The sequence below is a fragment of the Rhododendron vialii genome, chromosome 4a, assembly GCF_030253575.1.
Source record: "Rhododendron vialii isolate Sample 1 chromosome 4a, ASM3025357v1".
Lineage (NCBI taxonomy): Eukaryota > Viridiplantae > Streptophyta > Magnoliopsida > Ericales > Ericaceae > Rhododendron > Rhododendron vialii.
Window position 1 is genome coordinate 30,036,938 of NC_080560.1, and position 72,089 is coordinate 30,109,026.

The 72,089-nt window shown below is 41.6% G+C and overlaps 3 pseudogenes; all 3 read right to left on the bottom strand.

Moving 5' to 3' along the window:
- Nucleotides 1-2,426: 2,426 nt before the first annotated feature.
- On the bottom strand, nt 2,427-13,438 carry LOC131324716 (uncharacterized; annotated as a pseudogene).
- Nucleotides 13,439-19,137: 5,699 nt separating this feature from the next.
- Nucleotides 19,138-21,250, bottom strand: LOC131323887 (DNA polymerase-like; annotated as a pseudogene).
- An 11,993-nt stretch (nt 21,251-33,243) lies between these two features.
- On the bottom strand, nt 33,244-54,606 carry LOC131323888 (uncharacterized; annotated as a pseudogene).
- Nucleotides 54,607-72,089: the final 17,483 nt, after the last annotated feature.

Genomic DNA, 72,089 nt, shown 5'->3' on the forward strand with positions numbered 1-72,089 from the left:
CATGATAAAGATGGCTGAGATGGATGAGGTGCATGCTCCAGATAATAGATACCACAATGTGCTTTACCACTGCCAATCACCTTTCCCGTTTTCAGTTCCTAAAAGATACAATGAGTAGGAAAAAATGTCACAGAACAGTTTGCAGAATGGGTAAAACTACTAACTGAAAGAAGGTTAGTGGCAAAGTTTGAAATATGGAGGACTGAAGAGAGAGAGATAGATGGAGAATAGCGAACGGAACATTTCCCTGAAATAGCAGAGAACGATCCATCGGCAATTCGAACCTTATCCTTACCAGAACAAGTGGAATAAGAATCAAAAACAGATGAACAACCTGTCATATGATCTGAAGCACCAGAATCGATAATCCAAGGAATATCAGAGGAGGCAGTAAATGCACTAGCTGGAATACCTGAATGAGTAAAATAGGATGCAGTAGGAGCTGCTGTGGAAGTAGGAGCTATAGTAGAGGAAGAATCAACCTGAGCCATAAGACGCCTGAGAGCTTGCATCTCCTCCTGAGAGAAACCGCCAACAGAATCAGAAGGTGACTGAACTCCTGTACTGCACTCAGAATCAGACAAGGCAGCAAACTCTGAAACATGTGCTTAAGCCTGAGAACGCCCGGGACCACGACCTCGACCTCCACGTCCACTGCCTCGCCCATGAGAAGGACGACCATGTACCTTCCAACAGAAATCCTTGGTATGTCCAGTGTTGTGGCAATAATCACACTCGAGTGACATACGGTCTATGGTCCCACTGGTAGTACCAGACTGAGACTTTCCACTGCCAGACCCAAACTGTCCCTACGAAATAGAAACCAATGCAGAATGATCAGAAGTAGGAGCTTGTAACATAGCACCCCTTCTGCTCTCCTCCTGTTGAACAATGGCATAGGCCTCTCCCAAAGATGGAAACGGAACACGACCCAACACCTGCACTTTAATTGGATCATACTCCACATCAAGACCAGCAAGAAAGTCATACACACGCTCTTTCTCTATTCTTTTTAACCAAGCACCAGCATCAACGGAACAGACTGCTTGAAACCACTGATAATAATTAAATTCTTGTCAGGCCCCACTGAGATCAGCAAAGTAAATAGCAACAGATCGATTATGTTGATCCATAGTACGAAGTTGCTTTCGCAACTCAAAACACTGAGCATCATTGCCCTGCTGAGAATAAGTCTGTTTGGCAATAGTCCAAATCTGATATGGAGTGTTAAGAAGCAAGAAAGGACTACGAATATCAGCCTTCATAGAATTAAACAACCAAGTCATGGCTAAAGATCGACGAGACTTAAACGTCTTGAGTTCAACATCAGTAGTAGGCTCAGTAACAGGGCCTTCAATGAACTCAGACATCCCTTTAGCTTCAATGGCTAATGTAAAAGTACGAGACTAAAATAAATAATTTGTGCCATCCAGTTTGATGAGACAAATATCCATTGGAGAGTTATCCAGAGTCCCTACACGACTCAACTCATCCTTGCCACTAGCGAAAGCTTGTTTTTTCTCTTCTGACATCTTGAAAGTAGAACAATAATGCCAAATAAACAATAAACAATGTTCCCAGCAACTTTAGAACTCCAAAAATAATAAATAAAAGTTCTAAAAACCCTAGAACCTCAAAAAAAAAAAAAATTCAACTGAATACCTTCGGATCTGACTGAAACAGTGTTGAAAAAGAAAAAAAATAGATTTGATCGGCGAGAACAGATCGGATTGACGGCGACGGCAAGCCCCGACTGATTGAAGTACTGTTCACGAAGCACTGTTCACGCAAGTACTGTTCACGAATCACTGTTCACGCGAGTATTGTTCACGATCACTGTTCACGCAACCACTGTTCCCCCGAAAGTACTGTTCACGCAGCGACAAGAAGAACGTCGTAGGTCGCTAGGTTCTATAGCTCTGATACCATGTTCAGTTTTAGGGTAATCATAATAGGGAGAAAACCCATTAGAGTTAATTTCATTCAACGTAAAATATATATATATATATATATATATATATATATATATATATATATATATATATATATATATATATATATATATATATATATATATATATATATATATATACAAGCTGTATAATAATTGCACTACGGTCCTAGATACTTAAACTAATTACATGATAAGACACATAATTACACTAGATACAAATAGATCCATCATCTAACAATTTCCGCTAATGTATACGATAGTGACAAAAAAAAAAAAACAATATCTAATATCTTAATCTAAGGTTATGAGTACGGTACTCAGAGTACCTAGAATATTTACCACAACTGACTTTTGGGATACCATACACCAAAATATATTGGTGTACCATAAAAAAAGTGGTGAAACTTCACTGGAAAACAGAACTCGATCCGTAGAGCAGTGTGTACAAGAAATAGTGTCATTATTCCACTACCCAAGCGTAACCCTGGATTTCCCTGCATCGGATCGGGTAATTCAAACCCAAAGATAAGCCTAGATAGAATATAATAATCAACTTCCTTCTAGTATTTGTTTTTCTTGAATGGAAAAATTGTAACATCATTTTTACCTCAAACAATCTTTGGCAAAATGGTTTCTATGGTCAAGAGAGCAAGGCCGATGGAACCTGTAACAGAATGAGGACTGCAAGCAAGAAAGAGGAAAAAAGAGAGAAGATTTTCGTTATTTCTGGAAACAATGGTCCATTCCATCCCCGAATCCCGTTATTACCAAACAACTTAGTATTTGTTTTGCTGGTGTTTTTACCAAAGAAACAAGAAAAAATATGAGGTTGTTTTTCTGTTTCAAGAAACGGGCAATGCTTCTAAATGAAATCAAGTACCTCTCGAAGATGGGTTTATCCGAAGTCAGTAGAGATGTTAACTCCACCGGTAGCTCCAAGAGCAAAGAAGAAAAACATTCCTGCCAGAAGTTTTGGTGGTGCAAGTCCTTGGCTTTGGCTTTCTCCTCCTGGTTCCATAAAAGCCCTTTAGTAATATTTGGAAAGAACTTGAAAGAACGAAATTAATGTCATTTAATGTACTTCAAATGAGATCTATTACCACGTCATCGGAAAATCGTATCCAGAAACCAAGATAAGTTCCATAACCACCCATGGCAAACAGAACAACAGCCTACACCATTACGACATGAGATACTTTAATCAAGAGGAAAATGCAGCTTCGATTAGTAGTCATGACATGAAAGAAGACAGCAGCCCTTCATAAATACACAGAAACCAAGCACAGAAAAAATAGTGGAACACTCGCCTGTGTGTGTGCTAAACCTCAAGAAGCGTTATGTGCACTTTCCGTGAGTGATAACCACCCATGGCAAACAGAACAACAGCCTACACCATTACGACATGAGATACTTTAATCAAGAGGAAAATGCAGCTTCGATTAGTAGTCATGACGTGAAAGAAGACAGCAGCCCTTCATAAATACACAGAAACCAAGCACAGAAAAAATAGTGGAACACTCGCCTGTGTGTGTGCTAAACCTCAAGAAGCGTTATGTGCACTTTCCGTGAGTGATTTCTGTGCACCTACTATCTTTTGAGGGGAAAAGAATGGTAGGAAGCCAAAAAGAGAGCAGTTTACCATGTTTCCGGGGTGACCCCAATGCATAAGCCATCCGGGTAGATTAAACAATTTCACAAGCTCAACAAAAGGTCCGAACAGAGACTTGACAGTTTCAGCTGCAATTCGTATGTTTAATCTTGTTATGACTACATATAACAAGGAAAGAAGAAACAAAACAACGATAAGTCTATGGCAAATACAAGGCTAGAGATGGCTCATGCAGTTCGAGGTCAATACATGTTATGCAAGCCTAACGGGTGGATTGAAAGCATTGTCTCGTATCAACTTAACATTTGAAATATGCAAACAGAACCGAAGAATTTCACGTTTTAAAGAGTTTCTAATATGGAATGCTGGTTAAAACGGGTATCGAGCATAGTACTTGTACTAGGAGCCACATTCCAAACAAGTGGTCAATCGTAGGATTCGAATTAGAAGCCTAGTTCAACAAACTAAGGCAAATCCCAAGCTCGGACATGGCTCATAAAGTGGGAGGTCGATTCATTTCTCTTGATATAAGTGAATTGGTAAATTACGTCCTACCCCGTGCAATCCAGGTTTGTTTTCCAACAAAATACAAAACCTCGGGTACACGCAGTGCCTTGGAAATCAATATCCCACATCTGCCTTCTAACATATCTGATGAGTAACGGAAAAAGGCTTCCCGAGATTCTTAGTAATGGACAATGGGCTTACTAGTACTAGTATCTGTCCCATGAAGTTTTGTGAATTTGAAGTACAATCAGTACGTGAATATATTTAACCAATGTTAACATACTCTACGCTTGTTTGATTGGCTGGACCATAAATAAACCCATGGAATGTAGTATTTCCATGTTACTAAATCCATCAATTATGATTATCGATGTTACACACTCCGAGTACCAAATAGCACACACTTTGTGAAATTAGTCGTCCTACTGTTATATATCATTTCTCCATGATTATTATATCAAAATCCAAAAACCACGGTGTAGGCACGGTCAAAATCATGACCGTTGACTCGAGAAGAAGTTTGACCGACCACCCATGCTACGACACGTGGAGGGGTTATGAGAATGACGTGGCTAGCAACTGCCACACAAAGAAAGATTTGATGCCACACGGCACAAGATGGGGCCGCGCATTGACGTGGCACGAGATGGACTATGAGGTCGCAATATCTCAGATTATGTAGAGTTTATCCAGCAAGAACCAAAGTTCATCCCATGAGCTCAACAATTCCGCAAAGAGCAGTCAAACCAACGAGAGCCAGAGGGCACGAGGCCCAAGCAAGGGTCCAAAGGCGCGAGATAGGCCCCGCACAGCTGAACAAGCTCGCGGGGGTAGAGAGGCCCGCGAGAGCCATCGCGAGGAGGGCAGATAGGCCCACCAGGGTAAGGCTGCGACAGGCTCGCGGACATACAGGGCCACAGCATGCCCGCGGACAGACAGAGCCGCGACAGACCCGTAGACAGATAGGGCGCGACTAGCCCGCCCAAAGATAGGGCCGCGGCAAGCCTGCGGAAAAACAGGGCCGTGACAGGCCCGTGGATAGACAAGGCCGCGACAAACTCCCGCAAACATGCATGTCCGCGGTAGGATGGGTCCTGCGGAGGTTTTGGTCTCTGCCTACAAATACCAGTGCTGGTATTCATTTAGGGAAGGAGGAGAGAGCCATCTCTTCTAGAGACAGAGATAGACAGACAGAGAGAGACAGAGATAGAGAGAGAAGACAGACAGATTTCTAGAGAGAGTCATCTCCTCTAGAGAGAGAAGACAGATTTTCAGAAAGAGGGAGAGACCATCTCCCTCGGAAAAAATGGAACTACGTTTGACCTGATTCCCTGTACACTGGGATACGTAGGCAACCCAGATGACTTAGACTCGATCACATCTTATGCCTCCTCCTTGACCCCTCTAGATCACTCTTTTATTCAATTTCCTAATCATCAACCAATTGCACCTCTTCAACTCACGTAGATTCACTCGTAAGCTCCTCTTACAGAACACGAACCTACATTAGGCGACTCTATTGGGGAGGTGTATTTTGGTTTGTGGTTAAACGCAATCGAGAAACAACATAGAAACTTTTCAAGCGCGAGCCATGCCGCGTGAAGACGAAGTTTTAGAAGAAGTCAGAGCTGTCCAAGAGGGACGACGACAGTTGCAAGAGACTCAGAATTAGATGCTCACAGCACTTGCGAGTTTCACAGAGGTAATTGCCGGGGTCTTGCCTAAGAGGCCTAGTACATGCATCACAGAGGATGTTAACTCAGGGTACACCGCAGAGCCAACAAAAGTTGTATTACCCGCCCTCCCAAGCCCAAATATTTAGCCTACTACTGCTACCGCTTCAACCACGCGGAAGCAGCAGGGGGCAGTGACAAGAAGCGAGAAGATAGAGATGCTTTCGGCCCGCGCCTAGTCACCCTCAGCGTGGTGACCGCGGGGATTCCCTATCCAAATCACAGAAATAAAGAGAATGCGAGGGACGTGGCAGACCTTTACCCTTTCATTCTAGATAAGAAAGAAGCTTCAGAGGGCTGGGACTATACGACCAGAGGGGTACTCGCAAGAGTCCCGCAACCACAAAAGTGTCATGAAGATTTTTGCCAAGCCGTGAAGTGAAGATCCCAAAATGGGAAGATATTAGAGATGAGAAAGAGATCGCGCCTAAAGTGGTACGCTGATTAGTGACAACGCGCTAAGGTAGCAAAAGTTCGCGAGACCACTGGCCCTGGCGAAGCGCCTAGCGCGGAAGCGAACAGATTATACAGAAACTAGAGCCTGCACCAAAATAAACACATAATGATTCTAAAACTCCTCACAGCAAAACCTATCGGGGCCATACTAATGCAAGAAGTCGATGGGACAGGGCACCCAATCTACTACATTAGTAGAAAGATACAAGGGGCCGAAAAGAGACATACGCCCGTAGAGCACCATTGCTTTACCCTCTTCACAGGGCAAAAGCTGAGGCATCATTTCTTGCCTTTGTCCATGTGTTCCCAAGAGTGATCCCGAGAGATATTTGCTGCTGCGACCAGCCCTCGTAGGGAGGGCAGCAAGATGATTTTTAATGCTAGTAGATTCCCTGGCTGCCCGAGTGAGCAATGTGAACCCTCAGAGGAACTGCTACCAGAAAGGGTTTCGAAGCTCTCGCGGCCAGCTCTGACGACACAAGCTGGTCGCTTAGCTCCAACGGGGCTGCGGGAGGAAGTCATGGTGGCCTGAGATCACGTACTTTTTAATGGTAGAGGAGAGGCAAACGAAAGGAAGATTAAATGCCTAGAAATTGTCCTACAAACCAAGGGGGTAGACGCGTGAAGAGAACCAAAGTTCACGCAAGGGCTGAACAAGCTCGCGAGGATAGATGAGGCCCGTGGCCTGAACAAGCCAGCGATGACAGAAATCCCCGCAAACTGAACAAGCTCACGAGCACAGATGAGAGAGGTGAAAAGAACATTTTCACTCCCATTTAGATAAGGGAAATGAAAAGAACATTTTCGCAGACAACTTTCAACAACGGAGTTAAGCAACGCAACAGTGGTCTGCGACCTGCGCAGAGGGTTCTGCGGCAGGTGTTCCGCGACCCCGCGCGGAGGGTTTCGACAGGAGGGGCCACGACCCAAGTCGATTGGAGGGGTCCAGTTGTCATCCAAATAATAGAAGTGAAAACAACATTTTCGCTCCCATCTATAGACCGACGTTCGCGCCGTATAAAACAACAGTTCGGCAGCTCATGAAGCATGGTCCAGAGGTCAACATAGTCCACAGGCCAGATCAGAGAACAGATTCCCAAACCGCGAGAACCATCGCATCATTAATAGTGGCTTCATGGAAGTAAACCGTGAGAACCATCGTGTCACAGAGGCTTCACGGAAGTAACCCGCGAGAGCACAAGTATTTAGAATTAAATAAATACACAGTTACTGAAAAGTAAAACAAAGTGAGAGAGATAACAATATGGTATATCTCACATGAAATGCGTAAAAATGCACAAAAGACGCACTTTGTGCAAAGGCCCCATACCCATACACAAGGCATATGCTTTCAGAGAGTGAGGGACAAATTCAAATGCCTCAAGGCTTTTTCCAAACCTATCCTTTATGCCGAACTCGAGACGAGCCTCGACTTACCATTGAAAATACTGCCCATGGTAAATCCTATCTGTCTACATACTAAAGAACACCCCATTGAGCCTAGCGACTGCACCACACTAGTTGGGCCTAGGAACCGTGATGGGGACCAAGGGAGGAATGTGATGTGGAGGCTAGAACTAACAGTTTGTCAAAGCTTGTCCTCTTCGAGACGAGCTATAAGTTGACCGCATAGTTTGAAGGGAGGTGTTGACCGATATCTGACAAATCGCAAGACATATAACAACCACCTCTTGACATTCTTGACATTTGGGAGCCCTGAGCCCGTATCATACCTAACACCAGACTCAACTCTATGATAAAGGCCACCACATATCACTTAAATTACTTCTGCAAATCCCTAGCCTCAGAGCCTAAAATCTGATTTTAGGACTCAAAGAGAAGCATTGCCAAAATCCATTCTATCCACTAATGAGGAGAAAACGCATCAGTGGGCTTCCCTCCTCTCCAAGGTCCCTATGTTAGGATGGTTTGTCACAACCTTGAAGACCTACATCTGGTAAATATGCAACGAGCATACTTTACTCTCTGATTGACCACGACACAGTCTATACTACCATCCATATCCATCTATGTACCCTCCCCTCTACTCCTCGGCCTCCAGTGGTCTCAAGCCATTGCAATACAAGTCATTTCCCAATGGCGAACTCAGTTCAGCTCTTAATTTCGACACATAAAATTATTCAATAGCCATGTGGTGCTCAAGGTCCCTCTCGCACCACATTGGTGTGGGGCCCAAGACAAAGTGTATAGGCCCCACACCAATGTGTGGTGGCAGAGGGGCCTGTGCACCACAGTGCCAGTGGCACTAAATAATATCTCCTTCAACATCAAAATAAATAATCTAAATCATCAAATGGTGACCCTTAGAATTTTAATAGAAGATAAATCGGTTCCAGCAACATTAACGAGTAGATTTCAAAAGATACGAAACACCATACGAACAACGAGTTTATCTTTATAAATCGTATATTCAGTCAGTCACGAAACACCATACGAACAACGAGTCTATATAAATTGTATATTCAGTCAGTCAAACACCTACTATTCTTATACCAAGTCACCCTTTTGATATAAACCCATTCGAATTACAAATTGAGAAGGTCAAAGAAAGGACTCAACTCCCTCCAAATAATTTTTTTGTTTCAAAACACTAATTCGGTAAAAAGTGTGCTTCGTGAAATGTTAGGGATTATATGTACTCAATGCTGTCCATTTATTTGGTTGAGAACCGCAAACAAAAACTAAGCTTCTAATGCTACTACATACAATGGGTTCAGCAATCAATAGTGCTGCTAGCTATGGCTCTTCAGATTTGGAACAACTTTTTTGAAGTACTCTTTTTTTTTTTTATCACAAGCTTCAAAGTATTCAAACGTGCTTTTTAGCAAAAACTAGGAACTTACTCTCAGTATCAGGAGCTTTGACATCTTCCTCATCAAATGGTACTTCATCCTCAAAATCATCCCTTCCTTGAAGTCCATTTTGATAGTCAAATTTGTCTTCTTCCCCATCCAATAAGTTATACTTGCTCTTCTTGTTCAATTTCAGCTACCAAAAAACAGATGTGCAACGATATCAACTAAACAATAGTCACATGAAACAAACTCAGAACATCTATCATTTCAAGAAAACCAATACAAACATTATGATACATCACTTCTTTTGCTCCAATAATTACAATATCAGTCGATGTGAATACTTGAATTGACTTTTGTTTAGTTTCTTCGGAACTACTTCAAACACATTAAAGATCCAAGATTGAACTACTCAAATCTCTACAGAACCAACACTTTCTGCAAATTTTACCTGGCGCTCGTGTTGTGACCTCAATATGGCCTTGTCGAACTCACCAAGCTCATCATTTTGCTCTCCAGTATGCTTCTCGATAAACACCGATGACTTTCCACTCTGGTCAACAATGTCTTCTCCCTCTGTAATCCCACACACCACAAGTAAATCAAATCGCAAATACATATAACAAAGAACATCTGAACAAGCATATGCACATACATATGGATATACATGGTAACACTGATGAATCCATTTTCAACTTTCGGGTGCAATCTCCTAAAATTTGGTGTGTGAACACTTAGAATTTCAATATAGAGGGCTACTGCACCTGAAATTTTTTTATAAAACCCCAACATCTTACTAACAAACTGTAGTTAAGGAGCAAATAAAACCACCAAAATGCAGAACTTTGATACAGCTTCGACACGTTTCCACACATTTTCATACTCTTTCAACACATAACAACACAGTTTTTTCATTTGCCCTCGTCTTTTAATCTTCATAATTTTCGAATTCGGAGATTAATAAAATTATTTTGCTTATAAAAAATAAAAATAAATAAAAAACACATAACACACGCTTTGCACTTAACATTTCCTATGCATGTACACTTAAATACATAATCCTCTAGTAGATCTCACACTCGCGCTCTCAATCTTCGCTCTACAAAACTCACATTCTCAATCCTCGCTCTAATATTAAAAAGAAGTGTGGCTTCACATTCTATGCCACCAAAATTAGGAGAAGCCTTTACAAAAAATGTCATTCCGGTATGGTACTTTCTTCACAGAAATGCGTTTGCTTTTTCTATCATTGTCCATGGCTTTTGAATTGAGTTGAGAATTAGTAGCTGCTCAAAGGTCACCGCAGGTATAATGTTTGAAGTGGCCAAGTTAGAATGGAAATGCATTCTAAGGAATGTAGGTAAAAAAGATGCACTTCCAAATAAATGCATTTCGGGACAAGCCTAAAAGAAAGAATTTATCATTGATGGCCCATTGGTACGCATAAAAAAATTAAGCCAAGGTATAAACAAAACTTCACATATTCGAAACTATCACCAAGAAACTCCAGCCAAGTAAAATGTTAGACATAGTCACAAACATCATACTAATGCCATGAAAAGAAAGTCAGCTCCTAAAGGATAATCACATACAAGTTGTTTAACATTTTCAAAGTCAGCTCCTCATCATTCAGAGGGTCAACCTTGCAGATCAAAGTAGTTTAGCAGGCTATTTTAAATTACTCGTGACGATCCACTTTCTTGTGGGAGCTAAAACAACACTCGAATGAGACACAAAGATTGTGGCAGATAGAAGAAACCTGAATGGAACTTAAACAAATTGCAGAACCTTGAAAAAAAAAAAGGGAAGGCAAGAAATTAACACCACCACTGATGAGATATTAGGAAAAAAAATCAAAAGCAAAAGAAAATATCAGTAGGAAAGACATTCTTAACTTAGGAAGGAAGAAACCCATTTTAATTTTTAATCATCTAAGAAGGAGAAAACTTGAAGGACCAAATCAGTAAGTTACATGCGTTAGTCCAAATATAAGATGAACCAAAAGAATTTTGCATTCAAAAAAACCTAAACAAAGAACTTTAACAAATTGTGAAACCTTGAAAAAAACATAACAGCAGGAAGTTAACACCACCACCGATGAGATATTAGGAAACAAATTCCATAGCAAAAGAACTTATCAGTAGGAAAGACATTATTAACTTAGGAAGGAGAAAACCTGAAGGACAAATCCGTAGGTCACATGCATCAATCCAAATATATGATGAACCAAAAGTTTGCATAAAAAGAAAACGGGTATTCTACAATTTTCTCACCAAGACGTTTGGATTGGCCATAATCGAACCCCTAGATCAAACCCTCCATATTGGCTAACAGTTGCACCGATGGTGGAGGATTATGGCGACCGTGGGTTGATTGCTGCCAAGCAAAGGACGATGGAGAATTAGATATCTGGCTCATGTGGAGAGAGAGAGCGCGCAAACTATGAAGTATTGTTCTTGAATGCACTTGAGATCTACCTTTCCACTCAGTTAATGACTGAGATCTTTACACAACCTAAAGGGCTAAGAGTGAATCACAACAGAAACAACTTGACGCATTTGGACGGTATCTTGAACTTTGGGATCCAAGTTTTTTGACCGTCAGACCAATAACCAAATCCAATCGAGAATGTTCACAATTACATCCCAGTACCCTGCAATGTACAGAGCAATGTATAGATGCACAGGCAAGAATAAGCAAACCAAGCCTTACAAAAATGAGGAATTTATAAACCAAAGAGAGTTGAAGTTGATCGGTCGTTTAAGATAAGAGACAGGAACCTTGAAATTTTGACTTATGTTTTTTATTCAACCTGAGTTTGCGTGTTAGAAAACCCTAGCATGCATAAACCTCCAAACCGATAGCATGCAGAAACTTCTGGAGTGCAAGCTTCAACTCGAGTTTGCGCCTTGTTGAACTCCTAGGGTTTGGATTGAAATAAGCACGCAGAACTATATGAATAGCGCTTGCATTCCAAACCAATAGCATGCAGAAACTTTTGAGTATATGAAGGAGGAGAATGATGCCGTGCATTCTAAAGTCCAAGCAAAAATGTGTTCTAGTCTAAGTAATCATTGAGTTCCAAGTGCAAACAATGAGATACAGTTGCTGCTCAGACCAACACAACCATGAATTTTTAAACCGTAACAAATCAGGAAAACTTAATTCATTAGGCTACCATATATCTAACCAAAACTCAAACTTAAAAGACTATCTTATCATACATAAGCACCGATCATAACAGGGCAACGGTCACGAGACCCATGATTTCTTTGTCCAAGAAGTAATACCATATCCAAAATGCTACCAATCATCATTGTCGATATTGAGAAATATAAACAGGTGATCATACCTGTTTACCCCCTCCTAAGTTGTCCCTAGATTATCAAATTACATCTAGAACTTTAGAAGAAAAACACTACATCACTACCCAAGTACAACACATATATACACACATAGAGAGTAGAGACCATGGTTTAGCATTAAATGCATAATTCTCACTATCCAAAACTTACAGATGTCGATATACATTGCATCCGTCCGTCCGTCTTATTAAAGCAAAAAAAAAAAAAAAGGTCATAAGCACCAACAATAAAACAAAAAGGGCATAATCATAACCTAAAGAAACATGTATTTATTAGTTTAGGACCCCACAATTTCTGCATTTAATTTTGAGAAAGGAAGATGTGTAACTAAATATCAAGTCATATTATCAAACATAAATAACACCGAAAATAAGAAACCTGAAATATAAAATCAAAATAGCACACTTTAAACAACACAATACACAATGGGCGGAGTTCGAACGAGGAAAAAGAGAAACGAACCCTAGATATGAAAGGACACTAATGAGAGGGAATCCATCACTTCCGGAAAATGTACAGATAATTACAAGAGAATGGAAAACTCCAAATGGTAATAAACCACAATATTCGAAAGAAAAGATGACATCACAATTTATTTTCTTTTCCAATAACTCACTCGACCAAACTTCAAACAGTTAAAGCTTGACATTATCAAGGGTTATCATATACGGAGTATATTGTAACACATAGGATCAAACATTCAAATGAACTGTCCCAAAGAAGAAATAAGAGTCAAGTGCCTCATGTGGCCAACTATCAAATGCAATAGGATCATTGCGGTTAATAAATCGAGCACATGTTCTATACAGACTATAATATGCCTTCTCCAAAAACAATCATAAGCACTATCAGATGCAATAGGATCATTGTGGTTACTAAATCGAGCACATGTTCTATACAGACTATAATATGCCTTCTCCAAAATCAATCATAAGCACAAAATGCTAACAGAACTTACATGCAGAAGAGCATTACCAATCATAGGCTTGAAAACATCCAACTATTGGTTGAATAGGCAAAGGCCACATTACCAGATTTCCTTGCATCTAACCTGCTCTCAAAGAGTGAGGTAACAAAGTCCCTGAATGGGCTTTCCATCCTCTCAAAGAGGTAGCCTGAGATTGGGAGCACAGTGTAACCTAGGCCTCTTGCATACTTTTAACTCCTCGCTATAGTACACTCCAACAAATTCCCCGGTTGGAAAGATGAGAGTGTTATTCTTCGATAGGGTAGAAAGGGCTTCTTGATAGTCTTCGGACATACAACATATGCCTCAATAAAGCCTAAGATGCTATCTAAGTCCTTGCCTTCCAGATTTCCATGCTAGACTGGCACACCACCAGGCTTAGGAAAATTATTTCATTACAAACGGATAGAGAGAGTTCACATCGTAGTAGTATAGGTCCCCACCATATGGCTTGTATGTATCTGTATGACCACCGTAGTAGGCATGACTTATAAAGCTGTCTTCATTCTTGTTTGGGATGTGGATAGGCCGATTAGAAGCTGTTGTTTGGAGAGGAAAAAGTGTGTAAGGTTACTTTTACCTTCACACATAATCATTTATTTATATAAGGAGATAGTTCATTACATAATGTAAATAAGCAATGTGGGACTAAACACAATATACTAGTATATGAGTATACTAGTATTCCAACACTCCCCCTCAAGCTGGGAAATAGATATCACACAAACCCAGCTTGTCACATAACATCTCCAACCGGGGTTTAAACAATGACTTGGTGAATATGTCGGCCAATTGAGCACTTGTAGACACGAAAGGAGTTGCTATAACACCACCAGTCAACTTCTCTCGCACCAGATGACAAGCAACTTCGATATGCTTAGTCCGCTCATGAAATACAGGGTTGGATGCAATATGAATTGCTGCTTGGTTATCACAATACAAATTCATAGGCAATTGCACATGGAATCCTATCTCCTCAAGAAAAGATCGCACCCACACAATCTCACATGTGGTGTGAGCCATGGCTCTATATTCTGCCTCTGCACTAGACCGTGCAACCACGGTCTGTTTCTTACTCTTCCAATTAACAAGATTGCCACCAAGAAAAACACAATATCCAGTGGTTGACCTCCTGTCAGACGGGCCTCCTGCCCAATCAGAATCAGTGAAGGCCTCAATACGCAAATGACCATTAGCTCTATAAAATAGACCACGTCCAGGATGAGACTTGAGATACTTGACAATTCTAAGAACAGCCTCCCAATGTGGCACATGAGGAGCAAACATAAACTGACTCACGATACTCACTGCAAATGAAATATCAGGACGTGTAATAGTGAGATAATTCAGTTTACCAACCAAACGGCGATATTGATCAGGACTAGACAATGCCTCCCCCTGATCAATGCATAGTTTGACATTAGGATCCATAGGGGTATCAACAGGTTTCGTCCCCAACAAACCAGTCTCATCTAAGATATCCAGCACATATTTCCTTTGTGATAAACTAATACCATCTTTAGATCGTGCCACCTCGATACCTAAAAAGTATCGCAATCTACCCAAGTCTTTAGTATGAAATTGACTCTGCAGAAAGACCTTCAACGCATCAATACCTCTCTGGTCATCACCCGTAATAATAATATCATCGACATACACAATCAATAACACTTTGCCTCGAGGAGATGTGAGAGAGAAAACAGAATGATCAGACTGACATCGATGCATACCAAATTTCAAAACTGCATCACTGAACTTTCCAAACCAGGCCCTGGGAGACTGTTTAAGCCCGTAAAGAGCTTTACGAAGACGACATACCTGAGAACGCTCCCCCTGAGCAACAAACCCAGGTGGTTGCTCCATATAAACCTCCTCAAGAAGATCGCCATGTAAAAAAGCATTCTTGACATCCAATTGAAATAAGGGCCAGCCAAGGTTGGCTGCAAGAGAAATAAGGAGACGGACAGAACCAAGCTTTGTAACCGGGGAAAAGGTTTCAGCATAGTCAACACCATAAATCTGGGTGTAGCCTTTAGCAACAAGGCGAGCTTTGTAACGCTCAACAGACCCATCAGGATGATATTTCACAGTGAATACCCAGCGGCACCCCACAGTGGATTTGCCAAAGGGTAGAGGAACCAACTCCCAAGTCCCATTATCATGGAGTGCAGAGATCTCTTCCCCCATAGCTATCCGCCACTCAGAAATAGACAAGGCCTCCTGAACAGTTTTAGGAACAAAAACAGAGGAAACAGAGGCAGTAAAAGCACGAAGGGTGGGGGACAGATGATCATAAGATACAAATTTAGCAATAGGATGAGAGATAGTACAAGTGCGAAGCAATAGGGGCCAAAGGAGGTGGAGGCGGATCTCGCAACGGAGGAGAAGACTCAGCGGTAGGCGGAGGGGGTGGTGGTGCAGCTTTGGCACGACGAACATATACCTGCATCGGGGGGTGCTGCTTTTGAGGTTGCCCGGAAGGAACCAAAATATGCATATACTCAGACGGATCCGCATGAGGCAAAGACGGAAAATAGGGTATCAACTCATGAAACGTAACATCAGCACAAACAAACTCGCGATGCAGAGTGGGAGAATAACACTTATAAACCTTTTTGAGTCCTAGAGTACCCAAGGAATACACACTTAATAGAGCGAGGATCAAGTTTATCGCGGCCGGGATCCAGGGCATGAACATAACACGTGCACCCAAAAATTTTAAGAGGTAAAGAATATAAAGAACAACTAGGGTGCAAAATACTATAGGGAATCTGGCCCCCAAGAACACGGGAGGGCATGCGATTCACAAGGTAGCCGGCAGTAAGGACGGCGTCGCCCCAAAAGGATTTGGGAACCGTTCGCTGGATTAAAAGAGCTCGGGCAACCTCTGTCAAATGTCGTATCTTGCGTTCGGCAACCCCATTTTGTTGGGGAGTGCGAGAACACGAAGATTGATGAAGAATACCATGCTCATCAAAAAAGGCAGACAAAACATTATAGAAATATTCACCAGCATTATCCGAACGAAAGATACGAAGAGAAACATCAAATTGAGTCTTTATTTCCATATAAAAAGATTTGAAAATTGAGTACAAGTCTGACCGGTTTTTCATGAGATAAACATAAGTAAGCCTAGAATAGTCATCCACAAAAATAACAAAATACTGAAAACCACCACGTGATGAAACACGCACTGGACCCCAAATATCGGAGTGAACTAAATGAAAAGGACGAGACACTCGACTCTCTACTCTAGGCGGAAAAGAAACACGACGGTATTTACTGAACTCACAGACTTCACATGGTAAAGACTGAAGACCACGACACGACGGAACTAACTGCTGGAGAGTCTGAAGGGAGGGATGACCAAGACGGCAATGATGTTCATAAGGAGATACGGAAGCCTGAAAAGCAACAGAGGCAGGAGGTGCGCGTTCGCCAGTGTCAAAATAGTATAGACCACCACGCTCAACACCGCCACCAATCTTCTTCCCTGTCTGGAGATCCTGAAATACACAATAACCAGGAAAAAAGGTAACCGAACAATTTAAGGATTGAGTAAGTTTACTAACAGACATAAGACTATGGGGAAAACGAGGAACATGTAAAACAGAGTCTAATGTAAGAGAAGAATGTAAGATAACAGAACCCAAACCAGCAATGTCAGAAGAGGAACCGTCAGCCAAGGCAACACTAGAAGACTTCACAAGAGGACGAGAACCAGAGAGGTGGATGGAGTGACCTGTCATATGATCGGTAGCTCCAGAATCAATAACCCACGGAGTATTAGAGGCCAGGCCAGCAAAGGTGGAGCCTTTCTGAGCGAACGTAGCAGTGGAAGAGGAGGGCACATAAGGGGACGGCTGGGAAATCAGGCGATCATACTCATCCTCTGGAATAGTAACAACTCGTGGAATGGAGCTGGGCACAGAAACAGAGCCATCATCCTCAGAAACAGTAACCTGATGAGCAGATGGGCGGCCATGAAGAATCCAACAAAAATCAACTGTATGATTAGTACCATGGCAATAGGTGCAGGAACGAGACCCACGAGCACGAGCACGACTAAAATCACGACCACGACCACCACTACCGGAATCACGACCACCAACAGACTGCATCGGACCACTGCTACCAGAATCACGACCATATCCACGGCCAGTAGGACCACGACTGCCTCCCCCACGGTCAAAACCACGAGAAGAAGTACCACCACAAGGAATCGTGGTAACCAAAGCGGAGCGGGCAGCAGGGGTCAAATCAACACTGGAGTCAGGAATAGAGGCCTGACGGACACGACTGAACACCTCACTGAGAGAAGGTAAATCTCTACCACCCAAAAGATTGGACCGGATAGAATCATATGCTGGCGAAGGTAAACCAAACAGAAAATGAGCTACCTGCAAGCGCTCACGCTGACGCTCCATAACCTGAATGTCTGAAGAAATAGGCTCACAAGTGTTGAGCTCCTCACACACACCACAGAACTTGGCATAATACTCTTCCAAGGATAAGTGCCGAGGTCAAGAGAAAAGAACTGTTGATGAAGAGCATAAGTCTGGCGGAGATTATCAGCCCCAGAAAACATCTCCTTAACCTTCATCCATACTTTTTTCGTAGTAGATAAGAAAACCAGAGTATTCTTAATATTTTCCTCCATACTATTCCAAAGCTCAACACGAATCTTAGCATCTGCAGGAACCCAAGCACCATATGATGCGGCAGTCGCCGCGGGAGGATCATCAGTAAGATAATGATAGTCGGACTCCCCGACATAATAGACTTCAACAGCCTTAGCCCAAACAGCATAATTTCGACCATTCAATAAGGTAGAGGTAATGGACAACCTGTCACAAGACCGGGAAGAACGACTAACAGCGGAAGTCACAGTACTAGAACTAGAAACAGAGGCAGCGCCAGAGCTCATTGCAAATATACCAACCAGAAACTATGCCAATAACACAGAGGCAGCCACAATCATCAACAAACCGCGATCACCAGCAAACAAGAGCAATAAAATAACAAGACCAAGAAGAAACGAGAAGTCCAAAATAGCCAGACATAAAGTAGGGCAGCCAAATAAGCCCACAAATAAGAACAGAACAAAATACCAACGGCAAACTCATACCAAAGTGTCAGAAGCAAGCGACAGAAGCATAAAGAGACAGAGATCAGCAATTAGAAGAGGCGTCGGAGGTCGGTGACGACGAAAGAGAGGTTGCCGAGGGATGGGCAGGGGCTGACGGGGGCTGGGGAGAGCCGACGAGGGCAGGGTGAGGGCCAACGGTGGCTGTCGGGATGAGAAAAAGTGTATAGGGTGTTCTGATCGAAAATGGCAAGATCGACGTTAACAGATGCCGCAATGAACAGTATCCGATGAACAGTCGCGTGAACAGTGCCGGTGAACAGTCGCGTGAACAGTACGATGAACAGTGACGTGAACAGTGCTGCAATGAACAGTGTCGTTTTAGGGTTTTTTTTTTTTTTTTTTTTTTTTGCGTCAAGATGATAGCGGAGGGCTGATGGTGGCTGGTGGGTAGTGGGTGGCTGTCGTAGTCGGCCGATGGTGGCTGCTATAGTAGGTTTAGGGTTTCTAGGGTTTCAAAGGTGGCTGCTATAGTAGGTTTAGGGTTTCAAAGGTGGTTTAAGATTGGGATTGAGAACCCGCTCTGATACCATGTTGTTTGGAGAGGAAAAAGTGTGTAAGGTTACTTTTACCTTCACACATAATCATTTATTTATATAAGGAGATAGTTCATTACATAATGTAAATAAGCAATGTGGGACTAAACACAATATACTAGTATATGAGTATACTAGTATTCCAACAGAAGCATCGTAGTATTTCATACGAAAGATGCTCAGAGCCAGTGAGGAAATGGTAATCTTGCTTTCTATGTCAATCTTGTACTCCTTCCAATATATCTCTTGAGCTTTAAGCATTACACCTCCAAGGAGAAGGATGTCCTGCTTCATATAGTCTAACAAGCATTTTTTCATACTAGCCAGTAGCCAGATTTGACAGTGTCACCTCATCATATGGGATAGAGCCTTTTGGGTCTAGACTCGGGCATATATTCTTAGCTAGGGAGCTAAGTTTGCTAGGGAGTAGATTCAAGGAGTCTCTGAAGCGGAATAACATCTTTTTACCAGAATAGACAGCTATCTCGTAAATCCTTTTGTTCCTCATCAGTGGTTTTAGCTTGTAGCTCTTGTGATAACATGCTAGGTGCTTAAGCAAGAGAATTCCATCGAATCTAGAGAAGTTGTGGAAGAAAACAGTCAAAGTTGATTGTTCTTGTCTAACAATCATAGATATCCTAAATACCAAGTCATAAAGTACCTTTGTACTCCTTTCTTCAAACGAATCCAAGATTATTGAATAGTCACTGAAATAGGTATCAATCATAATATCATTGATCTGTTCATCGGGACAAACCATCAAGACACCAGCAGCATAAGGCGTATGAACGTTATCGATCAGTATAGTCTCCGTATCGGCTACCATGAATGGTTTCAGCTCAGTGCAACATGATTTGAGTGCTGTGATATGGGTTGGATGGCTACGCTTATGATTTAGGATCTCTCTTGCGGTTATTGGATCGATCTCACTCAATCCGGCTTCAATGATTTCTGAAAGTGAGATATCTCTCTCCTCTGAAGATGGGGGTTGCCTATCCATCTTTTGGCCGTCCATATAGACTCGGATATCGACTGGAACTACACAATCACCATCGTAGATTTCAGCATATTTCCTAATATATCGAGATATATGTGCATAGACCTCACTCTTTGGAATTAACTAACAATCTGGATAAGTCAAGGGGATAGCATCACCTAGCGTAAATGAGATCTCTTCGTAAGATCGCTTCATGGTGTGGGTATATGATATATCTTGCAACCGGATGCACCTTTTCCAAGAACTCTGCCGGTGATCATCTCCTGGACGAGCAAGGCCTCCTCCACATGATTCACCTCCAGGAGGAGCATGCGTCCTCCACAAGATTCACCTCCAAGAGAAGGCATGCTTCCTCCACAAGATTCACCTCCAGGAGGAGCATGCTTCCTCCACAAAGTTCACCTTTCGGAGGAGCATGCTTCCTCCACAAAGTTCACCTCCCGGAGGAGCATGCCTCCTCCACAAGTTTCACCTCCAGGAGGAGGCATGCTTCCTCCACAAGGTTCACCTCCCGGAGGAGCATGCTTCCTCCACAAAGTTCACCTCCCGGAGGAGCATGCTTCCTCAACAAAGTTCACCTCCCGGAGGAGCATGCCTCCTCCACAAGTTTCACCTCCCGGAGGAGGCATGCTTCCTCCACAAGATTCACCTCCAGGAGGAGGCATGCTTCCTCCACAAAGTTCACCTCCAGAAGGAGGCATGCTTCCTCCACAAGTTCACCTCCAGGAGGAGCATGCTTCCTCCATAATGTTCACCTCCAGGAGGAGCATGCTTCCTCCACAAGATTCACCTCCAGGAGGAGCATGCTTCCTCCACAAAGTTCACCTCCAGGAGGAGGCATGCTTCCTCCACAAGATTCACCCCCAGGAGGAGCATGCTTCCTCCACAAAGTTCACCTCCAGGAGGAGCATGCTTCCTCCACAAGATTCACCTCCAAGAGGTGCATGCTTCCTCCACAAAGTTCACCTCTCGGAGGAGCATGCCTCCTCCACAAGATTCACCTCCCGGAGGAACATGCTTCCCCCACAATGTTCACCTCCAGGAGGAGCATGCCTCCTCCACAATGTTCACCTCCGGGAGGAGCAAAGCTTCCTCCACAAACTGCGTCTCCGGAGGAGCAAGGCTTTCTCCAAGAATTCTCCACCCGCGGAGGGGTGAGGTCATCTCCGGGCACCTCACCTCCTACTCGACACTTCGAAGACTCCACGAACTCTTAAAGGGGACTCTATACACCATCCTAGGCTGGGAGCAGGGCCTAGGTACCCCGCTCGGGACCTACGGAGGAATGTGGCTTGGAGGCTAGAGCAAGGGGTTTGTCAAGGAGGACGAGCTTGCCTCCGGCAAGCTCTAACTTGACCGGTCCTAGAGAGAGAGGGGGCATTGACCGCTATCTGACATCTCGGAAGAAGTATCATACCTACCGCCTGGCACCTCGAAGCTCGTATCATACCTCGCCTGACTCGGCAGATGATACGGGTCTCCATGCATCACCGAAATAGCCTCTGTCGGTTCCTTGGTTACAAGCCCCAAGGCCTGACTTGGGACTAAGAGAGGAAAAGAGGTCAACCTCCATTCTGTCCACCAATGGGGAGGAGCCCTACACCTGGCTCTCCTTCATCTCCAAGGCTCATATAAAAGACAAGCATTCAATACCGATCAACAACCATTCAAGGCATTCAATACGCACCTACTCTCCACTGCCATCCCTCTCTCTCTCTAAGTCCGCCCCGAGCTCTCTCCTCCTCCACCTCCGGTGGTTCTCGAGCACCGTCGTAGCAACCGCCATATACTCGGAGGGCGACCTCAGGCACTCTTCCCGCTCCTACCTCCCACATTATACTCTGCTAGGGAAGAGTGGTGCTTGCTACAATGCCTCCAAAAAAGCCAATAGGAGCTCCCGGACTGAGTGGTATTGAGGGCTTGGAGGCTACCTCCGACCCCGTCATAGAAGAAATGCAACCCATTATGCAAACCGCTATCGTCGAACAGTTGCGTTCGGTGACCGAAACCCTGCCACGATGCAACAAAATCAAAACCTCTTGATGGAGACCGTACTCGCCCTGCAGAAGAAAAGCACCACCCCTCCTCCGCCTCAGGCGGAGACGGAGGGAACTCATCCTACTGGCTCTCAAACTGAGACTTGCGACAACCAAACCGGTGAGGGAGCACAAAACCTCCAATCCAAGGAGACGCTTACTCCTCCTCCAGAGATTAGCTCCCAAAAGCCCCCCTCCACGGGCGTGGGTTCAGCCGCCGTAGTCTAGAACACGGCAAACACAACCCCCGTCACTTTCGAGCAAGTGCGAGCACTCATCCAATCCGAAAAGAAATCCATCACCTTTGCTCCCGAGCAGACCTATGCCCTCCGTACCCTATAGCGGTCGCAAGCATGCCATATCCAGAGGGATACACGGTCCCTAAGTTCATCCGTTTCGACGGAAGGAAGGGGAACGCCAAGGAGCACGTCATCCGTTTTGTGGACAGCCTCGGCGTCCACAGCGGTGACCGTAACTTAAGGCTACGAGAGTTCTCCAAATCCTTGACGGACAAGGCATACTCATGGTATGCCAATCTCGCTCCTAGCTCGGTCCTCTCTTGGGAGGACATGGTAAAAAAGTTCTACTCCAAGTTCTTTTACGTGGAGGATCGCCTCACAACCCTCCAACTGATGAAGGTGACTCAAAGGCCCTCCGAGGACTTGAATGCTTACGTCCGCCGCTTCCGCGAGCTATCGGTGGATGTTCAGGAACCGATATCGGAAGATCGCTTGGCCAAGATTTGTGTGGACGGAATGCAGCCGACCTTCAAGCCCCATCTGGTCACTCACCATTTCCCAGATTTCTCCGCATTGTATGAGGCGGCCCGGAACTTGAATGAAACAGTGGAACCCCCACTTCCTCCACCTCGCTACCAACATTCTCCTCGCGGAAGGCATCCGAATTCAAGACAAACGGCGTATGCGGCCTCTGGCCCACCACCTAGTCGAAGTCGGGGGTATCCGGCAAAACGCCCGAAGTACAATGAGCCTCCACCTCTGCCGGTAACAGCAGCGGAGGCCCAAGCATTCTTGGATGCTTGGGTACAAGACGGCAAGGTAGCACTTCCAGAAGCCAGGAAGGAACCTACTCGGAGAGATATGGAACATCCGGACTATTGCATTTACCATAGGATGGTCCGCCATCCTACCAAAGACTGTTGGGGCCTCCGAACTTTGTTCGAAAAATTTATGGTTGAAGAAGCCGTGGAGCTCACGGCGACCAAAGATGTCCTCCGGAACCCCCTCCCAAATCACAAAGATAATGGGAATGCTGTCATGATGTTGACTATCTCCCACCATGAAGAGAATGAAGAACCCGCCACGTGTGAAATAGCTAACACAGAAGGGCCGGAGTGCCCAAATTTTGAGGAAAGGCGGGCCTCCTCCTTCCAAAACTCTACGAAATTTAAATGGTTATTTGATCAGTTTGGCTTTTCCCAGGCAACAAGATTCGAGGCGACCAAGGCCATACTTCGCGTGGCTGAGGAGCACGGAGAGCAATGCATGGGCCTATCCGGCTCTGTGAGGAAGATTCTCCGTGACAATCATCTTCCCATCACTTTCACGGAGGCCGACCGACAACTCCCTTTCCCCCACAACAGGCCCTTGTATGTTCCGATCACCATAAATGGGATGGAGTTTCAAAGAGGTTTTCTAGATGGCGGAGCCTCACTCAACATCCTACCTTACTCCGTTTTCAAGGCGGCAGGCATCCCATCCGGCCATTTAGTCAACCAACCCATCACAATTTCCGAATTTGGAAACCATAGCCAGCAATCCATGGGATTTGTCCAAGTGGACCTCATCGTGGGGCCGATACGATCTGTCACTAAGTTCCACGTGATCGACTCCGAGACGACTTACCAAGCCCTCCTCGGTAGGACTTGGATGCACCGATATGCAGCGGTCCCCTTCACATTCCACCAATACATGAAGGGAATATACAAGAATGGTCTGGTCACCATTGTCGGTTCTCAAAAGCCTTTCAAACTGGAAGAGTCTCACATGGCGGATGCCATATTCTATGACGACCCAAATGAGGAAGAGCCCCCGGCTCCTCCGAGGGGCATCTCGATCCCCAAATGGGATGAAATCTCGAAGGAAGGATCTCCATCCACAAACAACCCCAACGAGAAAAAGAGGGCTAGAGATGTTATCTTGGCCAAGGCCCGAGCACCCACGGAGGACAACGCTGGCCCCAAAGTGGTGAAGTACACGAGGCCGGACGGTAAGGAGGTCTATCGCTTGTGAAGGTGCGGGGAGCTAGCTTCCTCGCCTAGGGAAGCCGGCTCCCAAGCGGAATGTCATGAAGTCCGCGAGGATGAAGGGGACCTCGTGGAACACCTCACTCAATGTTGCTCCTTATCTAGTCTCACGCAAAATCAACCGAACAAGCTAAAGAAGAACAAGAAGAAGAGAGAACCTCCCACAATCCAAAAGTTGACAACACCAGATGAGGGCCAGGAAGAGCAACCCCCAGCCCTCCAAGAAGTCAAGGTGGCTCCAGAATGCTTACAAGATGGGCCTCGGCCTCAGAAGCAAGAGTTAGAGGAAATGAACTTGGCCCCGGAGGGCATGCCTCCAAAACCAATTTTTCTAGCCAAAGATCTTCCTGGAGAGAAAAAGAAGGCTTTCATTGCACTCATCCGTGAGTACATTGAGGTTTTTGCATGGAACTATGAAGAAATGCCAGGATTGGACCCCGGAGTCACCACACATAAACTCAATGTGGTGCCTTTGGCTCGTCCGGTGAAGCAAGGCGTTCGGTTTTACAAGCCTGACGTGGAGTTAAAGATCAAGGATGAAGTAGTCAAACTCCTCAAAGCCGGATTCATCAGGCCCATCCAACACCCCTCCTGGCTCTCCAGCATCATCCCGGTGCTGAAGAAGAATGGGCAACTCCGCGTTTGCGTGGATTTTAGAGACTTGAACAAATCTTGCCCGAAGGATGAATTCCCTCTTCCTAGCATCGACACGCTTGTGGACTCGACCTCCGGGCACCACATGTTCTCATTCATGGATGGGTTTAGTGGATACAACCAAATCAGGATGGCCCCTGACGATGCACCTAAGACCTCCTTCCGGACTCCCAATGGCAACTTTTTCTACACTGTTATGCCATTCGGCTTGAAGAATGCAGGAGCCACATATCAGCGGGCGATGACCGCCCATCTTCCATGATATGTTCCACAACATACTCGAGTTCTATATAGATGATCTGGTGGTCAAATCCAAAGGACAAGAGACCCATCTGGAGGACCTCCGAAGGGTATTTGAGAGATGCAAAAAGTATCGGCTACGGATGAACCCGCTGAAATGCGCATTCGGAGTCACAGCCGGCAAGTTCCTTGGCTGCATTGTCCACCGTCATGGGGTTGATCCCGACCCCGCCAAAGTCATTGCCATCCGAGAAATGCCTCGGCCCACCAATGTGGACGAACTCTGAACATTCTTGGGGCGCACATCTTATTTACGGAGGTTTATCCCCGCTATGGCTGAGATCACCCAACCGTTCAGCAATCTGATTAAGAAGGATGCCAAATTTGTCTGGACGGAGGAACACAACAAGGCATTTGAGGTTATTAAAATAGCATTAGTCTCTCCACTCACAATGACTCCTCCTCAACAAGGAAAGCCCCTCCTCCTGAACGTGCTCCACTCCCCGCTCCATTGGGGCCCTCCTAGCTCAAGAGGTGGATGGAACTGAAAGACCAGTTTACTCCATAAGCAGAGTTATACAAGGGGCGGAATCGCGATACTTGCCAATAGAACGCCACTGCCTCGCTCTTGTGTTCGCCGCACAGAAGCTCCGCCACTATCTCCTTTCATACCCTCTCCACCTCATCACAAAATGTGATCCAATCAGGTACCTCCTCAATCGCCCTGCTCTGGCTGGTAGGCCGGCCCGATGGCTGCTTTCTTTGGCGGAATATGAGATCATTTGTAAAGCCCCTCGGGCAGTTAAAAGCCAAGCTCTGGCCAATCTTTTGGCTCATTTTCCAAGTGGCCAATACGAACCCCCATCTGAAGATTTGCCAGGAGATGAGTTCCAAGCAGCCCAAGTGGAGGTTGGAGAGTGGAGCCTTAGTTTGATGGATCATCCACGACTAAAGGTGGAGGTGCTGGAATAGTTCTAACGGCCCCTAGTGGAGGAAAGATCAACCTCTCCTACAAACTCGATTTTCATTGCTCCAACAACGAAGCCAAGTATGAAGCACTCATCCTTGGCCTCATGGCCGCCCTGAATTGCGGCATAACCCTCCTATGCATTAAAGGGGACTCCAAACTAGTCATTCGGCAAACGAACGGCGAATATGCAATTAGAGAACCTCCACTTGCCTCTTACAGGACCATTGTACAAAGATTAACAAGCAAATTCGACGCCCTCCGCTTGGAACATGCCCCCCGCTCAGAGAATCGTCATCCCGACGCCCTCGCGACCCTCGCCTCCAAGGTGGAAGTTTCAGGGATGCCAACCAAAATCGAAATTCTCAAGAGAAGCGTGCCTTGCTCCGTAGCCGAGATCTTCCCCGAAGAAGAAGTTGAAGATTGGAGAACCCCCATCTCCAACGAACTAAAGAGTACCTCCGCCGCCATAACCCTCAGTAATTTGAAACATTTCACCATTTATCAAGGAGTTCTATACTATAGGGGCTCCGGAGGGTTGCTAGCGCGTTGCATTGGGGAGGAAGAAGCCAAGGTCAAAATCCAGGAAGTTCATGAGCGATCATGTGAAACCGGAGACGTAAGCCTCTACAGACGACTCCAACGCCAAGGATATTATTGGCCCACCATGGCGACAGACGCGGCGGCGTTGCAGAGTAAATGTCCCAAATGTAGAGAAATCCCGTCCAAGGCGGAATGCAATTTCATCGGAGTATACAGTGATTGGAGGAAACCCTACATTGATTTTCTGACCGATGGTACCTTACCTCCTGATCGAGTTGACATGGAGATAGTCAATAAACGAGCTCCAAAGTTCTTTGTTCACAACGAAGAACTCTTTCGAAGAAGTTTCGAAGGAAAACCTCTGAAGTGCTTAGCAGGTCCTGAAACTTCAAAAGCATTAGAAGTCACGCACGAGACCGAGCACCAGGGAGGAGCCAAGCTATTCCAACACTTACTCCATGTAGGCTATTATTGGCCCACCATGGAAGAGGATGCTAAAAACCATGTCAAAAGGTGTAAGGCGTGCCAGGTTCACGGCAATATGATTCATGCCCCCGCCGTTGACCTTAGAGCCATTGGAACCCCATGGCCATTCCGTACTTGGGGCATGGACTTGATCGGTCCAATCAACCCTCCCTTGAGAGGAAACATTTGGCTACTCACCGCCACAAAGCTCTATACAAAATGGGTGGAAGCCATCCCTCTCAAAAGGGCAACCGGACCAGCCGTCTCCAATTTCATTCGAGAGCACATCATATGCCGATTCGGAATTCCCAAAGTCATCCTCTCCGACAATGGCACACCCTTTGTCAACCGCCAAGTCGGGCAGCTCCTATTCTCCTATTACGTCACTCACCACAAGTCCACGGCCTATTATCCTAAAGGAAACGGGCAAGCGGAGGCGACCAACAAGACTCTCCTCAAAATATTGAGCCGAACGTTAGAGGATCACCAAAAGAACTGGGCATATGCCTTGCCCATGGCTCTCTGGGCTTATCGAACCTCCAAAAGAAGACCCACCCAAATGACCCCTTTCTCCTTGGTTTATGGGGCCGAGGCAGTCCTCCCCCTAGAAATTGCAATACCATCGGCACGGGTGGCGCTACGAAGCGAGGTCCTCCATGACACAAGACCAAGCGAGTTGGAAGCACTGGACGAACGAAGGGATCGGGCGCAGGCTAACCTTCGCGTCTATCAGCGGAGGATAGCCCGAGCCTACGATGCCTTGGTTAGACCGCGACAATTCGCGGAAGGAGACTTGGTCTTGAAGGCAGCACCTCATGTCATGAAAGGGAAGTCAGCCTCCAAATTTGCCGCGAAGTGGGAGGGACCGTTCGTGGTGAAAGAAGCAAACGAGAATGGATACTACCGACTCTCGGAGCTGAACTCTAACGTCCTCCTCGCACCCATCAACGCAAAGTGGTTGAAAGCATACCACCCTTAGCATATGTTCCTCCTTTATTATGCAAGCTTTTATTTGGTGTAATCAAAGAAGTTCAAAATTCTTAAGAGCTCCATTTTATGATTGCCCTACGAGTTAATCATGTGATGGAACTCCACGAGAAGGTGAACACTATGTATTGTACCTCCTTGTTAGGAACTTTATCAAATTATGAGTTCAATCCCCCATATCTCAAGTCTTTCTCCATACTTACGTATTGTACCTCCTCGTTAGAAGCCTTATCGATATGAGTTCATTCCTCCACATTTTAAGGCTTCCTCCATGATTGGTTGTTGCTATAGAAAGACTAGAAGAAAGAGAATCATCCCAACCTAAAGTTCGGCAAGCATGATTAGACGGATAAATGATAAGTCATGCCTACGGAGTGACAACTCTACAATAAATGTTACGATTCATCCTTCGGACCACCAAGCACAAGGGAGTCCTGCGTTTATAGGCCTGGCCCGGATTCCCTCATTTCCTAAATTAGTCCTACGCTTGTAGGCCTGGCCCAGATTCCCCCTACTTCCCGAATTCACTCGCCCCTTTTTCGTGAAAATCCATTTCCTAGTCCCGATTCTCCTATGATTCGGGATGACGCGTCCACATCCATATTTCACCTCAAGCCATGAGACATCAAGTCTCCAAGTTTCTCCAAATGCTTTTAAAAAGGACCGGAACTCGCACCATAGCAAATACAAAAAAACCAATATCAAACACCTGAATCCTCAGGTCCTCTTCTCTTCCATTTACCTCAACCATGGCTCCTCAATCACCAATCACAAGGTACCTCCACACTCCGACACCGTCCCGAGCGGGACCTAATTCTCCGGTGTGGAGCTACATCCCGCGGATGAGGCGCCTCCCAGCCACGGGGGACACGCAATTCCTCCTACTAAGGGAGGGAGTCGAATCTCCACCAGATTGGTTTATAAAAGGAGGTGTACCGCAACATCTGGTGGAGGAATACAACCACATGGCGTCGTCTGGTCAAGCTTCCCTCACTAAGGAACTCATTCAAGCATGGGATTCACTCCCATTGCGCCATCTCCAATTTCACCGGTCACCAAACGACCTCCCGACGCACACTCACCAACTCCGAAAAGATACAGAATTAATCCTCCCATCTAAAGTGCACCACGCCGAGGTTCTTTCAGCTCACGGCTTTGATCAACTGAGAATCACAGCCGAACAACTGATAATGTACGGCCAACCATCGTACCGCCTCTCCGTCACAACTTTCGTCACCCCCGATCAATCCCAAGACCTCGGACCAGCCTTCATTCCCACGGCGGAAGAAGAACACCCAATATTCAGCAGCGACACACCAAGACCCTCCACCCGTCCCTCAGTAACAATTCTATGGTGGAACTGCGAAGGAGCCACCCGCATGAGTTTCTACAAGTACTTTCTTGACACCGTCACACTGCATCAACCAGATTTGGTGGTGGTTTCCAACACATGGATCGGCGGACATCTCGCCAAGCAGATGAGCTTAACTATTGGATTCGCCAATTCCGCCATCGTGGATCCCCTTACCCCCTACTCATTGGGAGGGATATGGATACTGTGGACTAATAAGCTCCACTGCACTATCTTGGGCACCTACCACAATGAGATCACCGCGCTGATAGACGTGCCGTCCATGTAATAACATTACCGGAAGATCGAATCCTCCTTATAACTTGCCGGCGAACTACCCTTTCCCCACATAAAGAGGATGGGGACTTAGCCTTTCTGTTTAGGCTTTCTCCACTGCAATCGCCGCTGAGCATAATTTCATTCCATGTTGGATTATCATACTCTAAAATAAAATAAATAAATAAAAAAGGACTCCATACATGATTCGCCACGGGAAATATAACGCCACGTATCGCCTTACTCGATCGCCCAATGAGATATTGTCTATCAATATTCTCAGCAGCCGCGCTATGGGAATTACAAGTCTAGCCTAATCGGGGGCTTGTTGATCCACCCTTCCGGCGCTTGGCCAACCTGCCTAGCACGGGTTGACTGCCAAAGCACCGCCGGACTCCATATAAGAATCGCCATGGAAAATATAACGCCACATATCGCCCATTGAGATAGTTTACCAATATCATCCGCCACCACGATGCGAGAGTCGCAAGCCTAGCCTAATCGGGGGCTTGGCGACCGTCCCATTCTCCATCCTGGGCTTGGCCGACCAATATGCTTACCACTGGTCGACAGCCGAAGCACCACAGGATTATCTCCATACACGAATCGCCATTGAAATCATAATGATACCGAGCGTCGCTTTACTTTTAAATCGCCAATAGAGCTATTGCTCGTGATCACACAATATTCCCCCTCCCACACGCCTTGATGCTCTCATTCCGCCAAATAAAATAAAATAAAAAAACGACGAAATGGGGAAGACGTGCCTTCCTCCTAAGAGAAATCTGGAAGATACACCTAAATGGGGAAGACACGCCCCAAGGGGGAAGACACACCTCCCTCCTAAGAGAAATCTGGAAGATACACCCCCCGCCCAAGGGCCATTCCCTCCTACATACTCTAAAAGTCGCGCTATTTCGGCGAAAAGAATGACAAAGATCTCCTACGTAGCTTGTTGAAAGGATCACCAAAGGCCGAATGACAAATACAAACAAGAGATTACAAGACAAGGACGTTACATGCATTCAGTACCAAAAGTCTATTACAAACATGAAGTGAAGGCACAAAAAAAAAAAAAAAGAAAGAAAGAAAGGCAAACTGCCGAAGGATTCTCCTTCCAAACTTTTCTTTTGCTACCAAAAGTTCATTACATGAAGGTCATTACTACCATTGATAATGCTCATAAATGTGACAGTTCAAAACATTACAAAGGAAACAAGCATCAGCAAAACAAAAGTGAACCACCGGGCTCCCCATCCTTCTTCACCGCCGTAGCCCTTGACCGGCGTGACTAGACATATCAAAGCCTCCTGAGCTGGCACTCTCGCGCTCGGCTACTTCACCCTTAAGCTTTTTCTTCCTTTTCCTCAACCGCGCCGCCGTCGCTTCAACCTCCAATTCTTTACTTACCTTCTCCAACCGATCCCGCCAAGGCGGGAGCTCAAGAAGAAAAGCCATTTGATCTATCCTCTTACGGAGCCAATCAACCTCCAATTGATAACTTCCCAACGCAGCCAAACCATCGTAAACAGATATAAACTCCTCAGGCGTAGCTTTTGGCAAACTGACATCCTCCAATAATTCCACAAACGATGCCAAGGAAATTAACGCCAACCTCCTAGAAAAGGTACTCACGTTGCCAAGCCGAACAAAAGTACTGAGCCACTGAAAAAAGATGTCGGACAGCAAAGGTCGATGCTCCTCCCGGGCCTCGGCAAACAACACACTAGGCTGCAACGTCACCTTCTCCTTCGTCTCCAAAGTCACAATGACACTCCCATCCGGATAGCGCGCTATCATAAAGGCACCCTCTTTCCACCAACGATGACTACTGCGCATTTCAGTCTTATTCGCCCCCTCTGGCAGGCTCGATGGTGCTAAGTCTTGCACAATTGACTCGCCACCACCGCCCTCCTCCACATGGTTGAATCCCACCTGGTCCTCCACTAAACCGGCCTCTTCCTCACCCTCCTCCTCATCCCTTCGGTCACCATCACAATCATCCTCTTCACTTTCCTCTTCACTCCCTTCTTCCTCCTCCATTTCCTCCTCTCCCTCTTCGCTCGGCACCACACCCGACGAACGCATGTGACGGAGTGATTTACCCTTCCATGGATGAGACCCCCCCATAACCGATCCCCCCTCATCCCCCTAGATATCATTCATAACTCCATGCACCGCCACATTTTGATCGAAAGTGCCTATCGCCTCCAAAGAATCGGAAGGCACCTCCAAACCTCCTCCAGCCGCCATTGTTGAAACCTCCACTTGTGTTTTTACCACCTTTTCCACAGCATCAGGTTGAATCGCTTGCGAGCTCTCCTCACTACCTTTCCCCGGCTGAAGCACTCTCCCGGAAGACACTCCCTCATCCCCCCAGATGTCGTCCATACCTCCGTGTGCCGCCGCATGTTGATCTAAGGTACTTATCACCTCCACGGAAGTAGAAGGCACCTCTGAACCTCCTCCAGTCTCCGTTTCCAGAATCCCCACTCGTGGCGTTCTTATCACCTCCTCCACAACACCAGGTTGAACCGCTTCAGAGCTCTCCTTGTTTCCCTCCGTAATCTAAAAAAAGGGAGAGAGAAAAGCGTCATTACACCAACAATTTAACAAAAATAAAGAAAATTAAAGACATGCAAAGGTGACAAACCCCAACCTTCTTTCGCTTGCTGGGCTTGGCCACCTCCATAGCATTTTTTGCAGGCCTCTTTGAAGTATGCTTGCCACTCAATCGTACTCCCTCCGCCCGCCCCTCTCCAGCCCCGTCACTCACGGATACACTGCTTCCCACATTCTTCTCCACAGTACCATATATAGTTTCCAAATGTTCTTTCACCCTCCCCAATACCTCCTCCTTAACATATGGCGAACGGGCACCAAATGATGCAAGGACCGGATCCTTCACCTTTGGAAGACACAACTCACCATCCTGGCTCACTACATCCTCCACTCCCAAAGACACGGGAACTCCTTTCACATATTCCAGGAAGCGTACCAGGTTATCCCTCCAATACTCCCTATAGAGTTTCGTACATCCCCCCATCCTTTTAGCCCCAGGCAACGTGATTGTATTCATTGACCTAAGCTCTGCCGGGAAAGCCGATTTCAGGAACCTTTTCCACCCATCTCCCACACCCCCCGACGGCAGAAATGGTTTCGGCACCCCCTGATCAAACCCGAATTGGCGTGCAACCCTCATCGGATCATACATCACAGAACCATACCTCCCATTCACAAAACATGGTAATTCCCCCATCATCATACAACTCATCCTAAAAAGCTCCGCCGTGGATGCATCATCCTTATTCGCAAAGGCCACCACATCCTCCTCCGAGTACACATTAAAAGGAAATACCCCCTTCGGCGTGTTCACATGCGGTCGAGCAACAAACTCTCCCTCAACATCAAGAACATCGGCAATACTACCCCGCACATCCCGGATGCCACTTCCGGACCATCGCGCCGACTGGCATACATTTCGGCACGGTTCCCCCTACCTCCACTACCACCCGCCCCAAAATCATTCGGTTTAGGCGCAACTTTAGGAAACCGCTCAAACAAGAACATATGAAGAAAGTTGGTGGCCACATAAATCGGCAAGTCATACCTCCCGCAAGAGCGTCGCGCCGCATCTTGAAGCATGTCTAATCTTTTGAACAAAGTCCCCAAAAACAAAGGGGCCAACGGTACGGACTCCCCGGAAGCAAGGATCGCCGCAAGCTCAAACAAGGCCGTATCAACACCATCCTTGGGTGGACCAGGAAAGATATACCAAGTTAACCAATAAGCTAGGAACGCTGCCAAATGTGCTGGTTCTTTTAACCCCGGTCCATCGATTACTACATGAGCTTCCTCCCCGGCCTTCGATGAACCGAAATCCTTATACCAATATCGTGCCCATTCAGTAAAGGTATTCTTCACTCTACTATGACCCTTCTTCCCCCCATCGGGATCCTTCTCTCGACGAACGGATTTCCGCAGCGCATCCACCACACCTTGCTGCGTGGGGGAGAGTCTACCGGAGGACGGGTCAACTTTTCCTAACATGGGCAACCTCAACAGACAGCCCACATCCTCCAAAGTGGGTCCGGTCTCTCCCCAACCTACCGGAAGAGTATGAGAATTGGCACTCCATCGGGACACCATGACATCCATCCACTTCCGCCTCCCGCAGAACAACCAATCGCAAACTGTTCACCACGGCACGATGGACATCGGCTTTTCGCAATAACTCCACAAAATCGGCATTCTCCAAAATATCATCCGCCCAAGTCGCAAATGCAGTCGGAGGAACAACATAATTCCTGTAAGCAGACAAGCAGTGTGGAAATTCACCACGCTCAACCTGGAATCTCAGTACGGACTTGGGAGAAATAAAACAACCCTCCTCCACCGAAACCTCCTTGTACCCTAACAACGGCTTGTCAACCACTTTCCCAATCTCTGCATCCGCCTCTACTAAGTGCCACAATTTATCACCGCCGCCAAGATAGGGTGCCCGAAACCAGAATTCCGGACTAGGCAAGGGAGGAGGTGGCTTGTCTTTCTCCGTTTTAAGAGATTTATTGGATTTCAAAGCCGCGGAAGAAGCACTTTCCCGCCATGGTTCTACCACGGTACCGGCACGGCTAGTGACAAGAAGCTTGGGCCGCGCCGTCATTTCTTTCAACCACAATGTATCCGAACCCCGGCACCTGTCAGACAATTACCAAACATAACAATCAAGATTCAATTTTGCGAGGGAAGGGCACCGCATGCATCCCTTTTGCACCCTTGGCAACAACAAGAAAGTTTCACTTTTTTTTGGAAAGGGGAGGGAGCCGAATGCATCCCCCTTGCACCCTTGGTCCACAACAAAGATTCATCGTCAAGGAGGAAGCGCCGTGACACTCCGCTTGCTCCCTTGGCAAAATTACAACTTTGAAATGAACTAAAAAAAAAGTTTTACCTCGAAGAACCCCGTGAAATCCACCGCACGAATCGCCCCCACAAGTCCGCGAGATCCACCACACGAGTTGATTTCAATGCCCCAGCTAAAACTTCCTCCTTCGGCACACACCTTCCTGCCGAAACCTCCTCTTGCCGAAATACCCACCCGCCAAAAGCTCCTCCTGCTAAAACCCCTCCCGCCGACAACCCCTACCCGCCGACACCCCCACAGCCGACAACCCCACCCCGCCGAAACCCCACCCCGCCGAAACCCCTTCCGCCGAGACCCCCCTTAACGCCAACACACCCACCTCCCGCCGAGACCCAGTTCCCACCGACCCCCCCCCCCCCCTCCCGCCGGGGCCTCTACCCGCCGAAACCCTTTCGCCCTCCTTCGGCCTGAAACCCTCTCGTCCACCTCTCGGCCGACCCCCCTCCCCTCCCCTCTCCTCTCCTCTCGGTTTCTCCCTCTCCCTCTCCCCTCTCCCTCCTCTCCCTCCCGATTTCTCCCTCTCCCCTCTCGGTTTCTCCCTCTCCCTCCTCTCCCTCTCGATTTCTCCCTCTCCCCCTCGGTTTCTCTCTCTTTTTCTCCTCCCTCACCGAAAGCAAAACAAAAAAAGGAAAAAGGGGAAGAGTTGTTATGAAAATATAGGAGAGGAAAGTAAAGTAATAAGGGGGAAGAGATGTTAAAAAAAAAAAAAAAAAAACGCCGGATGGGTGGGGGTTGGCTTTAAGTCTTGAGTGAATTCGCGGAGGATCACGCCACCCTCCTAAACTTACTTTTCCTTTCCGGAGTTGTAGGATCCGGATATTACTTCCTCCCTATATAAAGAACCCACTTACTTCCTCCAAGACTATCACAATTCCACCAAGGCCAAGAAGTCTACTTTCTCTCTCTAAAAAAAATCCCAAGGCTCCTAAACTTTTCTTTTGGGTCGAAAGTAAAAAAATGAGAAGGTAAAATGAATTTATACTACTCCTCCTCGCAAACTGAAGAATCACACCATTTTTGGAACTCAAGGACGTCCTTTCATACTCCTAACTCTGATCAGATGTGAATCCTTCCATAAAAAGATGTTGCGAAGATCCGGTGGATATACAGTACAATGGGACATTATTGCCCACACACACTCACCTCGCAAAATGAGTACATGCGCGCAAGGGGACATTAATGCGGATATACGATACACATCACATCCGGACGAGCATCCTACAAAAAAAAAAAAAAAAATCTCCCGGCAAGTCATCCTACAAGGAACGAGGTTCCCTCCGTGATTCAATTATGCCCGCACACACCCACCTCGTGACGTGAGTATATGCGCGCAAGGGGACATTAATGTGGGTATATGATATATCTTGCAACCGGATGCACCTTTTCCAAGAACTCTGCCGGTGACCATCTCCTGGACGAGCAAGGCCTCCTTCACAGGATTCACCTCCAGGAGGAGCATGCGTCCTCCACAAGATTCACCTGCAGGAGGAGGCATGCTTCCTCCACAAGATTCACCTCCAGGAGGAGCATGCTTCCTCCACAAAGTTCACCTTCCGGAGGAGCATGCTTCCTCCACAAAGTTCACCTCCCGGAGGAGCAACAGACAAATAACAACCTCAATAAAGTGATAACCGGTCAACACAGTCAACTAGTGATTGTAAACCCAAACTTAGCCAACTCTGAACACAACTGATGCAGAAAAAATTGTTCAACGAAGCTGTATAAAATATCGAACAATACACTAGCACATATTGGGCCAAAAAAAAACTTGAATATACTCTACCAGAACTAACGATTGCTGCCGGGAAAAAAAGAAGGGTGACTCCGTCCTTAAACTCACCAAAAACTGACTAACCAGACCCAACGAAGGTAAGAGAGGTCCGATGAGGGTCCGGCGAGGTCCGGCGAGGCTGGGCAAAGTTGCCGGAGATCCGGCGAAGGTCAGGCGATGCTGTCGGAGGTCTGAAACACCAGCAGCAGTGCGAATCAGTGGTATCAATATGTTGTAGTATTGCTACAACAAGAGAAACTAGAGAAACCAGATGCAGATCTGGTCGAACAGCCCTTGAAAGAGTTTGTTTGATCTTCAATCAGCCCTTGAATCAGCAAGCCAGGGCTTGAATCAGCAAGCCAGGGCTTGAATCAAGAGCTTTATCATCCAGGTAACGTACAGCTCTGATACCATGTTAAGAAGTAACGAGAGAGAGAGAGAGTTTTACGTGAATAGGGTTTTTTCTCATTGAATTATCAGAGCACAGCGTACAACGTGAATTAGATATACGATACACTAAACTAATTACACTATTGTCCTAGAGAATGAACTAATTACACAATAGAACAACTAATAAACTAATTACAAATAAACCCATAATCTAACAGCTTGCAACATTTTCAAGAGAAATTTATGCACTCTTTCCTGATTTCATGACTTTTGTCATGTTGTAACTTGTAAGGTGCAGTAATTGTAGAGATTCAAATAACAAACCTAACCCACTCGAAGAAATACCCCACAAAAGGAGAGTACAGCAAAGAGAGTAAACTGAAACTTACAAACTCTAGAAAGGCAAACATTCTCATCCAGTCAATTGTGCAATATATCTCATTTCACCAATTAAGATATCCATGAACAAGTTCACAGAATGACCATGTTTAAGGCAAGAATGGATACAAATGTGTTCATTAATGTCCTAAACAATTGATCAAGATGCATGCAAAACTTGTGAGCCTCAGGTCAGAACCTAATTCCAAGACCAACGATGAGCAAGAGTTGTGCCTACAGACTATATACCCAACCCCTCTCTTAAAAATGGAACAATCCATGCCACAGACAAGAACAGAAGGTCGAGTGCATGACCACATTACTTTTTCAAAAGCAACCACATTTTATGCAGATAAAAAAGGAAGCCTTGCAAGCACGCACACATACACACAATAGAGAGAGGGAGAGAGAGGGAGAGAGAGAGAGAGAGGGAGAGAGAGAGAGAGAGAGAGAGAGAGAGAGAGAGAGGGAGGGAGGGAGAGAGAGAGAGAGAGAGAGAGAGAGTATAATAAATCCAACCTGCGTCCACAACAGGAGCAATCATATCCCGGTATGCCTCTATCTGTACACATCACAATTAACAAACATGAATGTTCTCATAAAAAAGGGAAAGAACACACCATAGGTTCTTCTAGTTTTCTCCTCGTCTAAATTTGGCACCCTTAAATTTTGTACATTTGGTAAATTTAGCATCTGTTACAATCAATGGCGGGAAATGGCCATGTGTCTTGCATGGTCCCATATTTTAAGGGAAAATTAGTCCATTCCTCTCTCCCCTTCATCTTCTTTCCCTTTCTGAGTGCAGACAGCTTCAGCATCCCATCACCACAAAACCTCCTCGCACCACCACCCAACACCACAAAATCCCTCTCCCATCACTCCATAAGCAAATCCACCCTCCCATTGGCAAAGTCTGTTCTCTCCCCCATCACCTTCGTCTATCCACCACTCTCTTCTCCAATTCTGGGTTTGATTTCAGTTGTTCAAAGCAAAGTAAAACTGAACACAAAGAAAGCAATTTTACAGTATCCATCCCACATTAGAGAGCAAGTTATGTTGCAGCTCTTAGTGGTCTTTGTGGTGGTGGTGGGGTGGGGGGGGGGGGGGGGGGGGGGGTGGGCGGAAAGAGAGAGAGTTGGCATGTAGTGGCGGAAAAGCATTGTGGAAGGGGAAGGATATAGTGGTTTTGGGCGGTGGAGGAAGCAAATAATGAGTGGATCATTATGTCCTCTTTAAATGGTTGAATTCTAAAACCCTTGATTCCATTCAATCGGAACAGCTGCTACGGATTTACTAAATTGACTCAATGTGCTAAATCTAAGGGCACTATTAGCGCAATTTGATGTACAGGAAGCAAATTGACGCTAGGAAACAAGTGTACGGACCATCATTTTACCCAAGCCCAAGAATACATAGCGATGAGAACAACAGGAGTAAATAACAAGAACAAGAGTAACAATACGGAATTTTAGGGAAAAAAATCATAGATGCCTGCTAATCAAATGTTGACACAGTACCTGATGGACAATTGTTCGTAGCACTGTCATTGGATTGGCATGAGCTAGTTTAGCAACCATTCGACCCAGCTGCTTTAGGTTTGCCTTTACAAGTCGTTTCAAGATCCTTCTCGTATCTAACTGTTTGAAAGAGCCAGGCAAAGCAACCAATACTTCTCAACCACAACGCCAAAAGAAGTGACCTGACTAATCAATTCCAAAAAACAAATAATTTACCTTTGTAGTTTGCCTTGCAGCCAAAACCATTAGAATACGCTCATCATCTTTTTCCCACTCACCATAGAAGCGATAACGCACCTAAAAAGACAAACGCCACTGAGCAATGTATACCCAATGGAGACTCGAATAGAAGTTTTAGAGTGCGATGACAGAATGCCTACCTCATACGGAAGCAGATTCATAACGTCCCATATCTCCTACCCAACCGCCGGATTTGCAGGTGTCAATTGCAAAGAAGGAAGCAGACATGTTCCCAGGGCCTCCTCAATCCTTAACCTGGCTTCCATTAGATGCGGACGAGGAGTTCCGTTTACACTGGAACCACTTTCATAATCAAAAGATCCATCACTACACCTGACACGCTCAAGTGCAGAAAGGTAATAACCTTTCAATACTCTACATACCTGCTTATCAAAAAATCAAAGAGAGACCATTTTTAGCACACACAAAGGGCTATAACTCCTATAAACCATAATACAGCTCATGGAACTACAAAATAATGCACCTTCTGCAGCAGCATTGTATCGCGGTAGAGATAAGGTCCAGCACATGAAAGCATCTCAAAAAGCTCTTTCTTTACATATGAATTTGTTTCCATTGAATCACTAACAGCTGCGGAAGGCAACACTAAGTTCTGATGATGAGTTTGCCGGACAAGTTCATATGCTGAAGAGAGACTTTTCAATGAGCCTGGACAAGTGCAACACAAGGTGAAAATGAAGTACTCGCATACTTTCAATAAGAAAAATAGACTTGGGAAGACGGAACTTTAATGAAAGAATAAGGTTACAGACAGATAAATAAAGCAAGTCAAACTTCCAATCAGATTGAAAAACATAGACAGAAACTAATGATATTCAATCAGTCTAACTAATGATTCAAATTGAGATATACCTGAATAATTTGTTACAAATTTGACTATGTTCGGCCGGATTAAGTGGTGAAAGATGATCAAAAAGAATATGGGCATGATACCTGAAAAACCAAAGTCAACATAAGTATGATTTTGCAGACTCAAAAGTTTAATACTTTATACAGCCAAACTGAAAGTTGGATTAATCACTCACACACAAATCAGATGGAAAAAAACATAATTCTTTGACAAAGACCAGCTTAATAATGTTACTAATGATCCATTATACAAGAAGTATACCACACGTAAATAACAAAGACAGAAAGCCCCATTTGTTGTATGACAAATCACAAAGAGGAGGCCAACCTAATATAGTCTTGACCATTTACCATTTTGGAACTGCCTTGGTGTCAGAATACCCATTTTTCAAATGAAAAATCATAAAGAGGTGCCCAACCCATTCGATTTTGGTAATTTCCCCATTTTGAAACCTCATTCATGCAATGACCAAGCCACACATAATTTGTGAAGCAATATACCCAATAAAGGACAAACAGACCTACACGCGCACGCATGGAGAGAGAGAGAGAGAGAGAGAGAGAGAGAGAGAGAGAGAGAGAGAGAGAGAGAGCAAGATTTTTCTTAAAAATTTGCGATTTTCATTTAAAAAATTAATAACAGACTTTTCGTGGTAAGCCTGCATTCTATTACCAAAACGACCACATTAAGTGAAGCTCAAACACACCCAAGGGAAATAACCTTCCGTAAGGGACAATACATGCGTAGCCTACGTAGAAAACATCTCACATCCCCTGAAGCGCCTAGTCCAAAAACATCCTTCTCACAACCCAAGAGAATAAAAAGATGAAAGTAACTGTGGAGTCAAGAAAACCCAAAGACGTGTCACACAAACCTTGAAAAACTTTTAACCAGCGAAATGTAATATGAGAATTGTCAGACATGCAGTGTTCATCAGTATCTCGTACAAAACTAATCATGGCATCCAGAAAGATGGGTGTAATTATCAACATAATTGCAAAAAGTCTTGTAATAGTACTGAAAGTCTTGTGTGAATAGTGTAAGTTAATTATGTGTACAGTAGAAATGTCAGGAGTCAAAGTCTTGTAATAGTAACTCCTAATTATATGTGGTACTATGTAGTAATGTTTGTACGTAAGCCATGATGTAAATACTAGTGTCAGTATTCCCTCCTTACGCCTATAAAAGGAGGGCTCTGCCTATTGTAATAACCAAGTTAGTTCAAGCCAGAGTTCAGTGTTCTTTAATAATATATCCTGTGTCTTGTGTTCTCTTTTGATCCTAACCTACTTTGTGTTTGTACCCACTTCATGTTTGCAAACTAACATAAACAAACCCCCAATGAACAAAAAGCATCGTCCATGATAACACGGGCGAAAAAATGGTTTGAGAAATAACGCACACGGGGGCAGCAGGAAAGTTTCATTTCACCAAACAATGATACATTGAACAGATAAAAGCACTAATTCAACAGTTATGAGCTTATCATGGAGATACTCATTACTCTGTCTCAAGTACACAAATCCTAACAATCATTAACGAAGTTACATAGCTAAGCCAATACAAATACAATCCTAACGAATAGGTTCAAGCCGTTGCAACTTCGTATATTTTTTCTTTGGGGAAACAGGAAGCTAGTTAATTCTGACGCTCATAAGCCAAAAAGGACAAAGTAAACTTCGTAGATATTTGAATACCAGATTTTAACACATCAAGCTTACCAGTCATTCACTGAAAGAAATCCAGTAAGCAAGCCAAAAGTTTGATTGTTTTCAAGCTCTAAAGCTCATACAGTGACTGCCTCACTTTCCAAGTCTATAGCAGTAAAAAGATCTATTGTCACATCTCCTTGCTTCTCATCTTCCATTAGATCCTTTCCAGTAGCAACAAGGTTTATTTTACCAATTTTATTAGCCTGTAAGCATGTCACAGAAAAACTAAACAAGTGGACAATACCAACCAGATTCAAAATTGCAAACTATCTGAGGAAGAAAACCGGATACCATCTATGTCCTAAACACTCAACCCATAGCTTCTCATAGATTATAAAATACTACGTGATATGTGCACCAAACCGAAGTAGCACAAACACCAACACAATGATTTTCACAAATGAAGGACAGCATGCATAAGAAACGTTTAAAAGTTATAACTTATAAGTTTGTAACACGTCATATCATGGAATATTTAAACAAAGTTAATGATAAAATAAGAAAACACAAACTAAAAAAAGAAAATCCCATATATTCAGTAAACATCAAGATACTATCCACGTAGCAACTGCAGTCTAAAGGATGCAAAACAATTGTAAACCAATAGAATACAACTTATGTGTTCATCATACAAGTATTTCAATATTTCAAAGTGGGTAAAGTTTTGTCCCGGAGAATGAAGAAAATTGTTCCTAAAAAAAGATTCATCATGTCGTGTTAGGAGAATTCAAAAAGTGAAGCGGAAGTGTCAGGAAGTTTTAAGTGTCAACATCATGGATAACTTTTCAATTAGTATACGTTGAAGTCATGTCAGACACGGCTTTATTAATTTTAGAGGTCGGATACCAAAACAACACACCTCCTCCTCATCAGTGTATGCGCTCCTTAGTTGTGTACATATATGCATAATAGGAGGATACCATGTTTTACTCACATCCTCACTTAAAACTAACTAAAGAGATTTGCTCAAATGGGCAGGGCACTGAAGGACCAAGCCAACCCAATATGTAGGGCAAGATTTAATGAAGAGATAACGAAAAAAGAGGAGAAGAAGCAAGAAAATAACAATAATACTTGTACTAGAACTAACAATAAAGAAGCTAACCAAGTAGAACAAAGAATACAACCCTGTAAATTAATAAAGATTACCTCATCAAGCCGCTTAGAAGAAAAGGAATTATATTGCTCAAACGCCTCGTCATCCTTGGGAAGTAGATGTGGATATCTGAAACAGATACAAAATATAAGATAATAGAACTAGCAATTAAGTGAAACAAAAAATGCGGCGGCTGGGACTTGGGAATAAACAAAACCAATCCTCCAGCATCAAGTAGTGCAGAGGTGGACACGTGACACGACAATAAAACGCAGACGAATATTCCAAAAAATGCAAGACACATCACACATTGAGGTATCCAAGGGAAGAAGGGGAAGCAACCCAGCTGAACTTCTTGGGGAAGAAGGAGACAACTTACAATGAAAGATGGTTTTGGCCATCAGTTTATAGAAGGTACGTCATGTGGTCCTAGTCGTGATCTTCGATATTCTAGATTTTGTTTCGACTGTTGAGGTTTTATCCAATGGTGCGAATTCAGAATTCCTTTATTAGGGTTACTAGCCTAAGGCAATTGTGCTGTCGGGACACACCGCCAGGTATCATGTCCTCTAGCCTCCAAGCCACAAATCACCAAGATCCCACAGAGTACACCAAAATCTTTGTTGTCTCTAAGGCATGCCTCTAAGCTTAGGTGCTTCGCAGTTTAACTAAGGTAGCCCTTTGGTACTTGAAAGGGTCATCATGCATGTGGTGTGCCCCCATGTCAAGGGATGGTCAACAAAATCTTTGTGCCTCAGAAGGACTTGGGCATTCATGCATAAACACCAGTTGGTTCAGTCAAGGGGCACGAGCCCTATAAGTGCTCCATTTAGGTTAGCACCGATAGCAAAAGTTATCTGATATCACCTACATGTAGTGGAGCAAGCCACATAGCCTAGTTAAACCATCCAAGATGCTGTACAACAAAGAGACCCAAGCAGACATCACCCATCCGACACACCAGATATCCAACCCAATTGAGATATTACTTATTCAAAATGGACATCTGTTTTTTCTTATCAGCGTATTCAAACCTACTAAACATTCACACTTCACAGTGATGTATCATGCCAAACCATACCAAAGAACAATTTTTTCTAATAAGTTAATATACCGAAAGATAATGAGCTAAACAAAGAAAATAAACACAATCTAACCAAAATGTAACAATGAAACGTCAATAACTACTTTAAAACGGGAATCTAAGTTGAAGATTGATACAATAATAAGGAAAATAAATTGAAAGCACCCCATTACGAGCCAGATTATGCACAAAACAACTAACATGCTATCAAGATCAATGAAGTCTTCCAAGCTGATAGAGCCCTAATGATACATGGCGATTCACTTCCATACGCTGATAGTATTGGAACTTGAAACCAATAATCTGGGAAGCATGAGACTGCAACACAGAGGAAATAATAAGCAAAGCTGAACAGAATCAATCATAGGGAAAAAAACCTTCCATACGCTGATAGTATTGGAACTTGAAACCAAGAATTTGGGAAGCATGAGACTGCAACATAGTGGAAATAATAAGCAAAGCTGAACAGATTCAATCATAGGGAAAAAAAACCTTAACAGTAAGACAGAACAATGGAAATGCGCACAAGTATATTATGACTATACCTTAGGAAATATGGGAATCAGATCCAAGAACACGCAATTATCAGGCTGAAGCTCAAAACACTCCAATACCTAGGGTATCAAACACAATTCCGAGGAAAAACTGTGCATGACGTAGTTAATCAATATAATAGAAAAGCTCAACTTACAATATCAAAAACCTGATTTGGATCTAGATCAAAGTGTCCGATGAGCGACTGTAAAAATTATATTGCTTGGAGAGTATGTCCAAGAATTTATATAACAGAACAAACCAGTCTCAATGTAAACCTTAATTATGCCAACTGTTGCTGCTGATGCATTCTGAGTTGATTCTTCGCAACCTTGACAAAGCAGGGTAACCTGCATATTCAGAACTAAATAAAATAAGCAAGTTGGGTTGGGGAAGGTTAAAGAAGATGTGCAAGGAAACAACATGACTTAACTAAAGAAGTTAACATGCCAAGACAGTTCTAAGTGATACTAAAGGGAAATCATGTCAAGATTCTGAAACTCCTAGAACATATATAACATCCAGAAGATCCAAAAACTAATGGACATATCAAGTATCAATAAAGCCAAGGCAGCCCAGACCTCCTGTGGGCTAACATGCCTCAAACATGACAACCATAAGCCTTCAGGATTATCAATAATTTCCACCTTCAACCCTAATAATTGTCTTGCATGTGTTCGCGAAACACTTTGGCCTTCTCAAAGTAAGCATATTTTTTCAAATTTCACTTTTCATCGATGTAAAAAGTAAAGACCATTTTTTTTTTAGCAATTTTGACATAAGAGTTTCAATTAAATTTCTTCCAAAATCGTATGGCAAACTCTATTTACCATTTCTACCAAAGATAGCATAAAGAATCCAAAAACACTAATGGTTGCCCAAAATAAATTTAGTACCTACAACAGGATGAAGTACTAGTGGAGGCCAAAATGGCCAGTTTTCTAGTTATGTAGGAGTCTAAGAGACCACTAGGCATTTACAACTTCCCAAAAGAAGCAAACCTAATTACAAGCATACAAAAAACCAACATTATGTGGCAGCTCATTTACATGACTGTCAACAACCCTATTTTTTCTCTCTCAATTTATACAATTCAAAGCCAACCAGATTCATCACTGCCAGAAAAAGTTCTCCAACATTATGTGGCTAAGAAGCACGAACACGTCTACAGGCCTCACGTATCCGTGTCCGAAACGTGTCAGTCACGCCTAAATACTTGTCCAATTTTTTTTATCATATATCTCTTTTACTTACACATTTTGGATACTCTAGGACACTTTGGTGACACTGTTGGAACATGCTAAGGACTTTTTAAAAGGTTAAAATCTAATTTTGAGAACTTGGCCCTGAGTGAAAATTTCCACATATGTATAATTCGTCTATACTTATGTGGACCGCTGATTTGTATCATCATAGTATCGTTCTTAATTTGCTAGAAATAATGTTACCAACTTTTGATGTGAATTCATAACATACCTCTACAATACAAATAAACTTTACATTCAACGTGTCCATGTCCTAATTTTAAAGAAATGACGTGTCGTATCATGTATGTATCCCGTATTCGTGTCCTTCCTTAGTTATGTGGCAGCATTGGTTGTCTAACAATATGTAGTAAATGCCAGGACAGATGATCCATCGTTAAACCCCACGCTAGTTTTCCTTCGCCATAGCATATATCATTGTAACAAACAACGGCCAAAAGATGACAAGAATATAATGAATTGGTTATTCAACGCAAACAACCATGTTTTATTTGGGAGAAAAAAGACACCATAAAAATGGCTTGCAAAGCATCCCGTTAGAGTGAAATTCTCCAACGTTAAGGAAAACAAGAAAAAATCAATAAGTAGAATGTTAAACAAATTTAGTTTTCAGAAAATCAGATGGAATGATCATACCAGCTTTGCATAGCCCTCGCTCTCTTCCCGAAGAAGGTTAAATTTGGTTTGCTGATAAAGCAAACAAATATTCACTCTAACCTGAAATAAATAACACAACAACCTTGAGTCCAACAACAAAAAACAACTGATTTAGAACTTATTCTGCAGATCACATTAGCTATAATTAAGGATGTCAACGTACAAGTTTATTTGAATACGCTGTTCAGTGCAAGAAGGAATAGCATGTAAAATCAAAAAAACACCTGCTCTTTATTTTTCGTTTAAAGATTAAAGAGTGTTAAGTTGTTAACAACTGATTATGTGCAACTCACCAAGGACTGAATGAATCTGTGCTAACATAATCAACTAAGTCATTTGAGTACCATTGTCATATAGTTTCCTAACTGTTGCATATAATGCATTTCTTCCAATTATAAAAATAATACCCTATCTGTTTACAGTGTCACATAGTTTCCTAACTGTTTCAATATAGACAAAATTGAAAATCAAAGGTCGCAATGGGAATAAATTCTTTTCAATTCAGATCCGAGAGTGAAATTATATTAAGCACTAGAAGAGTCCTAGAGGGGGGGTGAATAGGACAACCAATTAAAAATTCACGCAACCTCCAATTTTAATCCATTAACCAAGTTCCATGCTATTCTAACAATTTAACAATTAAAGTCAATAGCAATAAATCTAAAGAACACAAACGCGAGGATGTATGTGGAAACTACTTAGGGTCAACACACCCTAAGCATAAATCCACGGCCTAACTACCAAATTTGCTATAGATCAAAAGGTTTACAAAGTGCTAAGAGAGAAATTACAACTTTACCCCAAAAGCTTAACCTAACTACACCACTTTGGTGTAGCTCCCCGAGCTCCTTCTTGATCCCATAGCCACCACGAGTCCAACGCCTCGATCTCCGCTCACCGCGGCGCTGGAATCATCCGGCCAAGTAGTATCATCGGCATGTATGAGTGAATTTTAGAGAAATGAAGATTTTTGTTTTTGCAAACTAAAACAATCGAGAGAGAATACATAAGAAATGAAGCATTTCTCTAGATTGACTAAAGATGACCAAGATACAAGATCTAAATCATCAAATGCAAATTTGTGCCCAAATAAATAGGGAGAAGAGCTCTCTCTCTCTCTCTCTCTCTCTCTCTCTCTCTCTCTCTCTCTCTCTCTCTCTCTCTCTCTCTCTCTCTCTATATATATATATATATATATATATATATATATATATATAAAATGGCTGCCCAAAAATCGTGTGTGTGTACTACCCTAATTGAGTGAAATATATATAGGTATATATAGGGTATGAACCGAAATCTCTCTCTCTATAAAATGGCTGCCCAAAAATCGTGTGTGTACTACCCTAATTGAGTGAAAAATATATAGGTATATATAGGGTATGAACCGAAACCTAACAAGGAGCCAATTAGAGGACGACATATATGCGCTACCAAGTGCTAGCATGGCTTCCCAGTCGACTTAAGAGCCAAGCGCTACCAAGCGTCAGCCCTTCACAACATTTTCAATAAACCAAGCGCTAGCAAGCGCCAGCGCAGCTCTAGCAAGCGCTACCTTTAAAAATGCACCAGCAAGGCAAATGGTTCAGATTTGGTGAGGTAGGCGCACGGGTGGGCACACACGCGGGATGCACAAGCAAAGGAAAGGCTAGCGCTAGGAAAGTGCCCCGCGAGCGCAACTCACTGTCCATTCCGTGCCTTAGAAAAATTTCTCTTTCAAACCAAAGCCAGCCACCACTCTATGCCTTAGAAAAATTATTCTATCACCCACAAAAGCAAACAAAGAGAGCTACTGCGTTAAGGGTTAAAAAAACGTGATTACTCTATTGAAGTTTAGGCATAAAACTTAGAAGTGATGCATGAAAAAAAAAGTTTAAACTAAATGCATATGAATGAATATACCTTTTTCATATAAAGTCCGAGCATCCTTCAAGGCATGAGCTTCTCAACATTTCTTCATTCACCGGGCGGAGAGTCTAGACAAGATAAAATAAAAGAACGACCTCCCAAACCCAAATGAAAAAAGAACAAAATAGACTCCAATGGTTTTGACAAAATCCGGAAAACGCCAATCATACTAACAGAGAGCATTAACTGAATGGTCCTTAACAAGTTGGAATTCCCAAAAGGAATCAACATTGCAGGACGGTGGGAGTATTTTTTATGGAATTTTCCAGAGTATCCTACTTTTTCTTGGTTTTGCCATATCAAACATGTACCTGACCATTTACATGCTTCCTTGAATAAAACAGACTCCTTGGGCCTCTTCTAAGCTTTTTAAAAATGCTGTGAATTTTCACTAGCCATGCATGCAAGGAAATGAACACAGAACTTAATGCTCTATCATTTCTAACATACGAGCAGCACTGTAGAAATATAAATTCTTCCGACCATGTCCACGTCCAAATTTTCTCAGAAACACCCAAGCAGAATGTTATATCAAGATGTACCCTCCCCCACTTATCTCTGATTTGTAGATTACGTCGGATCCAAAAGGATGGTTTCACGAATGTTCTGCAGAAACCCAAAACTATTTTTGCAGATGACAATATCCTTTTTGGTAATGCCTCTATCAAAAATTTCACTCAATATCTAGAATTTATAAACCTTCTCCATTGTCTAGCTAAAAGATTATCCTGATTAAGTGAAACAATCCTTGTTCCAGAAAAGACAGGTTCAAACACAAAATCCAGAATGCAAATGCTTTACAAATTCCTGTCCCTGAGATTCAGCTACTAACCTACTTTGTCCTATTCATCACGAGAGACTAAACCTCTGACTAGATCATTTTCAAAGTTTGAAGTAGTTTATAAAGGTGGAAGAGAAAATGCCTCTATTTCTGTTAGGAACCTTGATCAAAGCTCCTATGTGATGAAATGGAATGCCCTGCCCGAATCCATGACCACCTGGATAAGATCAACAGTGATTTCTTGTAGACTATCACTCATGATCACAAGAAACTTTGATGCAGAGGGCTGGGCTAATGGAAACAAAACCTAGAAACTGATCTCAGCTGATGACAGAGTGTAATGTGATTAAGGTCAACTGGAAGGTTCACCAGGAAGACAACACGTGTGCGCTTGGGTTTTGAAAGGCAAGTATGACAACTTTATTCAACTAGAAATTGATTTCCTTCTACACACTCCTCTGTTTGGAGAAGAATTACCAAGTATGCTGATCTTTGGAATAATGATATTAGGGCAAACGCTAGCCCTGACGGATGGTAGGAACAATCCCCCGGTTGGAGAATTGGACAGGTTGGATTTTGCCACTTTCCAAGTTGATTGAGGGCCCTTCTACTTTGATAGAGAACAAGCTTAAGGTCATTGACGCATGGTCTAATGGTGGCTGGAATTCCACGTTGCCATCTTTGGATCTCCAGTTCTCCATCAGCTGCTCGCTGGCCCTTAAATGGATAAACCAGATGTGATTGTGTGGGTTTCCTCTGTGAGTGAGTTCACCAGTAACACCGCTTATTCTTTTTCCATGGAATCCAAACCCAAACCCAACCAACCCCGCCCCCCAACACACGCACAACAAGGAAAAAAAACAGTCAAACAAAAAAGTTAGCGACTGTAGGTGGGCTTGGAAAATTCCTTCTAATATAAGGATTTTACACACTTTTGAGCTAATTGTTCATACAGAATAGGCACCAAGAATAATCTCTTGACCCACCAATCACCTTGCATAACACTTGTCACCTTGAAAACACCTTTCATGTGCTCAAGGGGGCTACCTTAGAGCTACAGATTTTAGGTTAGAAATCACTGTCCCAAATTCTTATAGTTTCTTTTTGTAATTAAATACATCAAATTGAAGTGCATACCTAGAACTACCCGCTCCTCAGGTTGACCACATGCCTGGGCCCATCCTTTCACTTTGACTTGCTGCAAACCAAAGATGAATGGGAATAGGAAGACCTGCAGCAGGACACATACACACAGATCCTACGTCCACAAGTCTAGCATCTTTGGTGTTTATGTTAATCCTACTCCAGCAACAGAATGTCAGGTTTTGTGATAAGACTACCCAAAACAGATCACCACGTATCATGGTTCAACCTTAACATTGGTTGGCAACATATTCACAAACATAAAGTAGCATAAACTAGCCATGAACCAGCAGAATCTGAATTGATCGTTAGAAAATCAAGACATTTGCAGCAACGCGTATTCGTCTTATCAAAATGTAAACAAAGGCAAAACCTTCCATTACATGACAAAGAGTCACAAGACACAACATTCAAAACCCCATAACATGTGCCATTATAACACATAAAACACAAAAACATTAATAATTATAATAACTCAGAGAATCATGATCCGCATACCTCTTTATACTTTAAATCTGCCACCCTAATCTTGATCATTTCACTCTCCAATAAAAATTCTTCCTAAAACGAATGAATCATAGATGTAAGCATCACTTCAATTTTTTCTTTTCTTTTGAATATACATAAAGAACGGTAAAATTTAGAGGTTGCGTCATTTACCTCACAATGCTCCGGAAAAGCCTCGGCGGAACCAACGCAGATTCCACCAGCCATTTTGCCTATAAATCAGCAAATGAAGAAACAAATACAAAGCCATGGTCTAAAGCTAATACAGCAGAACATTAAGTTTTCTCTTTTATACACATTTCAGTGCATTTCCACTAAAATATTGATGCTACTTTTTCTAACTTCATTGCAAGTAAAACGGCCACTGCTTTATCTCAAACCAATACAGAGAAAGAAAAAGGAAAAAAAGAAGCAGCTTGTTCTCACAAAAAAAAAAAAAAGCTCATTCAGTCAAGACCCTAAGGCCTAAGGATATCAAAAGATCAACTTATCTTTTAGTTTGTTACACATTCCCTTGTTTTCATTCCCCCACCCCTTCCTTTTTACCCTTGTCGGACACAAAGCCACGTTCAATGGGGTACTTATAATGACGAATTGCTGAACTGCAACTTGGCATAGGAGTAATAACTTCCTTCATTTTAATTGACGCTTTGCGCTTAGAATGCCATGAATAAGGTCACATACAAAACTTTAAGGTTTAAAGCCTCAACACTACAACCAAAGTATCCTAAGGTACAAAGGTGCAAGAGTAAATGACGAGCAGAAAATACATGGAGACATCTTCGTTGACAGAACTATGTAACATAATTTCCAAGGCAACAATTTTAGTAGACAAACAAACACATATCATCGATCAAGCACACAAGAGTTCTCTTCCTCTTTTCTTGGCCTTTTCACTAACCAATGTAAGGAGTCGAGCGAGATACTCTCCAGTCATTGTGAGCTGCAAAAAAGGGAATGAACACATCACAATTACAATTTGTTATTAGTAACTTGTGGGCAACAATGGAATATAATTTATATACCAAATAACAGTTGGCCGCTTAACAAAATCACCATGGTTAGGTTCACACTCCAAAGCATTCATACAAATGCTAATTATGAACTAGCAAGTCTAGCATGATCGCACACACCAAAACATGACTAGCCGCCTTAAACAAATTTGAGTTCAATCAAGTCACGAATGTGACTCAGATTCCTCCGCATTGACAGGGAAGCAAAAAAAATCCCTATGCAAAGGTGAATTAAAAAGCAAAGCACTAGAAAGCCTAATATATACCCAGTTTCATCAATAAAATCTTCACAAAACAACAGATCAGTAACACCAAGAAGGGAGAACAAGTTCAGTATGTTTTCGATAAATTTTTTTGGCATTATAAGTATTAAAGTGCTTAACAATCAAAACCATCCTCTAATCTTTGGATTTTTTATCCTAAATTTGTGTTCAGATTTGGTTGAGTCACACTAGGGATTTAGAAAGTTTTATGGTATCAGTCCCATCTGCTTTGAGTCTTTGACACCAATGAGGGGCATAGCAGAAATTAAGAGACCATCAACTTTGAAGCAGATAATGCATGGGTTCAAAAGGGGAAAATTCTTGGACACACTAGTAGGTTGACAATGGACAGGATAAACATTCTTAGTAAATACAGCTCATAGGAAAATGTGATCATAGACAACCTATTTGGAAGAGAGAGAATTAGTGTTGAACATGATGGTTCTAATGATGATCCTCCATGTATTTCGTGTGTATCTCAACCTATTTGGAAGAGAGAGAATTAGTGTTGAACTGATAAAGGGTGGGGGGGAAGAACATGGTCTTATCATTACCAGGTAGCAAGGGAGCTGGTCATTTATTCAAAGCATTTTGTAACATGGAATTAACCTATATTCCTTTGAGGGTAGTGATGCACCAATGAATGAAGTGAATGGTCAATTTATGATCCAACTGCACAAATGGTCGCAAAGAGAGTGCATCTTTGCTCATATTCTCTGTATTTCGACAACAACTAGTTTGAAGATTTCATAATCAGGTCTACTATTTTCTTTTGTGTACTTGTATACCACAGGTCACACCTTTGGCACTCTGTTGTTCTATGTTACCGAGGTATGAGTACCAGTCTAGGAGAGTGTACGCTGTCTAGTCATTGGAACTCCCCAAACCCTTGATTTCAAGATATTAAGATATGCATGGCATGAAGACATATTAACAACTAGCGTAATTACCCATAAGCAATTCTCGTACAGCTAGTTTTCTTATACGCCATGATCCAATCATGACCTTCAACTCCACATGCTACTTTGCATGGCTGCTCCTCCATCATATTGAACTGCAATAATTAGAAAATTTCTGATTTCATTTCATGAAAAGAAAAATAACATTTAAGGATGTTGTTTCCAACAATAAGTTGAAAAAAGAAGGAATCGAATTAGATGCTCACGGTGTACATCAAATTTTCTATATGTTCTATATGGTCACCTTGAAGGACCTCCCCCAAGTTTTCAGCACTGTTCATAATTTTGGGAGGCTTACAATAGTATGACCATTCTGACACAACGAGGACCGATAGAGTGGACAAACAACCCATAAAAATGTTACACATTTAAGAAAGGATGACAGATATTGCTTGTATGGTACAATTGCCTTTTAGTTAGTCCAAAACTCATCAGCAAAACCATCCTTCCTGAATTTTGGCATTATTCCATTTGTTTCGCTACAGAAGGAAACAAACATCGCAATATCACTGGTATGGAAAGCTTTAGTTTCTAACTGATGTTAGAAGATCAACAATGACATATGCACAAAGACTCAAAGATTATAACAATGCCTCACACATGTCCCCAAAATATTTATTACTCCTGAAGGTGATGTTTCCAATACAAAAACAGCTTACAGCAATACAATCTTAACATCAAACTCCAGAGTTAATAGAATCATATATAAACAGGAAAAAAAAATATCGTCAAAACGAGAGGAAAAAATCACAATCTACAAAAAACCCATGTCAAGGTTTCAGCATCAGGAAATCAAAAGGAAGAACGAAACGCACAATATCAACAGAACCAGAATGAGATCGAAGAGGACGGCCTAGTCAACGTTGACGAACTCGGAGTCAAACGTCTTGAGTTCGTCGTAGCTGAAAAACAACGCAAATTTACCGCTCCCAAAACAGACCAAAGCAAGCGTTTCCTTTCTTTTATAGCTCAAACAAACACATAAAGGAAGCAAGAAGTAATCGAGAAGTTGCCAATAGGTTACCTTCGATTCGAGAAGTTGCATGCATAGTTTTGGCAACTTCGTAATCAAAGAAGTATCCATGATATTTTTTCCCATTCTATTTTCCTCAGCTTCGGGGATGCTTTCCAAGGTCACAAGGACGGAGGATTGCGCATACGGGGGTCACTTGGTCCTATCCACTCCTCAACATACTTATCCGTTAGTGGGGTCCATTCGTTAACCAGCGACCTATCCTCTTGTTCACAGCCCAAACAGTAATCAGAACAAGACCACCCTTCTAAACAGCTTGAATTAATTCATCTATTGCTTTTTTCCTTCTACTCTCCATACTTAGGTGATGTAACACAGCAATAGAAATTGCAGCATCACCAAGGCAATGACATTCTAACCCATTCCTAGTCCTTCAACCCAACTATCGATACTTCCTATCCAATTCAGAACTAACTTCATACAAAATTAAGTAAATTTGTATGAGAAGCTATAGAACTCCATTTTTTAAGGTGAATCCGATAGTACTGGAAAGGAGACAGTCAGGTTGCATAACTCACTAAAAAATACTAAGAGTGCCTTGGCTGCTTGGCAAACAAAATAAGCGGACCAACCAAAAGTATTTTCCCATCATAGCATTGGGAAGAAAGCCAAAATGACAAACTATGAGTATATGTGCTGTAAGTCACTAGTTCTAACTCCTCAAATGGAAATAAAAATGCAAGAAATAAAATCATACCTCCATTGAGTTACCAAAGCATACCTGGACAGGACAAAAAAAAAAACTAAAATTACTTTATCACAAAGCTAGATTTCTGATCTAAAGGAGAACTATCAGAGCGAACCTTTTTTTACAATTCCCAATTTGTGAAAACAGCAAAATAAGTGGTGGTGGTGGTGGTGTTGGCCAAACCAATTGAATCCTCTTCCTATCATAACATGTGAGGGAAAATAAGAAACAACTTACATCCAAAGAAACGACAAAGACAAACAATATATTTTCAAATATTACGCAACTTGAATACCATGGTTCTATCTGCCCGTCTTTGTTATTTTTTTTAAAAATACATCAGTACACCACTAAAACCAAAGGGCATGGTTTCTTTCCGTCCTTTAGGCTTGTTTAATGACATCTTAACAAGTATTTAAGACATACAAAAGGGAAAAAAGTAATCAAAGCAAGTGTGAATTAGACCAAAACCCATAATAAAAAGAGAAAGATAATATTAGTCACTCACAATTTGCACTTCCTTATTTTGTTTTACCCTTCTTCTTCACCTACCCATCGAAAATATACAAAACTCACCTAAATCACAACTTGAATCCAGTCGAAATCATCAAAATAACACTCAGAAAATTACCTTTCGGGGGCTTTAATCCTCGATCATCACCCAAATAACAATAGAGCTTTCGTGATAGAGAGAGGCACCAACTCGCTGAAAATACACAAAACCCACCCCAATCACAACTTATTCCAAACAAAATCATGGGAAAAGAACTAAATCTCATAGGTCAAACTGGAAATCCTCATGGATATTCTACAAAACAGAGCAACTTGAAACTTCCTTTTACTTTTTTTTGTTTTGGTGTTGTTTGGTTGGCGGTAAATGAAAACACGGAGAACATACCCCTACTTTCGTCGGACGGCGAACAGACATCATGTGCCGAATCAGAAAACGAAGAAGTAATTGAAGGAAAAAAAAAACACAATGAAGCAGCAGATAGAGACATCCTATCATTTACATTACAAGCAAATCTTTTGAAAAAATGTAAGAGATCGATACCTGTGTTTTTACGGAGAGGAGGAAATACATTCAGAATCGACCCCTAAAACTATTGGCTGCGTCGTCGCGGTCACTTCTCTTCTTTCTCTCCCTCTTTTCCTCCCCATCCAGATTCCTTCAAGATTTCTGAAATTCCATTGTAGAACAATGTTTACGTCAAAAGAAAACCCTAATAGAAGAAGATAAATGTATAGAAGTAGATAAATGTGAGGTACTGGTCGAAAACCTTTATTATTTAAATTGAAACTTGACTGCAAAACCGCTCCATTAAAAACCCACACCTATCCAAACAGCTATGCCTAACCCTTCCAGTCCTTGGCCGGTGGCGCGGCCGGAGATGCATCGCCGCCAATAGCAGAGGTGGTGGATAGAAGTTTGGAGTCTTCGTTTCCCTGGGAGAGGGAGAGAGGAGGGGGTTTCGTCTGTGAGGGGTTTCGGGTGTGGGAGTGGCCGTTGTGGGTATCCAGCCATTCAAGTAGCTCGACGACGACGACGAGGAGGAGGAAGGCGAAGAGAAACGAGTTAACGGAAACTGGCGAACAGAGGAGCCAGAGATGTCGTTAATGGAGGTGGCAAAAACGAGCGATCTCGAATGCGGCGGTGTAGATATGGGATTGTGCGTCAATGTGGTGGTACGGTGAGAAAGCCTTGGAGGAATCGATGGAGAGAGAAGGAATCGATGGAGCGTCAATGCTCTGTATTTTGAGAGAGAGCGAGAGAGCGAGCAAGAGAGGTGGAAGAATGAACGAAGCAGGAGCGCAACGCACAGAAATATGACACCGTTGGGATCCCCACTGTGGTCCCCACTGCACTTGTATGTCCTTATTTTTAGGGATCCGTTTGTTTATTTCGTCTGTGGCGGGTGTGTGCTGTGGGTGGTGTATGGGGTTGAGAGAGAGAGAAAGGGAGAGTTTGTAACGATATCATTAATTGCGGATGGTTTTGCACCGTATAAAATATTTCAATGAGATTTATTAACAAAATTTATATTAGTAAAAAAATTATTTATGTAAACACATAATTTATGAATTTAAAATTATTTTCTTTTTAAAAAAATACTTTCTGGAAAAACCGGAACACCCCCTTAGCAAATAAATTATTTTTGTTATTTGTTAGTAAATGCCAACCGCCATAGACGGAGGGAGGTATGGGCATATGGGGCCTAAGGCCCCTGCGTGGTTTCGGGGTTTTTTTTTTTAAATATTAATGTTTTTTTTTGTTTTTTTGTTTGGTGAGAACATCTTGGTATTGTATTTTGTATTGGATATTATTTAGACATAAAAATGTGTTCGTTTTTTGTCCCAAAACCCAATTTCTCTCTCTGTGCACGGTCTCCCATAAGTTTTTCCTTCAATTATTGATCTCATTTCTTTTTCTATCTCTCTCTACTTACTACCCAAAAAAACCTCCCTCAAAATTTAAACCAAACAAACTATTAAATTCCCGAACCTTCAAATTTCAAAATCATATTCATAGATTGGCCCTCGTGTTTACAAGATCTTGGTTCCGTCCCTGCCAACAGCTATTTTTATTGTTCCCAACAATTTTTTTTTTTCGGGTTCCCCATAGTTTTTTTTTTAAAACCGCAACAGGTCTATATATATTTGGCATTCAAAAAAAATCTATATTTGAATCAAATACAACGGTTATTCATTACTCAACTTTTATTGCACTTTTCATATTGAACTAATTTATTGGTTATTTCTTTCTATTAAACTTATTTCGTTTGGATGGTCCACAAGTAACAAATAAAAATTAATTATTTGTAAAATTGTGTTGGCAAAAAAAAATTGCGATGAAAATCTTGATGATTTATTAAGAAAGGATATTTTTTTTTAAAAATCATCCATAAAGTAATTTGGATGGTCTACTTTTGGTTGGCTAACATTTTATTATTTGCGAAATTTAACTTATAGATTGAAGAAGGTTTCCGGAATAAGTCTCGCCACAAAGCTTTGGAGCTACATCTCTCAAGTTATGTTAGTTACCAGATGTCTTTCATCATGTGTCTTTTCAATTGTTGAAATATTCGGAATCAAACTCACCAGAAATTAGTAGAGTTACTGGAGTGTGATCGACTATCTACCGTTTTTACTGATAAATCTATATTATAAAACAGAGCTGTTTTTATGTACACATACAAATAAGAGTACCTCTCCAGCCGTCAGATCAAATTTTCAATAGGTTATAGCCATCCAATCAACTTCTTTAATAAATTTATCCTCTCCCTCCCTCCATCTTTCCTTACTTCTTTGGCAATGTTGTCATTTCTAGAGACAAACATATTTTTTTTCTTTATTTAACAATGAGCCTTTTATTATCAAAACATTTTCTTTTCCCTATTGTCAATCTTTAACTCTATTATTGGGATGTTGTGCATTGTCCACTCATCTATTAAAAAACTCTATTTAATTTCTTTATTCCATCAACTGAGGTAACAGTAGAAAAATATTATAAAAACTTTACTCATACAAAAGAATAAACTTAAATTTTTTTTTTTTTGTAACATGTTGTTTCACCTATTTCTTGGACGCATGATTGAAAGTAGTAGTGCTTGATAATTTGTCTCAGTTATAGGCCTGTAGCATTCCTTTGATTTGGATTTGGAGGGAGAAAAAACTCAAGTTGTGGCATTCCATTGCAAGAATTATTTTTAATAAAAAAAAAACAGCATTCATTAACTTACGGGAAGTGGAGTTTTAAAACTATTCATTTTTTTTTTGGATTAGTTGTTGGTTGAACTATATTAGATACAGGTGTGATATAAGTATTGGTTGATTGTGATAGCTGTTAACAAATGGTTGTGCATAAGTTAATTACAAATTTCATTTGGGTATGTGCTCCTACTTTTTCAACGAGTGTGGCATTATTTGTTGTGAAACTATTCTTAGAAGAAATTAGTTCAATTTATACCAGTTGTCTATTTGAAGAGAATTTTAAAAAATAAATTATAAAATTTTTCATTTGGGTTTTTTAAGATTACTAGAAGGGAAGGATAATTTTTTTTAAGTTGTAATAAAAAAGTGTTGTGTGGTGTCTTTTTTTTTTAATCGGCGTATTGTGCCGTGCCTTTAGGCACGGGTAATCACTATGGTATTATAAGAGAAGTCCTGATGTTAATAATGAGATGTCTTTTAGCACATGGTCTTTTCATGAATTTAAATTAATTAATTTGGAACCAGTCACACTACAAAATAGTAAAGTAACGTTGTCTATCTATTACGTACTCCTCTCAAATCATGTTACAAGAGGACTTTTATTTGTGAGAAATAAACAAATGCATGTAGGTGTGTAATGAAAAACCTACGTGGAAGAATCAAAATAAATACGCAGCGAAAAATTAGCTTACCTTCTGCCATGGTGTTTAAGTCTTGAGAAATTCAGAAATTGTTTCGAACTTGAACCAATTTACTTCACTCAATAAAACTCCCACTAATTGATTTCGGAGAGCAATGGGTAGGATTTCCAATCTAATCTAATCTATATAAATGGCTTTTACCTATGTAACTTGATGGTAATCACATGCCTTTATATAGATAAATTGGGATCCTTTCCAATGGACACAACCCATTACACTTCCTTCCATCAAAGAAATAATAAGACATCTATTCACTTATAGTTGCAACATTACTTATGAATGGTCTCTAAACCCACCATTCTTGGATAGTCGCTGCATCTATTCACAAATAGTCACCAAATCATTTCATAAATAGTCACCAATTATTTAGGCAATATTTTATTTAAATTTAATACTCATATTTTAGTTACGAATATAAATACTATAAAATATAAATAGGATTGATGTGACATGTGAGCCACATAAATAAATTTCTAACATGTGGGAGTTCCTGTTGAAACTTCTATACATATGATTTGCTTGAAAGAGAAAAGTTATAAAGTTCAATATTTCGACGATGGACGTTTCAAGAAAAGAAAATGCGAAGAAAAATAATTAACAATTTTTCTTATTTAGTAGACCAAAACCAAATCGATACTGTAATGCATACGTGCTCATTTTCTTGACGATCTCCTATTCAAGTAAAAGTTAGGGAAAAATGAATCAGCTTGTTCCAATTCAAAATTTTTTTCCAATCAACTACTTAGTTTTAATTATGTCCTCCAATTGAAGATGCAAACATAACCATTAATAATCGTAATAGAAAAGGAATTGATTGAGTTCTCCATCGTCTTCAATTTGGACTGAATCGTTCCAAACTTCCATCTAGATAATTAGTACGGTTTTGATTTGAGTCTTCTTGTACTGGTAAGATTGGTCTTCTAACAACATTTAATTTCGAGGAATTTTTAGGCCAGCCCCGTTTTCTAGGTTCGGACTTCAACTGGTCTTGACAACAATAATTCTTCTTTATTTTAGTCCTTTCTTTTGACTTTTCATGCATTTTTACTATTTTGCCCGTTCTTCTTAACTTTTTGTCTACGTGTCAATTTTTAGTAAAATTTATATTTTTAGAATCAATTTCTGACCCATATTATTTCGGATGAATTTACCCTTGGCTCTGTGAACTGAACTGTCTATTCTCATAGTCAGTTCTATGAGAACTGTGTGAAATGGCTATGTGAACAAGAAAATACACAATTCAAATAGTCTCACCACACACTAAAATACAAAGTTCTCATAGAAAATACATAGTTCTCATAGAAAAATATGGAGTTCTCATACACAATCATCATGGACAATAACAATTCTCATAGAAAAAATAGAGTTCTTATAGACAGTTCTCATGTGAAATAGCTATGTGAACTGAAAAATACACAGTTCAAATAGCCCACCACATACTAAAATACACAGTTCTAATAGAAAATATATAATTCTCATAGAAAAAATACACAGTTCTCATAGACAATCATCATAGAAAATAACAGTTCTCATAAAAAAAACACAATTCTCATAAACAGTTCTCATAGAAAATATACATTTCTTATATAACATAAAGTTCTCATAAGGAGTTCTCACCGAAAATACACAGTTCTCATAGAAAATAATACGCAGTTCTCATACACAATCATCATGGACAATAACAGTTCTCATAGAAAAAACATAGTTCTCATAGAAAAAACAGTGTTTTCATAGACAGTTCTCATGTAAAAAGGCTATGTGAACTGAAAAATACATAGTTCAAATAGCCCACCACATACTAAAATACACAGTTCTAATAGAAAATATATAATTCTCATAGAAAAAATACACAGTTCTCATAGACAATCATTATAGAAAATAATAGTTCTCATAAAAAAAACACAGTTTTCATAAAAAAAATACAATTCTCATAGAAAATATACAGTTCTAATATAACATAAAGTTCTCATAAGGAGTTCTCATAGAAAATACACAGTTCTCATAAACAGTTCTCATAGATAATCATCATGGACAATAACAATTCTCATTAAAAAAAAACACAATTATCATAGAAAAAACACAGTTCTCGTAGATAATCATCGTGGACAATAACTGTTCTCATAGAAAAAACACACTTCTCATAAACAGTTTTTATAGAAAATATACAATTCTTATATAAAATAACAGTTCTCATAGAGAATTCTCACAGAAAATACACAATTCTCATAGAAAATACACAGTTCTTATAGACAATCATCATAGACAATAACAGTTTTCATTAAAAAAAAATTTGTAAAAAAAAACACAGTTCTCATAGACAGTTGTCATGTAAAATGGCTATATGAACTGGAAAATACACTGTTTAAATAGCCTCACAATACACTAAAATACACAGTTCGCATAAAAAATACATAGTTCTCACAGACAATTCTCATAGAAACATACACAGTTTCCACGGACAATACACAATTCTCATAGAAAATACACAATTCTTATACAAAATACATAGTTCTCATGGACAAATACACAGTTCTCATAGAAAAATATACAGTTCGCATAGAAAATACGCAATTATAAATTCGGCCTGATCACCACTGAGTGAACTCGGTTATCACTTCTCCCAAAAAAACCAAACAGAGAGATAATAATATAGTAGAAAATTAGTAAGGCAAATGGAATTGAAAAAAGTGTTGAACCATTGTTTCTCTCCTTTCTTTTTTCTTTTTTTCCAACTACTCCGTACGTGTTAGTATCTCCTTACACAAGAAGATAAGTCATGCACACCTGGCCAAATAGATCGATTCATTTATACACTAGAAAATCATGACAAATCAAGTCCCAATCTCCTTGGCACCGTCTGGCCTTCACTTGATCTTCAGGACCTGTCTGCTCGTGCAAATGTCGAAGCCGCTGGGGAGGAAGTCAGTTTCACCTTCATTGAGTTCGATTTCGTCGTCATCGAGTTCAATCACAACATCTGGAGCTATGTGAAAATCTAGATCTCAATGGGAGAAGACCACAACAAGAAGAAAGGTTGCGGAGATACCGACGGCGTCAAGAAACGGCAGCAAGAACGCAAATTCTCGTCAGACAAGAGATAGTGACGGCGGCGGCGGTCGGCGCTGCTCCATCGGTGGTAGCCGCTTCGGCCTCGATGGCGCCATCCTCGTCCATCAGATTGTTGTCCTTCGGCTTGAAGTCCACTGCTTCCTTGTCTGTGTTCACCTCTCTCTCTCTCTCTCTCTACAAGGTGGGTTGAAAGGAGCAGAATAGAGAGAGTGTGAGGGTGAGGGCACAAAAGTCAGTATACAATAGATCCGAGCCTTCCAGCTTCGGTAAAATATTTCAGGGTTGGGTTCAAACCAAGCCTAAAAAATAGGGGCGGCCTCTAATTTTCTATTTAATTTCTCGTTTGAGACTCTTAAATAGATGTTAGGCAGTTTACAAGTATCGTTATTGCGTCAGACATGTCTGAGTTAGGATGAAAGATATTGATTGTCTTTTTTTGTATTTGTTAGACTGTTAATTTGGCTTTGTTCATTTTCTTTATAATAATCTCCTTTTTGTAAATGCCGGTGGACATTTATCAATACAATCTTCTCACTTTTGACAACAAAAAAAAAAACATTAATTTTACCATTGATTTTTGAGTTGGGCAGCTAAAATCTTGATTGTCAGATCCAGTCCCAAATAAAGAGAATATACGGTCCAATTAAACAAAAGTCGGCCATTACCCTTGGGGAATAAAGAAAAAGAAAGGAGAATTTGCAAAAAGCTAACCCCTATTGTTATTTGGAAGTTGGAACCCTCGTCAACGGAAAGTCTCTAACCACGTGAAGCAGGATTATTTTGAAGACGGGAGTACTCTTTCGAAGAAATTAAGCAAAAACAAAGTACGCGAAGAGCAAAGAGAAAGGATACCATATTCGTTATAGTATTTACTACTATATAAGTTCAGAGCGGTTCTAGAGACAACTAATTGGACACCTAAAAAAATATCTCATAGTTCCTGATCATATTTTAATGATCCGAGCCGCTTAATGTGATCAGAATGTGATTTTAAGGGTATTCGCGAGAAATCAGCAAAAAAAAGACCTGGAAGGGCTTGATCTGAGCAGTTTTTAGCTTAGATTTGATGAACGGTTCAATTAAAAACTACGCAAAACAAGCACTTCCCGGTCATATTTTTTGCTAATTTCTCTTTGGCATCCTTAAAATCACATTCTGCACACATTGAACGGTTCGGATCATAAAAATTTGATCAGAAACTATGAGATTGAAATTTGGGGTGTTTTTTTAGATGTTTAATTGGTTGTCTGCGGAACCGTCCCAATATAAGTTATCTTTATCTAGTTTATTTATTTACGAAACTTGGTGAACAATATCTCGCAGCATTTATGAGTAATTACTGCATAAATGCTATATTAAATTTCTTAATGTCACTTGTATATCCACCCGGGCTCACTAAAGGAGGATTGAAATCGTCTGTACGTGTAAGCGACGAACTTTGGATGCCGCCAGGATTGTCCTTGTGCGTGTGTGGAGCTGTCAGGTTGCATTGGTTTGTTATGCAAGGTTGTTTTGGTCATTTGGTCTGTTTTTGGTGGTGGCCCCCGAGGATTGGGGTGCTTAGGTTGTGTTTTTTTTAAATTTACTTTAATGGGTTTTCTGACTTTTCAGGTTTTCTTTCCATGTCCTGAATTCCTTTCTTTGGATTAGGCTTTGGGTTTTGGGGTAGGGGTGATTTGGTAATGTTGCTCGTTGGATTGGTTTCGTTCTCCCAGAGGAGAATCTATTGGTTTAGTACGGTTCTGCAGGGCAAATCTATTTGCTGAGGTTAGGTGGATTTGATGGTGAGAGTTTAGAGAATATCTTCTGCTGAATTATTGGCCAATGTCAGGAATTCTAGTTTAGTTGCTTAGTGTTTGTGTTGTCAATAATTATTTTGGTATTTATCAGGTTCACTAAATGTTAGCTTTGGTTTTGTTTGTTGGTTTATTAATTGGATGTGGTTACATTGGATTCTTTTGAGTTAGGTGTTTGCATGCCTTCTTATTGGTATATATAATGGATGGAAAGGAACAACAATCCTGTTGAAAGATCAGTTAGTTGGTTTTGTTTGTTGGTTTATTAATGCTTGTAGCTACTTGGATTTGCTATGTGTTGGATGGTTTCTTATTGGTTAAGGAGTAGAACAATAATTCCCTCGAAATATATCCAATTACAAGCGTTAGACTTTGGGTTCTAATTTGAAAGATCAGTCTTTGGGGTTGGTTGTATTGGTTATGTTTTGCCAGTCATTGTTGCAGTTATGGATAATAGCTAAGTGTGAGCTAGTTTGGGTTAATATAGGAAATGTTTGTATAGAATTGCAAGGAATTTTGGGGCATTTAAGGCTCAACTGTACTTGAAAAATCTTAAGATTTTGATAGGTAATGTACTTGCATAATCTTATTATAGTGATATTCATGACATCATGACAATTATTATAGGATCATGCTTGTGTATCAGCATGCGAGAAGGAATGTTTGGGAGTAGTGAGAAAAGATCTTGGATTTAATGCTCGGATCTACTTGGAAAATCTTACACTGATATTTGTGACATCATTGGAGCTGGTATGGGTTAAGAGAGAAAATGTCTGTATTTGTGACATGATGGTAATTATGATATTATCATGGTTTCTGAGGTAAAGATTCGTGTAGCTTGTTGGATTTGTTATGTGTTGCATGGTTTCTTATTGGTTAAATTAAAGAGCCAAATAATAATTCGCTTGAAATATCCAATTTCGGGCATCAGACTTACAAAGTTGGTTTGAAACATCAGTGGTTGGAGTACTGCTAGCTGCACCGACGGGCCCAAAGCGGGAATCAACGGCATCCGAGGTGTGTAAGGTGCTTGATCCGACCACCCTTTTTTCGTGTATATATGTATATTCGCGGGAATATACATATATACACGAAAAAAAGGTGCTCGGATCAAGCACCTTACACACCTCGGATGCCGTTGATTCCCGCACGGGGCCCCTCGGTTTTTTTTTTTTAAATTTTTGGACGGCTCGGATCGGCCGTCCAGTGGCCGGAGACGGCCGTGCGCGGCAGTCGGTACGGTTTCCCTACACTCTTGGTCGGTACACATAGGATTTCTGCAGTGGTTGGGGTTGGTTGGATTGGCTATGTTTGGCCAATCATTGCATATATGGATAATAGCTCAACATGAGCTGGTATGGGTTAAGAGAGGGAACGACCAAAAAAGAGTTGGAAGAAATCTTGCATTTAAGGCCCGGATACACTTGGAAAATCTTTGGTTTTTTATGGCCAATGTACTTGGAAAATCTTATAATCTTCGAAAATCTTTGGTTTTTTATGGCCAATGTACCTGCAAAAACTTATAATCTTGGGAAATCTTCGGTTTTTTATGGCCAATGTACTTGGAAAATATTATAATCTTGGAAAATCTTTGATTTTTTATGGCCAATGTACTTGGAAAATCTTATAATGATATTCATTACATCATGACAATTATTATAATATAACGTCATGGTTGTGCACCACATATTCATTACATCATGACAATTATTATAATATAACGTCATGGTTGTGCACCATCGTGCCGAGAGAGAATGTTTAGGTATAATGGGAAAAGATCTTGGATTTAATGCTTTGTTGTACTTGGCAAATCTCATAGTTGTATTCGTGACATCATGGAAATGATATTGCCATCGTTCTTGTGTACTATGATGCGTAGAGGGAATGTTTAGAATTGGTAGGGTGGGTAGAAATTTTACGTTGATTGCTAGGGTGTACTTGAAAAAACTCGTAGTTATGTTCGCGATATCGTGGTGATCATTGAAGCGTGATCATTCTGTATTTTGATTGGTTGGAATGAGTGTGCTGAGGTTAAGGGTAATGCTGTACTAAATATTGTAGGCTTATTTATAGGTCCGGACAATTTAGGATTGGGTTTATTCTTCGACAAGCTTATAGCATGCTGGTTCCTTAAACTCCTAGTTGGGGTGAGCTGGTCGACAGGGTAGGAGGGATGCAAGGACGGGGTTTCTCTTACAACACTAGGCAACCGTGGTATGTTACAAGGATACCAACATTACTTGATGAAGAAATGTTGCTTGATACTACAGCAAGTGAAGCCCCAGTTTAAGGTCTTTACCGGCAACTTAAGGTGGAACTGTGCGCTGTGTTGCGCAGATTGCAAGAAACAAGGGATGGATGTCGGGTGTTGAAAGAAGTCCTAGCAGAGGAGCCAGAGTTGCCTATGATGAAGTATCTTGATGACAAAATTCAGGAGTACATGGCAGTTGAGAGTGCAATTGATGAAAGGGATAGGGCAAGTTTGAGTGCTATGGGAGATGAACTGGTGCAGGAGACAACTGAAAATATAGCAAATTTGGTGCAGAATGGTTCTTGAAGTGATTGTATGGCATGTATTAGGTTGTATGGATGTGTGTTTAAGTGTGGTATGGTTGTGCTACTTATTCGCCGGTGGTTGTGTTGTGTTTAATTGATAATAATTGAGGATGCAATCTTCGAGGAAATAATGGTTGTGCACTTAGTTGGCTCACCATTTGTGCTGTATAAGTAGAACTATTAATTGGTTTAAGAGTAATGTTGAATGTTTTTGAAATGATTAGTTGCTTGGGCTTGTGCAATATTGATTGTGATGAAGCTATACAAAAGGTAGCTTGTATTTGGATTTAATGCTTCTACGAAAAAGTCTAAGACTAATTCCGATAGCTCAAGAGAGTTATTTCTATTTAGCCAATCAATTTGCACTAAAGGAGTATTGAACTCTTTCATACGTGTAAGCGATTAAAATAATGCGTTGCCAATCTGACCATTTTCTTGGTCTTTTGGTTGTGAAATATTGATGGCATCTACCTGTTTCAGACAGGGGTGTTTTCGTTGTTATGCATGACATGTGTTGTGTGGTGGGTCTGAGGTACTGTTTAGTCTATTTTCTCAATTACTAATATGGGTTTTCTAATTTCCCTAACATTCCGGTTGTGTTTCCAAAAAACCTGTTTCGTTTTGTGTTTTAACGTTTGGCATTTAAAGTTTTCTTTAAGGGTAAGTTCATAGATTCACCTTAAAAATAACCAATTTGGGACAACGGATACTGTTTGTAAGAAAGCGCAAGGGAATTTTAAAGAATTGAAGGACGCAAATATTAGGGTCCCCCATCCCCTCTCGAGTCCCTCACCCCTGGGAGCCTTCTTATAGTAGCGACCTGAGAGAAATGTGTTGAAGATAAACATCGATGCGGCGGTTTATTGAAGGTCAAGTACTATTGGCACAGGGCAGTGGCTCGAAGGGATGATGGTCGAGTTATTGGTTTTTCCCTGGCTATTCATGATGGGATAAACTCGCCCAAAATTGTGGAGGTTTTGGCCATTCGAGATGGGTTGAATTTGGAAATTGCTCTAAAATGTTTTAAGGTGCTTATTGAATTGAACGCGGAGGCGATTATGAGGATATGCGATGACAAAAAAGATCCGGCCTTCGATATTGTAGTAGTTATTGATGATTGCTTAGTCTTGAAGAATTTAATCAGTTCATGTGATTTTGGTTTTGTTAAATGTCATTGTAACAGGATTGCACATTGTTGTGCTCAAAAAACCATTTTCAATGACATGTTTGGTCTGTAGACGTCCATTGTACCCCCATGGGGTTTGCATCTATTTTATGTTTAGACTTTGCCTATCAGATGAATACAATTTTTCTCACCATTTGTCAGGAAAACCAAAAAAAAAAAAAAAAAAGGGGTGATGAAGCTGCCTAAGGAAAAGCTTGTATTTCGGATTAAATATTTATACAAAGAATTTCAAGACTAATTTCAATAGGTCAAGATAATTATTTTTTCTTTAGATGGGCAACTTGGGACAGGCAACATGATAAGTGATTTGGGATCTTAGATGTGATAGAAGGTAGTCAAGTTATAATGGTAGTTTTTACATATGAAAAAGTTGATAGAATGATTTGTGTGTGGTTTTATGAAATTGGTATTGACTTAGGTCAATTGTTATTTGTTGTAAGAAAGGGGAGGAAAAACTTGATAAGTGGTAGTAAGTTTAGGGTGGTACTATAGAGGGTGGTACTATAGAGCGGTTCCTAATGTTTAATTATTGTGTTTAAGAGAGAACTGAATATATGTTGTTATGGTATTGAATAGGCAATGAACAAAAGTAGGTTATGGAGTGTTCTTGGTGCAATTGTATTATTCCAGATGATGTGAAAATATGAAAATGAAACAGAGCAAATTTGTAGTAATGAAGTGTTTATAGCAGTTGATAAAAGTACAGTATTAGTGCACTCATGGCACTACTACGGCACATAAATACATGCTTGGAGATATGAATTGCTACCGTTACGAATAGTATAAGAAAGTATTAAGATGTTCAGGACAGCAAAGATATATTACGGTCTGCTTTATTTAGTGTTCTGCTGCGAATAGAACAATCATGTGGGCATTGGGATCTCAACAATGAGCGGTTGATTTACTGCACTTCTTGGTTGGAGGATGTTGCATCATCTTCGATATTAGTATACCAGTAAAATGTGCGCTCACAACCATCTTGACTGAACACCATTGCTATCAAATTTAGATCACCATCCATGCTGAAAACAAGTATATCGTTTACTCTCAAATTATAAGCAATCACAAAAGCTTCCCAACTCAAGCCTTGTAGACGGCTGTTGGCGTACGAGATATGCCAGGCTTGTCCTTTGGTTTTGACGGTAAATTGGTTGAGACCTTCGTGGTATGCTAGCTCTTGGAGCGGTGAGCATAGTTCCTAAATGCCAAAGAGCTTATTTATATGAATGAATCAAAATTGGAACATAAAGGAGTCAATAATAATTCAAGTATTTGTGGTTTGGTTAGGCATTATTAGAATTCAAGATTACCATTGCAGACCAATTGGTTAGAGTTATTTTTCTGCAAAATCGATATTCGGCACCAATTTGTTGAAATAGATGGGGCGCACATGCTGTTAACAAATTAGCTGCACATTTATGCCTCAGGTAATTAAAAATTGAAAATTATGTAATGATTGTTGTAAATAATGTGAGTTATTGAAACTTACTGCCGGTGACCTTGGCCAACATTTGATTGGAATCCCAGGTTGATGGTGCATTCAAGTGGTTGACTGATTCAGTTGTACTCCAATTATATTGAACTGAGTTCCCTTCGCAATCAAAAATAAACATGTCCAACATTAGATGACCAATCAATCCAAAGAGCGAAGTGTAGTCCTTGTTGAAGGTGTGGTCAAGAATTATGTATTGCCAACCGATGGTTATAACAAAGTCCTCTATCTTGGCATAATAGGTTCGCTGACCACTCCTTATTGTGAGAATTGCCTGGTTGGGTGCAAACATGTATCGTTGAAATAGTGATGGAATTTGCTGCAGGGATTTGTTTGTGAAATAATAGTTAGTGATCGAATGGTTATGTGCATGACAAGAATGTTGTCGTGAAAGGATGAAAAGAATGTACCATTTGCATCTCGTTGTATTGTAGTTTAATTGGGACTAAAAACCGGCAGGGATGGTGTGCTGAAATGCAGGTTAAATGACTAATCAGATAGCATCAAGATAGCTACTTTGATGTAATTGATAGAAATTGAATCAGTAGAGTACCTAGGTGCTGGGTAGGGGGGGCAAGTTGATTGATTGCTCTCAAATGAGGTTCATTATACCATGGCATACAATTAATTAGGGATTCCATCCAATGCTTGAATTGGTCACAAACATCCCATTCAAAAGTTGGACCCATGTTAAACATGTTGGAGTAGCAAATTATGAAGTCACGATTGACAATATAGCGCAGATTTTTGGGGCTGCGTGGGAATGAGGATGCAACAAGCACAAGCTTCCCATCATCTATTTGTAAGTAATAATCTGATCCACGATGTTCTCTTGTGTTGTTCTTACGCACAGATATATTGCCGACAAATGTTGGACAGGTTGACGCTAACCAATTGTCAGAATTTGGGTGCATAGTTAGACTGCTGGTGCTTTAGGGCCCTAATTTGAGTGGCAATTCGCATACAGGCACGATTAATTTTGTGTTACTCTGAAATAGCATAATGATAAATATAAGTGTTTATTGCCTGATGTTACAGACCAGATTTGGAGTCACAAGGAAAACTGAATTGTGTTGTGTAGCTTAATTAGTAGTATTGGAAAAACGATGTATGCCAAACTAATAATGAAGCTAATGTGTTTTTTCGGTGGTATGAATTAGGAAAACATACTATGCAAGAATTTAACCAATCCTTGGAAAGCAACTATTACCGATTAAAAACTTGTGTGTGGATAATAGCACGCAAACGAATTAGAACTTACTTGGGTAAGAATTGTGTGAGATACGCTCCGAACAGAAACAAACTGTTGAGCTGGTGGATCGCAATGGCCAGTTACGCGTGGTCATCCGTAGAAGTAAAACATCTTCTTCTGATGTAACAATGGCTTCGCTTGTGAAGGAAGAAAGGAATTCTGGCTGATAGAGATAACCGCCAGATGAACTGCTTCGTTAATGTTGTGGTTGTTTAGTTCGTTAGAATTGGAGGAGAAAATCTAGGTGAGGAAGGAGAGTAACAAGTGATGAATTCATGTTTTGAGTGATGTTTTACGCTTGCTTAGCTGGATATCAAGGTTGCATTCGATGCACCAATTGTACCATTCATTAAGTGTACGACATGAAATTCTATGATATGAATCTATATGTCTGTATTTAGCAGTTACAATACAGATACTACTCTGAACCCATACCAGCTCCAACGATGTCACAAATATCAGTGTAAGATTTTCCTAGCAGATCTGAGCATTAAATGCAAGATCTTTTCCCACTACTCCCAAACATTCCCTCTCGCATGCTGATACACAAGCATGATCCTGTAATGATTGTCATGATGTCATGAATATCACTATAATAAGATTATACAAGTACATTACCTACCAAAAACCTAATATTTTTCAAGTACATTCGAGCTTTAAATGCCTAAAAATTCCTTGCAATTCTATACAGACGTTTCCTCTCTTAACCCAAACCAGCTCGCGCTTAGCTATTATCAATGACTACAACAATGACTGGCAATTTGAGTTATGATATTGCATCCCTAATATTTGTATAGATATAGCAAATAATATTCCTAAAGAACTTATTGACCAATTAACTAATTACAAAAAAAGAACGCAAAAGGATAACCCAAAAAACGATGGTAAAGCAAGTATTATTGTCTTGTTTGGGTCGAAATTCTTACCAAATGTAAATACGTGTATTAAGATTATGTATAGAACGTACGTGAAATAACTTTAATAAGATTTGTAAAAAAAATGATAAAAATGGGGGTACCATTCGTTACAGATAATATTGGTTAACGAAGTTTAATTTGTTGTCTATGTTGGTAAAGAACCAAGTTTGGCCAAAACAATTGATAAATAATGGGGGTTTTTTTCTTTAGCAAGTACAAATGACCTGTTATATATGTAGAATACTGTCGCCTGCTGAAAAATCCAAGAACAGGAACTAATAATGTGATTGCTATAAAGGCTTGAAGAAGATGATGTGTGTTGCAAGTACAATAGTATCATGGGAGAATAGTACTTGGGATTATTACTGTCCCATGAATAGATACGAGGGTACACTGAATAGATCATCGAGAAGCAAAAAGGGGTTTAAAAAAAATAGGGAGGAGTATAGGAGCAGGATTTGAATTCTTGGTTATTCTTTGGATCCTTACTTTTTCGTGCTCCCAATTAGTTCTTGCTGTTTGTTGGCACGAAAGATTGACAGGCATCGATAAGGTACGTGGCTACATAATTGTTAATTTCGTTCTTCAATAGAATTGGAATAACTATTAGAGTAGCTTGTTAATTATTAGCGAAACTGACATGAATTGGGGAAATTTAATTGTTATATTTCTGCTAAATACTAGGCTTGCTGCTGCATAATATCCAGTTTTGTTCTTGATGTATGTCTATGATATTGGGACAGTTAAGTTGGAGAATATGGACGGGTTTGGTGTAGTGAGTGATTTTTCTTTTTGTTATTTTAG